We start from the raw sequence: 72,089 nt of genomic DNA on the forward strand, positions 1-72,089 counted from the left end.
TTGGTAATTTTATGTTTCGGGGGGTATTTCAGTCAAATTTTAGGTTTTGGGGGTATTTCGGTCATTTTCTAGGGTTAGGGGGTATTTTGATAATTTTTTGGTTTTAGGGGTATTTTGGACATTTTTTAGGTTTCATGGGTATTTGGTCATTTTTTAGGTTTTGAGGGTATTTTAGTCATTTTTTAGGTTTAGGAGGTATTTAGGTAATTTAAAGTGATTTTTGAGCATATTTTGTGATTTTGGGGGTATTTTGCTCATTTTAGAGATTTTGAGATATTTTTGTCATTTTAGTGGTTTTTGAGCATAATTGGTGATTTTAGAGATATTAGGGGTATTTTGGCCATTTTAGATGTTTCATGGGCATTTTGCTCATTTTAGAGATTTTGAGGATATTTTGGTCTTTTTAGTGGTTTTTGAGCATATTTGGTGATTTTATAAAAATTGGGTTTGGGTGGGGTATGAATATCCATGGGTAAATAAACTGGGTAACAATTAGGTATGGATACTAATAAGGTAAGGTAATTGGGTATCTATGGATAAATTAATTGGGTTGAGTATGAGTTTACCCTACCCATACCCTACTCATGGCCATCCTTATCAGGACCTCTAGTAAGATGCCTCCATTTTTTTTAAATGATTTCTCTCTTTCCTCCATTCTCAAACATGGAAGGCCACCTTAAACTCTTTCTTGTTAGAGCCGGAATACAACATTGATAAAACACAAAAGCAATTTCATTTAGAACTGAATAATGAGAAGAAAGTGATCAAATGGGACGCCCTGCCCGGATCTGTCAAGCAACAGTCTGATTCTCTTAAAAGCAAAATTATTCACTTCCACAACCATTCTATGTATATAGATGTTATTGAATCTGTCTAGCTGGGTTAGTTTTGGCATAGTAGAATTCCTAATTACTTAAATTTCTTCTTTCCACACTACATCAGCTGCATAAAACTCTAGGTTCTTTTTTCTTTTCTTTTTTCTTACTCTTGGGTGTTAATATGCATAGTGTATTCTTAATCTCATTTGTTAGCTATTTGTTGCACAAACAAAGGCCATAAAATTGGAAATATTATTTTTCTTCTACATTATAAACTAGCAGAAGACAGGACAGGATTTTGATCTCCAAATTTAGAAAACCATTCAAGCTCCACCTTATCTAGGGTACAAGGTTTAAATTTTGTTCCTGGGGACAAATCCTCCCTCTCATTTGAAAAAAGGGGGAGGCAACCACCAAAGCAATTGAATGATCATATGTTAGTGTGCTTGGTCAGACTTTGATGAACTATCTTCCTTACTCTTGGTATGAACTTTTTAAAGATATGAAGTACAAGAGATTTAAGAGAAATCCAAAACAACCAGGAAGAAGAAAAACCAAGAACTTCAGACAGCCAATATTCCTGGATGTGCAAAAAATCATATTTGTGTAGCAGTGCAGGAAATTAGTTAAAGATAGCAAACAGGATTTGAAATGCATTAATTGTGTGCTGAACCCATGTTCTGCAGAGGAGAATTTCGAAGGTAGGATTGCAGTGCTCATATTTAATTCCTCTAAATATCTAACCTTATTTCTGTATCAAGAACCTCAAAGCTCTCGAGTCCTAGGAGATTAGTGATGGCCACAGTATAGTTTGTATGGCAAATAAGGGAATACATTTTAGTTCGGTTTAGCAAAGATGGGAACTCCAAAGCTCCAATAGGTATTAGAGCAGAGGTTTTAATCCTCTCATAGGAATAGAATTAACAAGAAGCAAAAGAAAACAATTAAAAGATTTAAAAAAAATAAAAAAAATAAAAAAAAATAAAAAGAACTTCATCAATCAAGTGTACGCTGAATGAACAAACTCTAAACATATTATGATTTTAAGAGCGTATAAAATTTCATTGCCTCAAAAACCATCATATGGACCTCTTTTGAGGGCTCAAACTTCGACAACCTGTTGTTGATGAAGAAATTTTCTCTGCCTCTCTCAAGAAACCCTGATTGATTTGGCTTACAGGCAAGGAGAACCTACTGCTACCTGGGTTTCAATATTCATTTCTACATCTCGAAGACTGAATTGGACTCTTTGTATCTCTAAACGACCAAGGTTTATGTATTACTATTATGGGACTAGCAATGGGACAAGGAAGGGCCATTTGAGAGCTCATTTGCACATCTCATTAGCATTTAACTGTACGAAAATCAAGTTTACCTACATATCTATACTACAATAAATTTATTTATGCTATAATTTGGTATGATTTGAATTTTAGGCTGTGTTTGGTTCGATGTAAATCGAATTCCAAGTGTGAAATAAATGTAGGGGAAAATGAATTTCCATAAAGAAAATGAAATCTGGGTGTTTGGTTCTGCAGTAGAAAATAGTCCGAAAAACGATTTTCGGTATTTGGTAACATTCTGAAAATGCTATTTTCCTACAAATGCTTCACATTTTCTCCGCTTCCAAACAAATTTTATACCAAAAAATTTTAAAATATACCCTTAACACAACCAAACAAATTTTATTCACAATAAATACATAATATACTCGGTGAGATGAGGAAGAAAGAGTGAGAGATAGATCGGGAAAGAGAGAGATTGGTATCAACAGAGGACTGCGGCGGCTAGATCGGGAAAGAGAGAGATCGGTACCAACGGAGGATGGCGGCAGCTAGATCGGGTGGGTGTGGGTTCACTGAAATGGGAATTGGGTTATGTGGGTAGACAGGTAGCTTGGATGTGGATCGAAGCTCATGGAGGAGAGTAGCTTGGATGATGGCGAGGGTGGTGATGGCGGCGGTGGACCAGAGACATGCAACGGTGGAGCATGGCAATGAGGTTAAGTGGGTGCGATCTCGCCAGTGCTAGGGTGTGACTCACCAGTGCTGGGGTGCAATCTCGGTGGTGCGATCTCTGTGGCGCTGGGGTGCGACTCGCCAGTGTTGGGGTGCGAAGGGTAGCTTGCTGTTTCTCTCTCTTTTATTTTCCTGGGGTGGAAATCCTTTGAAGGTAAAATACAACCTGAATTGGTTTTACGGGCCAAGAGGGATATTTTACGGTCAACGCAGAAATTGATTTCCGTTTGACCCAATTTTCTGTGCTTACCAAACACATAGAGGGGTGTAAAGTGATTTCCTGAAACCCTTTTTAGTGAAAACAAACACACCCTTATTCTCTTTTGATGGACATAATAGCTACAGACGCCACACCAGAACTCCAAAATGTAATGAAATTATGAATAACATAAAATTTGAATATCATGGGACATCATAGCCCTTGTGTTAACTAAACAACAACAAATACCAAATATTATAATCCTAATAATTCAACAATTACTTTCTATTCATCCCAATTTTTTTAAACTACATAATCAGTACCTAGCATTCAATCACCATCACAAGCTTATAATAATCACAAACAAATTGTTGTATGATTGAAGACAAATTCCAGATAATTCTTGTTCTTCAAAAAATATTCTATTTTGCCTACAGTGCCCCAATTACTTCTCGTCTGTTGTTATAAGGTTTACCAATTCAAGTCCCTCGATCAAAGGCAGTAGGTGAATCAAAGAAGTCTCTCTTGTTCTTGTTCAAGATGCATCACAATGATATAAGCTGGTCAGGAGGAATGAGATGAAGAAAATGTACAGATCAATGCAAAATTAAACCCAAGCACTTTGAATTGCAACAGATGCCATAAGGAATGAACTCAAAGTTCCCACGCAGAAAAACAAATAAGTCTCCTTGTTCTTCTGAAAGATCGATGCATAATCTCAATCATATGGGTTGGTCTTGAGGAATGAAATAAAAGAAGAAAAAGTAACGCTTCAAGTAGAATAATCACATATAGCATCTCTTTTATTTTTAGTATCATTCTGTACTATTCACACAATAGAAGAATAAATGAAATGAAGAGGGAAAAAACAATAAATATTTTAACAACAACCAAAAGAAACAATAGTAAAGAAGAGATACAAATGAGATGATAAAAATTGTACCAGGAATGTCTTTCCCACATATATCTACCTATTCTATGAACTGACCTACTATTTAGTACAACTTATCACCTTCACCACAAATTAGATATCCATTGGCAGTGATGGTCAAACTGAAGCATTGCTTATATGCGACGTGGTATTTGGATAAGGGAAGTCTTATAATCTGAAAAGAAGGCATGGAGAACTTACTGTTAGTTGGTTAATATCAGAATATTGAAGGAATTTTTGAATGACTAAAACCTCATTGGTTCCACCATTTCGTTAATGCAAATCCTAAATTCCTCATTAGAAGATTGAAATAAAAATCAGAAGGATCTGAAATTAATAGTCAATTAGAGAACTACTAATCAGTACAGTATCAATAACAAGTGTTTTTGATAAATAGTATCAATAACAAGTGTTACAACCAATCAAACTAACAAAGCAACTAATTACTGGCTTACTCACAAAATGATTGCTTCGCTATGCAATGAAGAATCATAAACTAAAATAGAGCCTGTAGTTGGGTCATCATGGACAAGTGAATTGGTTTCTGATTCCACTTGAGCATCTTACTGGAGTAATGGTCTCTTTGTCTGCTCCACGTCCCAGCTAAATCAACAAAAGCACAATATATAGGTGAGAAGAATATTTCATCACTACATTAACCATTAATAGAACTTAAAACAACAAAATTGGAAATATATATCTCAAAACAAGACCATGGAGCCATCATATTAAAGGAGAAGATGATTAACAATAACTATATAATTCTATTTCATTCAATTTTTCAATGGTGGTTATAAATTTGCAATTACAATAATAATTTTGTGGAAAAATAGTTCATGCGCTAGGGTGCGGTTAGCCAACTCCGTTGATACTACTGCATGGTCAGTTTTAATATAACAATACATAAATATACTTTATTTACCACAATTTACAACAAAAACATTTTATTGAAATTAAAGTTTCGAATAAGAAAGTGACATCAATCAACTGCTCATATCAAGTAAATAACCATATTAAATAAAGAGCAAAAATGATGAAGGTGCATCTATGCCAAAGGGAGACAATGCCAATTAGACCATTGTCCATATTATTCGACTCATTAGCTATTATAAGGCTAGTCTTTTATCTGTCTATGTTATGTTTCAATTATTGTAATACTTAAGTCTTTTATTCGTCATTGTTATTTGTACCAAATAATAAAACCCAACAAAGAAAAAAAAAAAATTTTCCACTTTCCCTTGCATCTACAAATAGGACATAAATCCTGTCAAGGATTAACAATGATGCTAAAGCAACTAAACCACAGTAAAGAAGGTCAATTAGACCATTTTGCTCGATCACGTTAGCTATTACAAGATCAATCTTTTATCGGTCTATGTAATGTTACCAATCCACATAAAAACACAAAACAACAAGAAGAAGCCTTAATTCCAAACCACAATAAAAATATAACAAGAAAAAAAACCAACAGCCTTGAAGATGGAATGGAGAAATATAGGCTTGAAGGAAGTGACCCACACTAATCTGCACATAACTTTGGTTTCTTCTGCAACATGCGATTAAAGGCACCACCATCCCTGCAATAATGTTAATTTTTTATCAGAAGTGTTACATTTAGACATTTAGAAGGCTCATGAGGATGTTGTAAAGAGCTAAGAAAACTTACAGCAACACAGCACCACTGAAACATATGCTGTGATCCAGACAATATTTCTGGGTTGAAACCACTGAAATATGCAGCATCCCGAAATCCTCCTCCGGATCTGATTCTAGAGAAAAATCAAATACAACCGAATGGAGATACCAATCATGCTTCATTTCATATGTCTGTTTCCGCGGATAGGATTGAAATAGAATGCAGAATCTAGTACCGCCTAAGTGGACAGGAGTTGGATTATTCATATAACTTATATCTTCTTTCAACCCCAACCCAATGATTTCCCAAGGTTTGATAGAGCCCTCGAACCACTGATTTTTATATAGACAGTAAGCATGGACAAATAAAAGCCTATCATCCTCATTGAGCGAAGCCCAGTAGAGGGTATCATTCACACCTACTACAGCTCTATTACCAAGACCACGCGTAATTGGAGACCCACAACGTAGATTGATGGTCGGAGGCTCAAGTTCTGTCCAACAACAAGTACGGACATTATATATGTAAACCACACAACCACTATAATCATAACAACGGTGGACCTTGGAGTCGCCCCTAAGGAATGCACTCACAATAATTTGTTTAGTGCGGTCTAAAGCAGCAGAAACCATGCCAAAGGAACGAATCCGTAATGGAGGATTGGGCAATGGTCTCCAGGCTCTGCGTTTCGGGTTAAGAACCTCCATCCAAATGTATTCCTCTCTCGCATCCTCATATAAACCACCTAAAACATACAACTTACCGCTCAGGACAATGGTGTCAGGATCAGCTCTACGAACATTCATTTGAGGACCAAGCTTCCAACAACAACCATCAAAAATCCACGTCTTTGTAGGAGGGTCGCTAAGACAATATATAGATGATTTTAGAACTGCAATGGAAAACAGTTTGGGAAGCTCCACTACGGAAAACGGACTCAGCTTTTTTTCTGCCTCTGCCTCTGCCTCTGCCTCATCATCCGACGCTGCATAGTAAGGGACTGGAATAGAATACCATTTATACTTTGCTCCATCCTTCATCAAAGTCGGTTCTCGTTCTAATACATTATAACCACTAAAAACTATGACGGATTTGCCGATATCAGACCTTGATCTTCTTCCCAGTTGGGATTTGGGAATCGGAGGGAGAGAGAGATCTTGATTTCGGAAATTGGGGTTAGGGTTAGCCATTTGGGATTTGGGAATCGGAGGGAGTGAGAGATTTATGGTAGGCTTGTTGTGAATTCTGACATGGCTTTACTTTGGATATTTGGCAAAGTCGGTGGCCTCTTAGTTTAGAACTCTAGTGGTGGAACTTACATGACTAGTGAAATACAATAGTTGCTGTATTCTTTGTGTGAGAGAGTCAATGGTATATTTTGGATTTGACTTTAGCTTGAGTACTTTTCTTAAAAGTGGGTTTATTTTTACATAGAAGACTTTAAAAATTCTATATTAAATAAGGTGGGATGATCTTTGATTCTCTAATTATATTTCCCCCATGAATGAGTATATTAAATTCGTTTCAAAACAAACATATTGTCTCTTTAGTACACATTATAGATGCCTATTTTCCTCCTTCTCAAAAAAAAAAAAAAAAAGATGCCTATTTTCCTTTCTTTTTATGTTAACTAGTCACAGGCTCATGCAATACATGAAAATACATTATTATCTTGTAATTATCATATAATATATATTTTGTTTTCTAAAATTTGTTGAAAATAATATTCTTCTCCCTAAAAATTAAACTATTTCTAAATTATTTCATCTTTCTATCTTTTTTTTTACAAGATAGAATTTCTACTCTAACCTAATCTAAGTGTATATGTGTGTGAAACTCCCTCCTAGAAACTTGATCTCTGTTCCTTACCCCCCACACCCCACAAGCATTTATACTTGTGGAGTGACCATCGCACTAAAGGTTGTGTTTCATCTTTCTATCTTACCAATATATCATTCTATTATTTTGGGCTGTGTTTAATTGATGTTATTCCTTTATGAGGTGGTCCATATTCTTCGAAATTGTGTCATAATACATAATGTTTTTCATTTTTTCTTGTGCAAGTTAAACTTTTTAAGTTTTGAATAAATCATTCAAATTCCTCATTTTCTTAAAGGAGATTATTATGATAATAAAAAATATAATAAAAAAAATTGCACTTAATATTACTCAAATAATTGATAGACACATTCAAATGCATGGCCAAGACTTATATATATATATATATATATATATATATATATAATTCTCACTTCCAAAATAACTAAGTATTAACTCAAACAAAAATCAAATCAAAACTATAAGAGGGAGAGAGACTACTTGTGATGGAAAACTAAAAAACACAACACTAAAACGTATTAACCCAAAATAGAGTTTTAAAAAATACAATAATTCAACAACCTAAAGTAGAGTTGCAAGAAAGAATAAAAAATCAAGAGAGAGAGAGAGAGAGAGAACAAATTTATAAACAATAAAACGAGAACAAAAAGATATAGTAATAAACATCAAATTATCCAAGTCATGCTATATAATAGAATAACATTATATTCTTATGTACCATCTTTATATAATGCAATAGGATAACATCTATAAAATCAAAGAAAATGAAAAAAAGATAACAACTTAAAAATACAAAACTAAATGACATCAACTTAAAATAGAGTTATTAAAAAACACAAAACTTCATCAACGTAAAGTAAAGATGCATGAAAAATAAAAAAATCCACCAAAAAATGAAAAAAATTGAAAGAAAGAGAGAGAAATAATCTTTTGTGTATGTGAAAACTATGCATAGAATGTGAGAGAGAATTGGAAATTCATGGTAAGAGAATGAGAATAAGAAGAGCTAAAAATAAAGGAAGATAAAGAGATAGATGATGAGTGATATTAAGGTAGTTAGTTGTAGGAAGATGAAATGGTAAAAGAAAGGGGAAAGGTTTGAGAAAGTGTAACAATAAGTTAAGAGAAAGGGAAAGGTTTTGCTACATACAGGGGTATGTAGCCGCAAAAAGAAAGAGATGTGTATTCAAAGGCCATGTGCAATGTACATAATCAGGTGGACTTTAGACACTTGTTTCTTTCTTTTTGCTGCTACATACCCGTGTATGCAACAATTGTTACATACAAATATGCAACAAAACCTTTCCCTAAGAGAAATTAATAAGAAAAGAGAGAGAGATGGAAGTAAGTGGATAATGTGGTAGCTAGTGCGTTTCAGCAGAAGTGTAACAATAATAAATGTCCAACTTCAACTTTTATATATAGGGTCATGCTAACGAATACCCTTAAGTTATTGGTTAATAATCTATTTTATGAAAGTTATGACATCACTTTTATGGAAAATGAAAATAACTTCTAAAACATTAATTGTTTTTTTTCCCTATAAAAACTTTCTTTAAATAGATTATTAACTAATGCCCTAAGAGCATTTATTAGCACTTCAGATTTCTCCTTAGTTTTTTTTTTTTGAAAGCCTCCTTAGTCCTTCTTGAAATGTGGTTTATAGATCATCTCAAGAATGGGTAGTGAAATGATCTCACCAAAGAAATACTCCCTCTGTCATAATTTATTTGTTCTGTTTCAAAAATTCAAAGTTTTAAAAAAGCATCATTTATTGTCTTATCTGCTGTATAAAAATGTATAAGTTTCCAAAATTATCCTCATTAATTTAAACTATAAAAAAAAAAAAAAAGAATAGTATTGACTTTTTAAATAGGGTAAAATGTAAGATAAAAATTTTATTTATTAATATTAAAAAGAGTACTTCATTTTGGGATATCCCAAAATGGAATATATTACTAACAAATTAGGGGTATTATTTAACAAGAATATATGAAATTTATATAAATAAATATCCATGATCCATATTATTCTCGTTATTCCATAAGAATATATTAATGTTACTGAGATTGAAACCTACTCACTTAGGGGCATTTTAGAATGGGGAAAACTTTTTTACATAAAGAGTGTTTCGAACTTTGTGTGCGATGAACTCATTCTTTCAATTCATAAAAAATAAGAAACACCATCCTTTCAAAATATTACCCTAAAACTGCACTTTTCAGTCAGTAAGAGCGAACTTTGAGAGCGCAAATACGTAACTCAAGCATCCCTCTTGCGCCTCCACTAAAGTCTGCACTCCAACAATTTCTTTGATTTGGTTAAAAAGAGAGAGAGAGAGAGAGAGAGAGAGAGAGAGAGAGAGAGAGAGAGGAAGCATGGAATAAGATATTCTAAGTGAAAATAGAAGAGAATATACCAATCATATGTTGAATTTGAAAAGTTAAGCAGTGAACATAAACGAGAACCAGAGTTCAGTCATCCATATTCATACGGAAAGCACTAGTATAAGACTAGGTCTAGGTGAAAACACAAATGTCTTAGCAAGCACTAGTAGTCTAGTACCCTTCTAATGTAGATAGTATCCATTACTAGAAACAAAAGAATGCTTTTGTGCTTATCCCTGCACTCCACCTGAATATAACTAGGTTTGCCTGTCTAGACGTATGCCACCCAAGTATGTGCATTGTTAAAAACTTTATGATATTAGCAGTATCTACAAAGGGCTGTTGAATAGCCTCAACAGAAGAACATGGAACCCTCAATATTTTTATGCAACCTAGGGAGCAATTCAGCTGTAGGGTGCTCTGGAAAGTCTTCAAACTTCATAATCTGCCCCATCTGTTGTGCAGCAAGGTGGGTATATCTTATTGGTGCCACTAGAGAAAGAAATGACGGTGATATGGAGAAATAACAGCAAAGCAGCCACCTAAGCAAATCCTTCATAAAAAATAATAATTTAAAAAGCATTAATTAATGAAATTACCAATTGAAATTTCCTTTGGTACCTAATGAGTAAAGCGAGCACAACAACTATTATTGATAAATTATTGAAATTGACTCATATAATAGGCAGTTGGAGCAAGGAATTTGAAAGCTTACACATATGATAGTGAGAGGATCAGATCTTGCAATTGATCAGGTTTGAAACCAATCTCATCACACAAGACATGATAGTGTGCAGGCCTAGAAGTTCCCTGTTATCAACCAAAAAATTGAGAGAATGGATTGATGCTTGAATGAGAATATTAGACTCAAAATTATTTTCCACTATCATGCCTACATGTCTCATCAAATATCAATTTCTTTAAAAGATCTCAATATTGGGACACCAAACATCTACCAGAGACAACAAACTAACAATGAAAGGTAGAGGTAAGACAATAAATTGTTTTATGGTCTGCTGTATTCTACACTTAATGATTCCTTCAAACTAGAAGAAAGTTTCTGACACATACTAATTGCTCTTATCAAAGCAAAAAAAAAAGACTTACAACCATCCCTGCATGAGCACACATGTAGAAATTATAATTCCTAGGGTGCACAATTTTTGTGTCCACAACAGTCCCTGGAGAGAAAGAAGAGAGACTGTCAAGGCAGCTAGAGGTGAGAAGATCATAAGTACATAAACATCAGCAAGTAACAGACCAGGTGGAACATTATCAAGGGAATCAGCTTGAAATAGTTTTGTATGATGATTCTTCTCAGCCACGATCACTGTGAACGTGGGATTGATATCCTCCCATTGATTCTGGTATGCCTGCAATTAAAGAAGATAACTATGCTAATGTTGAAGATCAAGAACAAAACTAACATACCATTATCAGCAGCAAACTAAGACAACCTAACATCCATACTCCCTTCATGAGCACATGCAGGAATTGAGGCAAAAGTCGTTAAAGTTCTTCAGAACTTAAAATATTTATTTATGATAAGCTTTAAAGATTAACTTATTTTAAGCTTTTGGAGATTCAAAATCCAGACAATCACTTGGTCTTTCTAAGGTAATTGTTATCCATCATAAGCCCTAAAATATTTTATGTTATAACATGATAACAATCCACGTGACAATATGTTGTGGACCTACCAGGGCCATGGAACTAATCATCTTAATATTAGAATCCACAAGGAGCATATCTATTTGCAACAGGAAATATTAAATACGAAAATTCATGTAAAAGAAAAGAAAAGGTCAAAGTTGTAAAAGAACCCTTCTGATTTGATCCAGCTCGATGTCCAAAACCTGGTTAAACTGTTATTCACTCACTCCGTCCCTAAAAGGGGGAAAAAAAAGTCCTCAGCATCAAGAAATATAAAGGGAGACGTAAATCACCACACCAAAAGCAATTTCAAACTAGTCATGCATTGGGTGCAAAGACTACAAAGCCAAAAACAAACATAAATCACAGTTGCTCCTATATTTCCTTTTGTAACTAAAATGAATGAGGTTTAATCACAGCAGTGTTCCTACAGACTAACAAACCAAAATCATTAGTGATCTAATACCTGAACACAATAATCTGTGTTGGTTTACGATTGCTTATTTGATAGAAGTCCAGACTCCAAAAGCAGTTCCCTGTAAGGCAAAGAAAATTTCTGTTTTAAGTGGTACTGGAATTAACATATCCAAATATAAGAAGATAATTATGTTTATAGCATTACAATGGAATTAACATATCCAAATATATGAAGATCAGATGTCTTTTTTACCATCTTTTACTGAATACATATGAGATTTAGAGATAAGGACTTCAAGATTTTCAAAAGAGCGAAATAATAATGTAGAAGGGTCAAAGCAAATCAATTGCAATGTATTGAATCAGGCATCTAATATTTGGGGGACAGCAAGTAATCTAAAAGTAAAATAGAAATATGAGATCATTTGGCCATTCAAAAAGTAACCTATAATACAGTATTATAAACTCTAAAGTACGGTGGCAACACTAATTTACAAAATGTGCATCAAGGTTTATTTATCTACGAATTAAAAAGAATATAAAACAAAACTATTAGTATTGAAGGAAATTTTGATAGAGTAATAAGCATAAAAATACATATTTTTATCTTGATGTTATTGATAATTCTGGAAGATCAGTGGGTTGGAAATCTTCAGACTTCGTCAATTTTGAGAACTGGGTCCTGTAAAACCAAAACCAATCAGAGTGAAGACCGGTGGAGGCCGGCCTATAACCCTCCGATGATGAAGTTAGAAGGCTGGAATGGAGAGGAAAAATATCTAAGTAAAATCGGAGGTAACTTCCATAACTTCCTTAGACGTCGTTTCATCTGAACCGATGCCCCTTTACGAGCAATGGAGGTTTCGATCCTTTTTGGTTAAGGATGCTTGGCTCGTCTATCCCTAATTAAGGGTGGACGAGCCACGGCATGGCCATGCTTTCCTCGTTCGTCCTTTGTGGCGAACGAGACCATCCTCGTCCGGCCCAAAGGAACCACGGACGAGACATTGCTCGTCCGTTCCCAAAGAAGGGACGACACAACTTGGCTATGCTCATTTTTCTTATCTTTCTTCTCTTTCTGTAGACGAGCCATATGGACAATTTAAGGTGGTATAATTTTGTAGCATCATCAGTTATTTTTAATAAAACATTTTGGACATAAATCAAACCAATAATACCTGATGATACCATTATCATTGCCATCTTCCAAAGGCTTGTATAAAGCTTCAATCATCTCTAATCTACATGGCTGTGCTCTTACATATGCTCTATATCTTGAAATCGGTGGCCAATATCAAGAGCCCACAACCTTACAGTTTCACTCTTTAATTGATGCAGAATATTGATCAACCATATAAGCTAATTGAAGAAAATTCAGAATTTAGTAGCGGCAGACCTGTTAAGAGAGTTGAAGAAATGTTTAATCATATTCGAGAAGCTAGTCAAGTTCAAATCACCCTTTGTGTCTTGCCAAAGAGGAAAAATTCTGATATCGCCTTTATTTCCTGTTGAGGATTTTCGTTTCTTCAATCTTACAACCAGTCTATGTTGTTTTAGATTGTCAAGGGCTAAACAACATAAACCAATTGTAAGATTAAAGAAAGGCAGAGAACAAAGTCATACCATAAATATTATAGTTTTTCCTCTACACAAAGTATGATTTGAACTTGGCTAATATTAGCTTCTCGAATCTGTTTAAACATTTCTTCAAATCTCTTAACAGGTCTGGCGCTTCTAAATTTTGAATTTTCCACAATTAGCCTATTAGGTTAATCAATATTCTGCATTGATTAAAGAGATTGAGAAGCCACCTCGTGGGGGTGATGGCCGTTTGTCTCGGCAGAGCAAGGAAGTTCTGCCATCTTTAGATTCAGAGATAAGAGAGAGAGAGAGCTCGGGTTTAGAGTGAGAGATAGATGCCTCGGTGAGATTTATTGTGGAGACTTAGGGTTGGACCACCGTCTGTGGTGGCTTTGTTGTTCAGAGAGGGAGCTTGAGAGTTTGGCCATGGAGGTCCGTTTGAGAGAGCAGAGGGTAGAGGCCGAAAGAAGGTTCTAGAGGAGCTGATAGAAACGGCTAGAGTTTGGGAAGGAAATAAAAGGTTTGGGGTTGGGCTCGGCCTGACCCCTTCGATTGGACACTACCAGGTCCGAATCTTGGACTGTTTTGATATGGGCCTCAGGCCCAATCCATGAGTGGCCTTAGGACCATCTCACAAAGCAATCCGGCAACCCCTGGGCTCAATACGAGTTGGGTTTGGTTTGTTACACAACACTTAAGCTCAACTTTTGCACCTTGGATTCAAGCCCATATCATATTTTGAGACCCCTTCAGCCCATCTTTTCAATAAAAGAGCCCATGCATGTTTTCTTTTATTTAATGAAATGCCATCTTATTTTTCTGGGTACATGCACTCATATATTTTATTTTAATCCTTTTTCTCAGATTCATATCTTAATACCTATTTTCCCAGTTTTTCATTTAAATCCCAAAATTTCCCAAAATCATGTTTTATTCCAAAATTTTCAAAAATCATGTGTTTGACCCAATTTTCCTTAAAATTGCAAATCTCCAATCATCTGAATGCTTTCTTCCACAAAATCATCACCGACCTGAAGCATAGATTCACCAATTCACAAATAACTCAAAAATTCAAAAATGCCCCAAAGCCAAGAGTACAACATGATCACACAAGGGTTTCCAACAAAATATTGCAGCAAAATTTCCACACTCATTAAAACAAAACCCCAGATTCCAAGATAAAGAAGCCTCTTTGTTACCTTCCATTCAGATTGGGGGAGAAAAGCCCCTTGGTCGCCACAATTCAAGATTGAGATAGAAAAGCCTCTCAATCGCCCCAGGTTCCAAGATAGAGAAGCCTCTTGGTTACCTTCCATTCAGATCGAGGTAGAGAAGCCCCTTGGTCGCCACAATTCAAGATTGAGATAGAGGAGTCTCTCAATCGCCCCAAGTTCATAGATAGAGAAGCCTCTTTGTTACCTTCCATTTAGATCGAGGTAGAGAAGCGCCTAGGTCGCCCCCACATGCGGATTGAGATAGAGAAGCCTCTCAATCCACCCCAAATTCAGACTAAGACAAAGAAGCCTCTCAATCACCTCAAATCCCAAGATTTAATTCAAGTTTATTAGTTATCAAGTAGATTAGGTATTTGCAGGTTTCATTGTTCAAAATAACAAAACACTAGTTCTATGTTCCCAAGTTTTAGGTTCTAGAGCTAGGTAATCTTTGAAAAGTCAACCTCGATTAAATCATGGCCACTAAAATCAGTGTCTTTATTTTACATTGACTTTCGCTTTACAAGCTCTATCAATGAGGTGCATTTTGTAGACACTCGATTTTGCACCTATAATTTTGCACCCATAATTTAATCTTGGAAGATGGCTAGAATGACCATTCCAATGCCTGAAATTTAGAGTGGCATTACATGCATTGATTCATTCATTGCATATCATAAAAATGATCTTGGGATTCTAACAGTCACGACGATATGCCCGATTTCCAAATTGGACCGTCAAATTAAAAGATACACAAGATCAAGTTTTCACAATCTACTTTTATTTAGGTGCAACTGATCACACATGATTAATTTAAATTAATTCTAATTGGTTAAACAATTAAAATTAATTAAATAATTTTATGATTGTTTGTTTGTTAACGTCAAAAATAGGCCTGCTTGCATGGGAATAAAGTGGATAATCAAGTATTTTTGGAATATTTATCTACAAGATAATTATCACTTTAAAGACTTGAATATCAAGAAAAATGGATTAATTTTTAGAATACGGATTAAAAATGTGTCTGGGTGCAATTTTCAACTTAAAAATCCTCAAAAAATGAGTCCAAATTGGACCAAAACTCAAGTGCGAGTTCATCACCCAAGAGGGCCTGTCGGCACTCTTAGAGACCCCCTGATTGAGATAAAGCCTATCTTTTTCAACTTTTTAGAGATAACGATGCATTCCAATTCGTATTTGATCTCATTCAGCTTATTTTTTAAGCATCCCAACCTCTATAAATAAAGGAGGAAGATCACAAATAAGGGCTCTTCTTTTCTGACTTCTCTGCTCCCCTTACGTTAAAGACGTTCTGGAGGCTTTTGCTTTAGGAACTTCTTTTTTGTAAATAAAGTATTTTAGACCTCAAAGAAGTGAATAAACTTCTTTGATTTCTAAAATATTCTTTCATTTGAAGAGCACGCTCATGCAAGAGGTATTTAGTTATGTCTTCTTCTTTTTTTTCTCTTCTTTTCCAATAATTAGTATGTTGTTGTTCATTGCATGAATGTGGTTAATATGTTTTATTGTGCCTTGTTCTTAATACATAATTGCCACGCTTAGATACTTTGTTGGAATTTTCTTTGACATGTTCTTTAGTTGATTGTTTGTTTTAATTCTTTTTCTTTGATTTCAAAATCTGCTAATGATCATCAAAACCTTTTTCCTTTCAAAACAGATTTGTATTTTGATTAAATACAAATCTGAATTTTCTCTAGTCTCAAAATGGATTTGTATTTTCATTAAATACAGATCCGATTTTTCTAAAAAGTTTTCTTTTTTTATAAAAATTGCAAATTTTGAAATTTCAAATAAGGAATTAAGAGTTAGGTTAAAGTTTTTTTTTTTTTTTTAATATGTGATGCATGAATTTTTTTTTTTTTTTACAAATCAAATCTTTTTTTTTCTATTTAAAAAAAAATAAAAACAAATCTAGTTTTTCTTTAAAAAAAAAAAAGAAAAAAAGAAAAAAAAGGACATCATTCATAAGGCAAATTTGTTTAAATTAATTTTTGTCAAGTGTTGTCATATGTGTTACAACATATCATTCAATATCATACAAAAAGGGTATAGTGGTCATTAGATTCTAGAAGACCAGACTCTGTCTGGGTGGAATGAGTGCTTAACGCATTCCTATTCCGTTAATTGTGGTAGATTGTAACTAGGACATCATTCATAGTGATTTGTCTTTTAATTTTGGTAGATTGTAATTAGGACCAAAGCTTTATATTCTTTTGCATAGATTATAACTAGAACCAAAGCTTTGTAAGGTTAATTTACCAAAATTGTACTTTTTTATTCAATCAATGACATTTTAAGTATTTTGAACATGTAATTGTACCTTTTTTTTTTGTCTAAAAAATAAGTGGTGACTTTACACCACTACCCAAAAGAGAGGTGCCCTTAAAAGCACCCAATCTCTTTTTGAGAGCCCATCTTTCAAAAGAAGTTACGGTCTCTCACAACAAGTATAGGGGTGGTGGTTCGGGATCATAGAGGAGATGTAATAGCTGCATTGAGTTAGAAAATTTCTCTTCCTCAAACGGTAGCATTGGCAAAGGCACGGGCTACTTTTAGAGCAATCGCCTTTGCTCAAGAAATGAGTTTTTTTAGAGTGTAGATAGAGGGAGACTATCTTTTGGTTATTCAAGCTTTGTCTTCCAAGGATTGGTGTAATACGTTGTATGGGCACGTGGTTGAAAAGACTCGGAGAACATTGTTTGCCCTATAGTCTTGTCAGTTCCAACATGTTCAAAGGGATGGGAATAAGTTAGTTCACGCTTTAGTTAGGAGAGCAGTTTTATTTGCAAATACGGATGTATGGGTAGAAGATCTACCTAGTAATTTGGATGTTATATTCTAGTCTGATTTCAATTAATAAATTTTCTTACTATTTTCTCCAAAAAAAAAAAAAAAGAGTAAATAATTTATGTTTCAAAAATATTTTGGGTTCAATAGAAAAACTTAAAAACTTATATTTTTCTGCCCATTATGTATCCTTCACATTTTTCATTCAATCAAACACTCGCCAATACTAATCAGTCATATTCTTCCCAAATATGAGGTCAATTTTATCTAAATCTTGTTGCTTTGATGGAGTTAAAGAAATCCTAATATTTGGGTTAGGTTCATAGGTGATTTATGAATTTCTTATATTTTCTTTCAATTGAACAATAAATGATGACATTTAGGGGCCAAACCCAATTGATCAAATACGTACCTGGCTAACTACTTATCGGGAGATCTTTCATATTAGGGTTGGGGTTTTATGTCTAAATTGTGGGCTTTGTGTTCTAGCTATCAATCCATTAAATCTATTGCCCAATAATATATTGAAGGGTCTCAATTAAATTTTTAAACTTTCAATTTTATCATATTTAGACTAAAGTGAAGTGTTGTAACCTAAAAGGGGTTTTTAGGTATTATATTTATTATAAATATGAAGGGTATTCAATGTGATTAGATTTTAACCAAATTGAATGAAATAATATGTGGTTGGTACATCTAATTAGAGTTTGAAATTTGATTCTCAAAAAAAAAAAAAAAAAAAAAAAATTAGAATTTGGAAACACCAATTAGGCTAGAAAATTATTGAAATTTGGAGCCTTTTCTATTCTTAATGTTTTTGTCAAATCAAATTTGCAAGTATCATTTTAAGATGCCTAATTACATGTTTGAACATCTAATGGGATGAGATAATCAAGTTTATGATTAATCTAAAATTATTTTAGATTTAATATAAAAAGTTTATTAGTTAGTAATTGATAAAATGAATATTTGAAATTTCGAGATAAACCGATATAATTTTATTGATTGATGGTATAAGTCACGTATACAAAGGAAAACAAGGACCATACAAACTAATCCTTTTTCCCCAAAATAAGACAAAAGCAAAAAAAAACTCCCCAAACTCCCTTGTTTCCCTGTAATACAAACAGAGGGTGATACTGTCAGGCCTAAACTGTGTGTCAGCCCACAACTTGAGTAGCAAACATCCTTTGGTAATTCTCTAATGTCGCTAACGCTCTATCCATGATAACCTTGGGGTGTGTCTGAATTCTCTCAAAGTATAGCTTGTTTCTTGCATTCCAAATTGCCCACGACAGGGTCGCCCATTTCTCCATCTCTTCCTTTGACATTTTCCTCCCCAATGTCCTAAACAGACGGAAAAAATCATGAACCGAATTGCTACACTTTTGCACCCTTCCCCTCACCATTGCCCATACATTTCTAGCGAAAGGGCATTCCCCCAACAAGTGGGCGCAGGTTTCGTTTTGTTGACAGCACAGCTCACACCTCTAATCCACCTATACCTTCCTTCACCAAAGATTTTCTTGTGTAGGTAGTATATCTGAGCATGCCCTCCACATGAAAGATTTCACCTTTGGTGGTGCATTCATTTCCCAAATCATCTTCCACCATTTTCTATCTTCTTGTGCCCGTGAGTGCTCAATATCCATTTGTTGGCGAAGTCGCATGGCCACCTTGTACGCTGTTTTCACCGTGAATTCATGCTTGCTGTTTCATTCCAAACGAGGCTGTCCCTGGACCGGTTGCGACAAAGAGGGATTGCCAGGATATCCAGTCTAGTTCTTGGGGCAAACTTTTCCTCAATCTTCCTCCCATCCCACTGCCAAGTATCCCTGTTAATAAGGTCAGCCACCCTTAACGTGTGGTCCGCATCCCCATTGAAGACGAGTCTGCGTGGCAGCCAGTTCGAAGACGACACCAGAATCCGGCTTCCATCACCCACTCTTCACCTTGAGCCCCTTACAACAACTTCTCTAGCAACAATTAAGCTCCTATAATAGTTTTTTCTATTAAGTGATGACGTAGGTGTGGAATTATTTATGTCTTTAATTATAGCGAACTATTATGTTTATTTTACATATGTTTTGAGGATCTCTGCAACAAACCTAATGCAAAGTAAACTTCGATTATTTGGTTTGGGCATTGAAATAAGTGGGACTTTATACACTAGTCTATTTGCTTTCCCTACATTCATTGATGACCCATTTTAGATGTTCTTTTTGATAAATTTGCTTATAGCCTAAGTGTCATAAAATCACTGGCTTTCTCTTTACATGTTGTACTATTAATGCATGTGAGCATTTGATCTTGGACTCCATCCTTATATATTTTTGGTGTCTTGATCTGATGATAAAGAGTTATCATAAAAAACGAGTACTATAAGTTGAAACTCTCTAAAAAAAAAAAACCTTATATATTTTAAGCTATTGCATTTGTTAAAGTCATTTAAACATGTTTGTATGCAATTTTGATTAAACTCTTTGCCATTAAATAACCCATGGGCCTTTTCTCAAAAAATAAAATAAAATAAGCCATGGGCCATTAGGATAGTACATGGGTCATTTATTTAGATTTATGTATTTGGTGTTATAGTGGCAGACGTTATTTTGGTTGGTGATTAATTGTTTTTCTGTGACCCTACCCATGGAGTGTGATTGTGGCTGGGTACATAAGACATGGCCCATCATATTTGTGTTATTGTGCCTATTCTTTACTATTTATTTTTATCCATTACTAACTTGTAAAATTCTTATATTAAACTTTTAACCCTTGGTTACTTCAATCAATTAGAAGTTTTAGCATGTAATTAGGTATCTTAATTTGATAAGTACACCTTCCATTTGACATAACAGCAATAAAACATCCAAAGCCCTAAATTTTGCCCAAGCCTTTTAACTATTTTAATTCCTTGATTAATCTCAAATGAATGATGTTGTGGCCCTATTGGTGTTACCAAACCCTAATTATATGTACCAGTTTCATATTATTTCAATTTGGCTAAACCCTAATCATGAATTTTTTTAATTAAAAAAGACCCTGATTTTGATATAATAAACATAATACCTATATATACATATTTGGTTAAATCCATTCATTTTGATCAAAATCTAACAAAATTGGGAGTACAAACCTTTAATTATGACCCTTAATTTCACTCCTGCACGGTCAATTTAATGGATCGACAACCAAAAAGTAAATCCCCAATTTATGCAAACAGCCATAAACCTAATATGCAAGATCTCTAATAATTTGTTAATCAGCCACTGTTTGGATCAATTGGGAGTTTAAATCTTTAATTAGAGTCCTTGATTTATGATTTACTAATCAATTGAAAGATACTATAAATGTAATGTTGAATACATAATTATGCCTTAAACCTAACCCAAACCCTAACTTTAGAAATTGTTTTAACTCCAAACAAAGAAATTGGATTTAAGAAAAATTAATCTCAAATATGGAAAAGAATAGGTTTGATTGCATACTCGATTGTATTTGATTGAAAGAAATATGCGAATGATCATAAAGAGGTCAAAAATATGAATCTTTTTAGATTTTCCAGCAAGGTTCGCTGGAAACTAGAGAATTAACATTTTGGGGATTTTAAGTTTCTGATCATTGAAGTATTCCCTTTGGAGGTTTGATGGTCAATAACAAATAACAAACTGTTTGGTTAATAGGCACTGGTTTATATATAGGGTTGTTTTTCTTAGAATTGGTCCCCCCCTCTATGTTTTGGCCTACAAAGGGTATCTCATTCTTTTATGTGAAGTTTCTTGCTGTTTGTATCGTGTCCTCACCAGAATTTACAAATGGGGCTATCTATTTGTGCACAAATAGTTTTAGGAATCTTGAAACAAGACATTGTGTACATGGGCTGATGAGAATCAACAAGAATCAAAAGACCCATTGCATGTTCCAGTTGGGCCTATTACTAGAGTAAGATCTAAGAAAATCAAAGAAGTACTTAATAGGCTAATTCAAGAGATTTGTGTTGATTCTAACATAGGACATTCCAAACTTGGCTCAAAGGAAGATGAAGGCATAATAAATATTATCCAAGCTATTGAGGGCTAATCTAGCTTAATTGAGCATGATTTATGGTGTGGATTAATGGCTAATTGACTTTCTAGCTCCATATCGATTAATAGATATTTTTCCTATTCTAAAGCTGCTAATTTCAGACTAAATCTACCTCAATTTTAGACTTCTATTATTTAGAACGTTTTTTAGCTATTTTCCTATTTTGGAGCTACTAATTTAAAACCAAATCAACTTTTATTTAGGCTTTTATCATTTAGTACGTTTTTTATATTTTCTATTTTCAGTCATGTCATATAAATAGCATACACTCATTGTAGTAGAGGATTATTTAATAAAAATCAGAAAAAACGTGAGGTTTTGCTTCTTCTTTTAGTTCTTCAAGAACTGTTAACTTATCAGAGATGCTACAGTACCATGAGTTAGTTTGAGTGTACTATGAAGAAGAAAATAAAGTTGTCAACAAACATTAGATGTGAAATTTTTGGCCCACTTCTACTTATTGAGATACCAGTAAGTTTTTTTTTTTTTTTTTTTTTTTCAATCTTAGCTTGGGATAATGCTATATATAAAGAACATTGGAAGCTAGAATGAAGAGATAAAGAGAAAGAGGATCCCCCTTTTTTAAGCCTTTCTTATGGCCTGTTTGGATTGAGGTAGAAGGGAGGGAGAGTAAAGGGGAATAGAATAGGGTTAACTGAAAATATGCTAATTTTGGGTCAATTCTACTCTACTGATCACAACATCGATTAACTGAAAATATGCTAATTTTTTAAGCCTTTCTTATGGCCATCTCAACCCGTCTTTCCTCACCAACAGTCCAAAGAAGTTGATGATACCCCAAACCTGATCACAACATCGGCTAACCCCCCACTCACAAATTCCACCCATACTTCTAACCCAAAGTTTCCAACCAACCCAAACTCCCCTCCCCACCCAAGCCATATTTCATCTTGGAAAAGAATATTCAAAGCCACTATTGCACACACACCCAATTTGAGCCTAATCAGTGGCAATAAACGTGCTCTAATTGAGGATCAGCCTGAGTTACCAAGTAAACGTCATGCGGTTTCACAGGTTGTGGAAGACAATAATCAGATATTGGCAGAGGCTGGATACCAGCCCTGCCAGAAGCCATGAGTCTCTTAGTTTGAAACTGTCGCGGGCTTAGGAACCTGCATACAGAAGACCAGCTTGCAGATTTTGTGTGGGCTAAAGATCCCTCTATTGTGTTTTTAGCCGAAACATGGACAGATAAAGCAAGGCTAGAACAGGTTCAAAGACGTATTCAATTTAAAAACCTTTTTGTGGTTCCCCGTTGTAACAAGGCGGGAGGGTTGGCCATTCTGTGGAAAGAAGGATTTCCCTTGGAAGTAAGAAAATATTCAAAGAATTATATTGATACTGTCATCAATAAGGGCAAAGAGAATGCTTGGAGGTTCATTGGGTTTTATGGAGAACCGGACACCACTAAGAGACATGAAGCATGGTCTAAGTTACAGGCTCTAAAAAACCAGGGGTCTCTACCTTGGTTACTTGCGGGGGACTTTAATGAAATCATACAGCAATCTGAGAAGCAAGGCGGGCATTCTCGGCCCCACCATCAAATGCAGGCTTTTAGAGATATCCTTGACGAGTGTGGATTTATGGACCTTGATTTTGTTGGTTTCCCATTCACTTGGCACAAACACTATCCCAATTTTACTATATGGGAAAGATTAGACCGAGCAGTTGCTACTAATGAGTGGTTCTCAATGTTTACAGGTACAAAGGTGCACCATTTAGATGTCACATCATCAGACCATAAGGCATTATGGATCTCACCGTAGCATATGTATTGCAATTTTTAGAAACCTTTCCGTTTTGAACAAATGTGGTTGACTGACAAGGGTTGCAGTGACACCGTGGAGGCTGTATGGAGTATAAATTCCAATGCAACATGGGATACCCGTGTACTAAGGAAGCTAGAATCATGTGGGGCTGCTTTGACAAAATGGAGTAAAAAGTCCTTTGGTAGTGTCAAGAAACAATTAGAATCTGCTCGTAAACGGCTGAAAGCAGCTGAGAAACATGCTATCCAGTCTGGAGATGCAAGCCGTATGAGGTTGCTAGAGGATGAGGTTAATCAACTTCTTGATAAAGAAGCCAAAATGTGGAGGCAACAGTCCAAAATTGCATGGATCCGCGATGGTGATCGTAATACTCGGTTTTTCCATAGTAAGGCCTCTCAACGCCGTCGGCGGAACTATATTACCAAGCTGCATGATGCTAATGGAGGATGGTGCTCAGGCCAGGATCAAGTTAATGCCACCATTGTAGACTTCTACCAAAATCTCTTTACCTCGGGTAGCCCTAGCAATTTTGAGGAGGTTATTGAGACTATTCCACATGTGGTAACTGGTGAGATGAATGATTCGCTTATGGCTGATTTCAAAATTGAGGAAGTGGAGATTGCTCTGAAGCAGATGGCACCCCTAAAAGCCCCCGGTCCAGATGGTATGCCTCCTTTCTTTTATCAAAGTTATTGGTCCTTACTTGGGTCAGATGTGTCAACTACTATTTTGCACTATCTTAATTTGGGATCTCTCCCCCAAGCCCTTTGCCATTCTTTTATTACATTGATTCCGAAGGTAAAGGATCCCACATATGTCTCTGAGTTTAGACCTATTAGCTTGAGCAATGTTTTGTATCGTATCTTTGCTAAGGTTCTCACTAATCGTTTGCAAGCTATTATGCCTAATCTTATTTCAGAGCATCAAAGTGCATTCTTGTCTGATAGGTTGATTTCAGATAATATATTGGTGGCATTTGAGACTTTACATTATATGCGGAATCACAATAAGGGGAAATCTGGCTTTATGGCCTTGAAACTTGATATGAGCAAGGCATATGATAGGGTGGAGTGGGAGTACATGGAAAGAGTAATGATAAAATTCAAAACTTGTTGGGTGTTACTGTTGTTCAGCATTATGAGAAATATCTTGGACTTCCTTCATTAGTTGGCCGTAATAAAAAGGAAAGTTTCACCTACATCAGGCAGCAAGTTTGGAAGAGGATTCAAGGGTGGGAGGGTAAGTTACTCAGTCAGGCGGGTCGGGAGATACTAATTAAGGCGGTGGTGCAATCCCTCCCAACTTATACCATGGCATGCTTCAAACTTCCTACCTCACTTTGTCATGAACTTGAGAGCATGATTTGTAGATTTTTTTGGGGGCAAAGGGGTGATAATAGGAAGATTCACTGGTGAAGTGGTCGGAACTTTGTAAGCCTAAGACACAGGGAGGAATGGGGTTCAAAGATTTGTCTCTATTCAATTATGCGCTTTTGGCCAAACAAACTTGGCGCTTGCTCCATGACAAGTCATCTTTATTCTACCGTGTGTTCAAGGCAAAATTCTTCCCTAATACATCGGTTATGGAGGCCAAAATTCCAACCAACTCCTCATATGCTTGGAAGTGTATTATGAAGGGTAGGAATGTGATTAAATGAGGTGCAAAATGGAGGATTGGGTCCGGCAAGTCTGTTCCTATTTAGGGTGAGAACTGGCTACCCAGCTCATGTCACCCCAAGGTCTTATCACCACGAGCTGAAGGGAGGGGAGTGAGGTTGGTGGCTGATTTAGTCGACCCAGACATTAAGGAGTGGAAGGTGAATGTCATTGATAATTTGTTCTATGACTTTGAAGCAACCCTTATAAAAAATATGCCTTTCTGCCGATCCATACAGGATGACGTCCTAATTTGGCCTTTTAACCCCGATGGAGTCTATTCTGTCAAATCCGGATACAGGTATCTTCATGAGCAACAGCAACATGGCCTGCTTGGGCCTTCAGACATTTCGGTGCTCACGCCTCTTTGGAAGAAAATTTGGGGACTTCAGGTTCCAAATAAAGTCAAGCACCTAGCTTGGAAGGCTTGTAAGGATTCATTGCCAACCAAGACTAATCTGATCCGCAGAAAGGTCATTACTGAGGGTGCTGTGATGTTTGTAAATTGCATCAGGAGGATGTGGTTCATGCCTTGTTCCTCTGCCCAGCTTTGCAACCCGTTTGGAGGTCTCGAGCTCATTGGAATCATAGCACGCTTCAGGCGTGCTCCTCTTTCACTGATATTTTTGAGCTTATTTTTGCAGGTAATAGGGAGCCCGATCTTTTTGCTGCTGTGCTATGGACATTATGGAATAGGAGGAATAATTTGCGCCTGGGCAAGCCTGCACTCTCACTCGGTCAGGTGGTTGAATTTGCTCAAGATCGACTCCTAGAGAGAGCTTCTTGCAACGTTGGCTTTCACCAACCCCAACCCCATCAGGTAGCAGCTTGGCAGGCACCGGTTCAAGATACTTATAAAGTCAACTTCGATGGCGCGATTTTTGTTGAAGAAGGACTTGCTGGCTTGGGAGTTGTGATCCGCAACGACCATGGACTGATCATGGCTTCTCTTACTCAACAAATACCTCTACCCGGGTCAGTTATAGAGGTGGAAGTCTTGGCGGCACGGAAAGCATTGGAGCTTACACTTGAACTTGGCTTCAACAACATCACTTTTGAAGGAGACTCTGAAGTTTTGATAAAATCTTTAGCGAAGGGTGGCAATTCTTTGGCTCACTATGGTCATTTACTTGCAAACATTCGTATGCTCATGGCTCGGTTTTCATCGCTTAGTTTATCTCATGTTAGGAGACATTGTAATAGTTTGGCACATGCCTTAGCTCGAGAGCATCCTCTACCCCTGATTTGTCAATCTGGATGGAAGAAATACCACCAGACCTTAACTCTGTATACATGGCTAATAATATTTTACTGTCTTAATTCTCAAAAAAAAAAAAAAAAAAAAAAAAAAAAAAAAAAAAAAAAAAAAAAAAAAAAAAGAACAACAGCTCAAGCCCAACAAATAACAACAATAAATTTATTGATTATATTGACAACAAAACAATTTATATCTACTTGAACTACTTGATTCATGAAATAACACTTGTCACTCGGCCAACTTTCTCTTCTCTCTGAGTTTAAAGTTTTTGTTGAATACGAGAGTAGCAATGGCGGTGGGGCTGTTGCTTTGCCTTTTCTCTAATTTTAATTCTTATCTGTAAACCTTCAATTTGGGAGAAACAAGTCTCTGAAGTTTGGGTTCGAATCCGACCTCTCGTCCAAGATTAAGCCGTCTCAACTCACGGGCATTAATGGGTTGTTCTTTATGCAGTGAGCCACATCAAGTTCAGTTTCTATTCATGCCTTTTAGACTCCTATGTTATATTGCATTTTCACCTAGAGGCACAAGGAATTGTGTTGAATCTAACACTCCATGTGAACACCAATAATTAAATAAGTGTCTTGGATAGTGATAGAGAAAGTGTTTATAATCTAGAATTATTCAAAACCCATGCATTAGGAATACATTGTCATGATGTAAGCTGTATATTTTCATTTTCATTTTCATTTTTTTAATTAATTATTTTATATACACAAAAAAGTTTTAAATTTAATGCCATTGTAATGGGAGAAGGAAGTGTTGTTTGAGCTACAACTCATTGGCTTGAAAAGTATTTCATAGTGCCCCAGCTATTATTTTTAGGATCTTTAGTTATATGCTCTGAATCTGATTTGTTCTTCTAATGAACTAAGTTTTCCTTTAAAAGTTACCTACGACATTAAATTGGGTAGGCAAACAATATTCAACATGTTGGATTGATAAAGCTTTATAAATGTAATATTTACCTCTATGAACTCATACCACAATTAGAATTAAGGCTTAGTTGAGTAATAGTTGTTAAGTTATGTTAGGCGTTGTATCTCTGTTGTGCCTGTTGAGATGCCATAAATTTGGAAATTCACGGCCAAGAGGCTTCAGGCTTTGTTTGAGGACTTGGGTTGTGTTGCAAAGCTGTTTTACCATAAAATTGTTCTTTTCTTTTCCGTTGTATTGATTAATAACAGCAACTAAATAAATGTGTGGCCTTGCGAAATCAAATGCCGCATGTTGAAGTTACCCTTTCTTTAAACTATAAAGTTCACCTGTTAAGGCAATATGGAGCAGCTATAAGTTATTACTGAAAAGAGAATATGGACGCACTGATTTAGGTGAGTGAGTAATGGGGATACTGTGTCATGGACAATGGGAATTACATTGTAAGAACCACTGTGATTGGGGCTAGGGAGTTTGGTGTCATGGTGAAGAATGCTTTTTAGGTTACTTAATTTTTTGGTTTTCTTATATTCATTGATATTAGGGAAGAATTTGTGGGGAGAGTCTCCTCGAGTGTTGTGTTGTTATTATTCTTAGCTGAATAATTAGCAAGGAATCGGATATGTTTGTGACAGCTGAACGAGCTGCCTTTTGAATATTGTTTGTTTAGTAGCCTGTACCATTCAAGCTTTATACTTAATAGCAGAAGTTCTGTTCCTTAATTCAAAGATTGGTGTTATTCTATAGATAGCTCATGCTTGTGGTTAGTCAAAACCCTTTTCATTTCATTTAGCATCATGCCATGGGATTAGAGGTAAAAGAACCTGGATGACCTTTGGAGAGAAGTATTTTCAGTGCGCTTATGTTCATGGAGTTTTAGAAGTTTGTTTCTAAAGAATGCAATCGTTTTCCTAAACTTGCACTAAAAAAAAAAAAAAAAAAAAAAAAAAAAAAAAAAAAAAAAAAAAAAAAAAAAAAACAGAAAAGATTCAAATATTAAAATCACTTATATATGTTGGAGGACTTTGTGATATATAATTTTAAGTTAGCTTTGAATTTGAATTTCCTTATCATTGTGTTCCTATAATGTTTACTTTGCTCAAATGTTTTTTAGAATCTCATATTCAATAGCATGGATTAGCAACTAGTTGTTGTTGTTGTTGTTGTTGTTGTTGTTATTATTATTATTATTATTATTCATACTAACTCTCACCTAAACTGTGAATGCCAGTTAGCTCAACTAATAAAATCTCTTATCTTTGGGGTTCGATCTCCATAATCAATTGGTATCTTGGTTTGATGACAAAAAGAGCGGATGCCATAGGTTGGAACTATCTCAAAAAAAAAAAAAAAAAAAAAAAAAACCTCTCACTTCAACTTAATTATAGTATTCACAGAGAGCCGGAAGATATTTTGCTGAGTATATGTATTGTTTCTTTTCGACTTAGTCTCGAGCAATTTGGTATACAAGCTCATTATCTCATGTAATATATATATACTAACTCTTTATTCCTCTAATTTGCAGCTCTCTATTTCTAATTCTAAATCAAATGGACAACACATCCCACAAGGTAGAAAATAAAAATCATATCTTTCGGAAAAGTAGTAGTAATTTTTAATCTCAGTGAACCTTCTTTATATACAAACTAACTCTTGAATACTTTGGTAAAGCTTACTGACTTTTATTTATTTATTTGTTGTTTGAAATCTAATAATCTTTTTCTTGGTGTTTGAAATCTTAAGTGTATTAGGAAGTTCGGCGATTTGGATGATTGCATAAGTTGGTTGCCAGATGAAATTCTCATCTCTAAACTGTCTTTGTTAACAATGAAAGAAGCAATCAAAACTAGTGTTCTTTCACATAGATGGAAATATTTGTGGTCATTCACTGATACTTTGGACTTTGACGATCCAGATACAATGCAGGACATTGATGCTGAAAAGAAAAAATTGAAAATCGAAAGGAAAAAATTTGTGAAAAGTGTGAACCATATTCTAAAACTATATCAAGTCTCAACTATAGACAAGTTCAGAGTCTGTTTTTGAGTTAGGCAAACATTCTACACGTCACATTGATAGCTGGATTGACTTTATGCCAAGGGAAGTATAAGGCATTATTATGCATTACCATTTGAGTGGTTTACAAGGATTATAAGTTCTATTGGAGCACCTTGTATCAATTTCCTGAATTCCCTCCCTCTAATGTACGCTGATGTAACCAGCGGGCTTCTTGAGCACTGCCTTTCCAATTGTCCTGTGCTTGAAAGGTTACATGTTGCCCATTCTAAATGTCTAATGAGACTGAAGATTCATGGTCCATCACTGCAGTTGAAGTACTTACACCTAATAAATTGTATTCAAATTAGAAGTATTGAAATTTTTGCTCCAAATCTTGAGTCTTTTGGATTTGTTGGTTTATGAATAGAGTTGTCTGTTAATTATGCACCCCGTCTTGTAGATGTACATATTGGTGGAATACATCCCATACGTATGAGTTATTTATTTTTCCTTCTGTCAAGCTACTTGTCTCAGTTACAGTGTTTGATGCTCGACATCTGCAATTACAATAATGTAAGCACTTTATATGCTTTCACAATCTCTTGCATATATGTTTATTCTGTTTAACACACTGTTCTCTTATCTCTAGTTTGTTCTTTTTCAGGATAACTTGGAATTCCCTGAATTACAAGGGTTAATCTTAGACGCCTTGAAGTGAGAGTTGCTGCTTTTGATGATGGAAGCCTCCTTGGCTTAATATCTGTAATAGAAGCTACGCATATTTTACATAAATTTTCCTTGAAGGTGACTATTTATACTTTATAACTTGCCACTTAAGCATACTAATAGCTTTTATTCTTTAATTTAGGTGATGCAGTTTGCATATTAATTGTTGGCTCATGGTTTTCCATCTTTTTCTCTATTTAAAAGATATTCCTTAAACTTGATTTGTCATTTTCTATGAGCATTTGTATTATTTAATAAAGTTTCCCTTTGGAGGAATCTCCTCCAATTCATTATGTGGCATTTCATTAACCTATCTATGTGAATTATTTGAACAAGTCGCACCACTCATTTAATAAATCATGTGACTAAAATTACACATTGATAATTTTTTTGAGTCGCTGTGTAATAGGTTAGAGAAATTTTCTCTTAACCGGTTTGGAGGTAAACTTTTGTCCTATATTATTGTTTCTAAGGAATAAGTGTTGAAATGAATGTTGAGTTCTATTGAAGTCATCATCTTCACTTTCCGAAGTCTAGCAGTTTCTCACATGATTATTATACCTTTATTTTTTTTTTTTTTTGGATGAAGAAGTCTACAAATTTCCAAAATAGAGTGCAACCAAGCAACATCAATCTGCAAACAACAACTAATCATCAAAAACAGAAAACATTATTCTCCTCAACCACCTAATAGGAATTCCTTACTTTCTTACAGCCGCTAACCTTCTAACCTCCTCTCTAATGGCTCTAAATATGGTTTCATTAGATTTAATTTGACCTTCACGATTTGATCACCATTATTTGTTTGATTGTAATCCATATATTTTTATTTGCTTACACATAGCACTTGACAATCATTGCTATCTGTTTCGAAGTTCCTTACCTTCTTTTTCCCAATTGCATGCATGATACGATCCTTATTTTCTTTCTTCCAATTGCTGTTGTCATGTTTTGCAAGTTCTAAACCCCTAAAAGAAAGAAAATTAAAGAAGGTGATGAAACATCCCAATGAACACCTCAAGGAGGTGGAAAGAGTGGGATTTGTGGGGCGTACAATAGACATTGAACTTACGGTTTATTTACTCGAAAGTGCCATTAAGCTTGAGACGATTGTCATTAATCCTCATGCTCCACATTCAGTACAGATCACTATGATATTTAAACCAACAACATACACCATTTTGCGTGATTCATGTACCAAAAAATGACCAGGTTTCGAAGATTAATTCTACATTTTGCAGAAGTAAATGGATTTGCTTTCGTGTCACATATCCTCAATTCTTGAAGTAACAAAATGAACTTTATGGCAGATCTGAATTCCAATTGAAAATTGTACACATGCATAGTCAGCATAGAGAATCAGTTTCTTCTCACAACTGGTACACAACACAGCTTCATATAACATAATAAATCTGGAATTCCTAGTCTAAAATAAAATGGAAAAATCTGTTGAGGTGGAAAGCAGAAACAATAGAAAGAATAGTGGAAATACAAAGAGGATTGAATTAAAAATCAGAAGAATCTGAAATTAATAGTCAATTAGAGAACTACTAATCAGTACAGTACCAATAATGATTCCTTCAAACTAGAAGAAAGTTTCTGACACATACTAATTGCTCTTATCAAAGCAAAAAAAAAGACTTACAACCATCCCAGCATGAGCACACATGTAGAAATTATAATTCCTAGGGTGCACAGTTTTTGTGTCCACAACAGTCCCTGGAGAGAGAGAAGAGAGACTGTCAAGGCAGCTAGAGGTGAGAAGATCATAAGTACATAAACATCAGCAAGTAACAGACCAGGTGGAACTTTATCAAGGGAATCAGCTTGAAACAGTTTTGTATGATGATTCTTCTGAGCCACGATCACTGTGAACATGGGATTGATATCCTCCCATTGATTCTGGTATGCCTGCAATTAAAGAAGATAACTATGCTAATGTTGAAGATCAAGAACGAAACTAACATACCATTATCAGCAGCAAACTAAGACAACCTAACATCCATACTCCCTTCATGAGCACATGCAGGAATTGAGGCAAAAGCCGTTAAAGTTCTTCAGAACTTAAAAATATTTATTTATGATAAGCTTTAAAGATTAACTTATTTTAAGCTTTTGGAGATTCAAAATCCAGACAATCACTTGGTCTTTCTAAGGTAATTGTTATCCATCATAAGCCCTAAAATATTTTATGTTATAACATGATAACAATCCACGTGACAATATGTTGTGGACCTACCAGGGCCATGGAACTAATCATCTTAATATTAGAATCCACAAGGAGCATATCTATTTGCAACAGGAAATATTAAATACGAAAATTCATGTAAAAGAAAAGAAAAGGTCAAAGTTGTAAAAGAACCCTTCTGATTTGATCCAGCTCGATGTCCAAAACCTGGTTAAACTGTTATTCACTCACTCCGTCCCTAAAAGGGGGAAAAAAAAAGTCCTCAGCATCAAGAAATATAAAGGGAGACGTAAATCACCACACCAAAAGCAATTTCAAACTAGTCATGCATTGGGTGCAAAGACTACAAAGCTAAAAACAAACATAAATCACAGTTGCTCCTATATTTCCTTTTGTAACTAAAATGAATGAGGTTTAATCACAGCAGTGTTCCTACAGACTAACAAACCAAAATCATTAGTGATCTAATACCTGAACACAATAATCTGTGTTGGTTTACGATTGCTTATTTGATAGAAGTCCAAAAGCAGTTCCCTGTGATGCAAAGAAAATTTCTGTTTTAAGTGGTACTGGAATTAACATATCCAAATATAAGAAGATAATTATGTTTATAGCATTACAATGGAATTAACATATCCAAATATATGAAGATCAGATGTCTTTTTTACCATCTTTTACTGAATACACATGAGATTTAGAGATAAGGACTTCAAGATTTTCAAAAGAGCGAAATAATAATGTAGAAGGGTCAAAGCAAATCAATTGCAATGCATTGAATCAGGCATCTAATATTTGGGGGACAGCAAGTAATCTAAAAGTAAAATAGAAATATGAGATCATTTGGCCATTCAAAAAGTAACCTATAATACAGTATTATAAACTCTAAAGTACGGTGGCAACACTAATTTACAAAATGTGCATCAAGGTTTATTTATCTACGAATTAACAAGAATATAAAACAAAACTATTAGTATTATGAAGGAAATTTTGATAGAGTAATAAGCATAAAAATACATATTTTGATCTTGATGTTATTATTAACAAATTTTTAATAAAACATTTTGGACATAAATCAAACCAATAATACCTGATGATACCATTATCATTGCCATCTTCCAAAGGCTTGTATAAAGCTTCAATCATCTCTAATCTACATGGCTGTGCTCTTACATATGCTCTTACATACGCTCTATATCTCGATGTTGGCCACCGATTTCAAGATATAGAGCATATGTAAGAGCACAGCCCTGTAGATTGGAGATTGAGAAGCCACCCTCGTGGTGGTGATGGCCATTTGTCTCGGCAGAGCAAGGAAGTTATGCCATCTTTAGATTCAGAGATAAGAGAGAGAGCTCGGGTTTAGAGTGAGAGATAGAGGCCTCGGTGAGATTTATTTTGGAGACTTAGGATTGTTGTTCAGAGAGGGAGCTTGAGAGTTTGGCCATGGAGGTCCGTTTGAGAGAGCAGAGGGCAGAGGCCGAAAGAAGGTTCTAGAGGAGCTGATAGAAACGGCTAGGGTTTGGGAAGGAAATAAAAGGTTTGGGGTTGGGCTCGGCCTGACCCCTTCGATTGGACCCTACCAGGTCCGAATCTTGGACTGTTTTGATATGGGCCTCAGGCCCAATCCATGAGTGGCCTTAGGACCATCTCACAAACCAATCCGGCAGCCCCTGGGCTCATTAATTTTTCTAATAATGGTTGAATAGTTTTGCTTATTGTTTTTAGGTACACAAAACTATTCGTTTAGGCTATTATTGGATTATCCTTGAACTCAGATTCATGATTTGAACTTTTCACAAAGATAGTGCTTAGTGATGGCATTACACATTGAACCGAAACATAACAATTTGATTGTGTCTCTTGCTGCTACTATCGTTGCCCCTGGTGAGTAAGAATCTAAGTTAGGTTATTTTGGTATTTTAGAAGTTGTAGGAGTGGTGGAGAAAGTAGGGGTAGAGGTGGAAATGAAGGAGTATAAGTATGGGCAATTACCTAAAGCCCTTGAAAAGTTTGGAAATGAGTATTATATATTTCTTTTCTTTTTGTTTGTTTTGTTTGTTTTTTAAATATTTAATATAGATTTGTTGACATTGGGACTAAAGGAAAAAAAAAGGGTTTACATCTTAGGTCTCATGATATTTTCATTATTAAGGATTGTGCTTGAGTCAGAAGTGATGATTTCTCTCTCAACTGTCTATGCTTTTGAGGATGTGCCCAACCAGTGCAAATAATCTCTCCCTGATTTTTTACATCTTTGTTTAATTCTTTGACTAGATTGAAAAATTTTAGATAAGTTATAGACTTTATGAATTAGAATCATACTAATACGTAATTCAATTTGTGTTGTTCATTAACATTTCTTTGCCTAAACTGAATAGATTAATTTTATAAGTGTTTGATATGAAGAACCAAGTAAGGGGTTTCCATTAGGTATATAAAATTTGTTAACTCTGACAAACTTTAGCAATTTTGGAAATCCTATAACATTTTCGGCAGTTATAAATAAATTGTTAAGTTCTTTTGCCATCTTCCATTTTAATCTATTTAGATTTTTGTCATTTTGGGTGTGTTATTGATGTTTGATATACGGGCTGATTTGTTTGGTCTATTAGCTACTCATCCAGTAAAACCCTTGGTATCCCTACCTCAGGAGGTACAAAAACAATGCAAGAGAGCTTGGCGAGCTTCAACTTTTAAAGTTGCTTCCTTTCTAATCGAGTCTAAAATCTTAGCAATTGACTCTTCACAATTCATGCTAGGTTCGTTAATTCTACTTCAAACAATCTCCCTCTATGTTCTTGATTTTTGGTTCTTCATTTTATGATTTTTAATTATTATTTTTTATTTCATTCCTTTTTCAATAAATATCAAGTTCTGTTTTTCAAAACATGGAAATAATAGTCTAAACTATTGGATTGGACTTTTGTGAATTTTGTCACTAAAGGCACAAAATATATGAGAGCAAAATCTACATTAGGTTTGTAGCATATTAGTGTTGACACAAATCCTTATTATGTTATATATTAAAGCAAAACCATTTAGCACATAAATATGGGAGTAAAATATATTGTATATGTATTATAGGATATTTTATAAAATCTACATTTGTTCTATATTGCACTAGATTAATGAGAATTTTACTGTTAGTACTGAGCAATGATTTCATTTATTTGGTTGCTGGTGATATTTGAGCTTTATGGCCTTTTTAAAACAAGGCTACTTTTGAATTAATTTGTATCTATGCTAATGGTGTATATACTAAGAATTTTAATACTAATGGCAGAGAAGCGTTGATAAAATCAAGACAACTTTTTTTGGGGGCTACAGAAAATGAAAATTCTGGAAATGTGTAAGTTAGCTATCTATCTTAATTATTGAGAGATAAACAAATGTGGAATGATTCTGCTTTTGTCTGCAAAGTTTTGCAAGGTTGGAACATTATGATGGGGGAGCTTTAGCTGTAAAGCTAGAGAGAAGAATGAAGCAATCCAAGAGAAACTCTTTGGGATACAGTGTAGAGCCAACAACATTATGATGGGGGAGCTTTAGCTGTAAAGCCAGAGAGAAGAACGAAGCAATCCAAGAGAAACTCTTTGGGATACAGTGTAGAGTCAACAACATTATGCTTGCACCTATTTTCTCATATTTTGTATGATAATTTAAGCAAAAGTCTTATGAAGAAGGTTATTTATATTGATAAAATATAGTTAGTGAAGCTACCCCTGACCAATTTAATAAGATTTTGTTGAGTTGATTTGCAAAACTCTTCAAATGTTACGAATTTTTGTTATTAGTGCATGTCATATATTTTTACTTTTTGTTAGTGTTTCTTTTAGATGTGATATGTAATATTTTGATTTGAAATTTTACCCTTTTTGTTGTGTAGGCAATAACCAATGTTTAAACATCATATTATTTTTCAGAATTTTGTCGATTGACTAAGAAATATGAGACAAGATCACTACACACACACACCTTGGTTGACCAACTCAAATCCTTTACATTCTAAGGAATTATGTGTATTCCTTTGAATATTAGTATCGTAATTAACCATTTGTGTGACTTAGAGTCCATTTGGATACAACTTATTTTACTGAAAACTAAAAATACTGTAGCAAAATAATTTTTAAATAAGTGAATAGTGCTGTGGGACCAGGGGCGGAGGGAAGGGGGGGCGAGGGGGGGGGCAAATGCCCCCCCGACACCCCAAAAATTCTTAAGTACTAGTGTTGTATATAGTACAAGTAATAATTATTAGCATACACAAGGATAATAAGCTTTTTTACATACATATAAAAACCCCATTTCACATTCCCACAGGCCACTGCAATTATTTTAATAGAATAATGGGTCCCACCTTATTATAATGTTAAAATAAAATAAAACCACTTGTATAGCCTACTTCTCCACCACTATTTCCCCGAATAGAATTATGAGAAAAAAAAAAATTACCTTCACTCACTAAAGCATCTCGAAAAAGTCGAGGAACATAAATTTTTTTGCAACTTCTTGTCACATTTGTTACATGGCAAAGTGTGACTGTTGAAGAAAAAATGGTGGGTTTATGTGTTAGTATTGGTTAACCACTCACAGTCTCCCATATCAGAGTTTTGACAAAAATTTGTGAAAAAATTTGTGATTTAGAACTACTCATAACACCTCTATTTCATATAACAAATTTTTCTTTCTTTACCAACATTTTTTAGTCTCAAGCCCAAGTGTTTTTACAAACCCAAATTTTAATTGTGGATGACAATTACATTTGCATATAGTTGTTTATTTATTTTGTCATTAATATCAATTAATACATTTTCAATTTAATTTTACTCTCAATCTTGACTTTTGATCTCCCCCCCCCCCCCAAACCAAAAATCCTAGCTCCGCCACTGTGTGGGATCCATTTTTAATATTTTTTTTTCTGAATAAAGTGGTTGGGGGTCCTGTGAACAGTACATAAATAGTGTGCAAACAGTGATGAACAGTAACTTTGTCCCCCTAAAACGCGTGCAGTAGCAAGGGGAAAAAAAAAAAAAGGCAAACACGAAACGCAAAAAATGCCGGATCCAAACACTCACTTATTCCTTAAAATCCATAGGTAAAATGTCCATTTATCTTAACTAAATTTCTCTCAACCCTCCAAAAACATTAATAGTGACATTCATTTTCTCACTGAATTGACCACTCTATAATTGGAAAATTTTAGTATTTTTAAGAACTTTCCCGTGCATCGCACAGGTTAGCAACTAGTCTATATATATATATATATATATATAACCAAAACCTTTGAAACTCTCATAATTTTCCACGTCAATACAATATTTAAATAAAATTATTTTTTTAAGTTCAAACCTAACTAGGAGTGAAACTCTATCCTAACTAGGAGTGAAACTCTATCTCTTTGATAAGTCCAACTTAAACTCAAACTCAAACTCATCATTATTATTATTTTTTAAATAAAATTATTTTTGTTTAATCAAAACTTAACAAAGAGTAAAACTCTATCTCTCTAACAAGTCCAACTTAAGAAACTCTATCTCTCTAACAAGTCCAACTTAAACTCAAACTCCAACGTTGATAATCTATATAAAAATAAAAATTCTATCCTAACTAGGAGTGAAACTCCATCTCTTTGATAAGTCCAACTTAAACTCAAACTCATCATTATTATTTTTTTTAAAATAAAATTATTTTTGTTTAATCAAAACTTAACAAAGAGTAAAATTCTATCTCTCTAACAAGTCCAACTTAAGAAATTATATCTCTCTAACAAGTCCAACTTAAACTCAAACTCCAACGTTGATAATCTATATAAAAATAAAAATTATGATAGGACTCAAAAAAAAAAAAAAAAAAAACTAACGTTGAAAAAAAAAAGAGACTCACGTTATAGAAAATAAAAATCAGTAATTTCATTTAGATAAAGTAAGGTTTGATTATGTTGTTCATGAAAAGAAACAACTTCTAACATACCCTCCTTTTGAGTTGACAAGTCATTTGTGCTAAACAACCCACTTGTGAAACTGGGCGGCAAAAAGATACTTGTTCTTGGCGTTTGTCAACACTTAGCTCACCCTCTTTTGAGCAACAAAATGTTCTTCTTTTAAGTTGTCCCGTCTTTGCTCGCTTTACAAATTGTTTCCTTACACTAAAGCCAATCTGTTGAGGATATTCTTTGTAAAATTCATATGCGCTATCATCACAATCAAACTTCATGCCAACTTTTGGTGCTTCTATATTTTGCTTGTCATGTCTACTCGAAGTGTTTGATCTGCTTGGACTTCCATAAGTAGTTTCTACTTGATCCTCCTCTTATTGATCAACTATGACAACACTCAATTCATTATCCAATACAGAGCTTTGGCTAGAATCCATTATCTACAGTCAAGATAGCACGTTTGGGACGTGTGTTTAAACAACAGTTTTCAAGTTTAAAATGTTTTTTTCCAAAATACGTGTGAGTGAAAAAGTGTGTAGAAATACGTGTAATGTTTTTTAAAAACTAAAACAACATTACCTTTTTCGAAAAGGTAATTTTTACTTGAGTTTTAGAATGTCCAAATCCAGAAACCAAAAAAAAAGCACCTATTTAACTACCTTGATAGTTTATATTTTAAAAAATCAAGTAAAAATGAACAACAATATCAAAAACCAATATTAAAGAAAATATGAAAAACCGACATTCATAATCAAACACAACTCATACACAAATTTTATTTTATTTTATGGAACTATAAAATAATTGAAAGAATCATAGTCAAAACTCAAAAGAATAAGGCGAAAATGCACTTTTGGTCCCTACATTTTCGGTCAATTCTCATTTTGGTCCCTAAATTGATTTTGCTACTAATGTAGTCCCTAAAAAAGGAAAATTGATTCTATTTTAGTCTCTGTCGTCAACTCTCTAATGGAAACCTCCTACGTGGCAGACGAAGTGCTATGCTTGCTAACATGGCGCTGACGTGACTATTAAAATATTATTAAAAATAATTATTGGGCATTTTTAAATGCCACGTTAGCATTTTAATTTTTTTTTTTAAAAACCTTAAATCTAATTTAATTTTAAAAAATTGTTGCCTTTTCATTTTATTATTTTTCATAAGAACATTACAACTTATTCTTTATGTTCTTCCTAGATCAAACCCAGCAAGAACATTTCATTATTATTTTTCTTAAGAATATTACAAGAACTCAAACCCAGATTTCTCAAAGAACTGAAGAACTTTTCATTATTTTTCGAAAGAACTCAAGAACATTACAACTTGTTCTTCGTGTTCTTCCCAGATTTCTCAATTTTACTTTTAATTAAAAAAAATTAAAAAACAAAAAAAAAAACAAATTAGATTTAAAGAAAAGAAAAGAAAAAACAAATTATCATCTCTCACTCTTTCATTGTTGAACCCGAGCTCTCCCATTCATTCCCAACAAGAACAACTCTTTTGGTCTCAAGATCCAAACAACATGACCACTCAAAATCAAGATCAACTCTCTCGGTCTCAAGACCCAAACAGCATGACCCACCAGATAAACCCCAGTAAGACCTAAACAGCATGACCCACAAAACTCATCCCACGCACCGCCGATTTAACCCAAAGTCACCAACTCGACTCACCACCCTAACCGACCTCGCTGCCTCCACTAAGAGAGAGCTATTTTTGGATTCTCCAGGAAACCTAAAAGTTCAACGGCTCCAAACCCAAATGTTAACGTGTATAGTATTGTGAGCTTTAGGCCCAACTAGATTACTTGTATAGCACACATTCTTGTACTACACTCTTACTTATACTGCACTCATATGCCTCATATATAAAGGCACTTATGTATATTCTTTCATTGAGAAATACAATACACTTACTTAGTATTTCTAACATGGTATTAGACCCACTACTCTAATTTTCTTGTGTCTTGCAGTCATGTCTTTGTCGATATTTTCCGCTGCCTCAACTTCTGCGGTCAATAAGTCCTTTCAATGTCCTCTCTCTACTGCTTCACCGCTGTTAAAGGTCCTCAGGGTTGAATCTCCGCCACCAGAAGCTCTTTATTTGCTGCTAAGACCACTGCCATCGTCAGATCTGTCACCCCTAACCTCCGATTACGACACAAGATATAGCATCATGTAGTCCGTCAACCGACCTACTCAAATCCGCCAAAAACTTTCACGTCTGATCCTCCACGCGCTGCTCAAAGTTTTGATGAGACGAACCATGCGCCGTCACTCTTCTTCACAAGCCTCCACGCGCTGCCTCACGCCTGATTTGGACCTACTGATGACAGCGACTATGTCATCTATGCCACATTAGCCCTAGGTGACGTTATCACTGCCATGTCATCCACTAGTCAGCTGAAGTTAGCTGCTTATGTCATCCACAGGTCAGCTGCTTACATCATCTTTGACTACTACCGTTAACCTTGACCAACGTTGACTTTACTTATTGACTTTGACCTGCATTGACCGTTGACTTTTTGCTAGAGTTGACTTTTGCAGTCCAGATGCTCCATACCCATTTTTTGCGTAGATTTCATTTTTACAATCCATTTTTGCATATTTTGCTTCTAAATGAAGAATAGGACAGTTCTTCTTTTTGTTGCAATTATCGTCATCGACAATCCAACAAACGTTTTTGCAATTTTTGCAAACGTTTTGGCCACAATATTGAGACTTGCTATCATCGCAACAAATCAGTTGTTTCAATTTCTACTGTTACGGTTGCTAACAATGAGAGTGTCCAACCAACGGTTCCCGTCTCTACATAGTCTAAGTCTTCAGGACGCACTTTCACCATGACTACAGATGACCTCAAAAACATCATCGCTAATGTCATTCGTATGGTTGGTAATGCATCTTATTTCTCTTCTCTCTTAGCTTTATCTAGTATGTCTCCTTCCTCTTGGCTTATGGATTCTGCTTGTTGCAATTACATGACACCTCACTCATCCTTATTTTTTGACCTTAAACCTGCACCACACCCTCTTAATATTCGCACAGCAAATGGTTCCACAATGTCTGGTCATAATATAGGCTCCGTTTCGACCTCCAACCTCTTGGTTCTTAGGGTCTTTAATGTTCCTGACCTTTCTTACAATTTATTTTCTATGGGACAATTAGCTGAGTTAGGTTATTGCATTATATTTGATTATTTTAGGTAAATTGTGCAGGATCCAAGGTCGAGAGAGGAGTTTGGGACCAATCCCAGAGTTGGGCGTATGTTTCCCGTGGACAACCTTTGTCTTCCACTTGTTACTCTTGTTTCTGTTGTTGTAGCTTCTGTTGTATCTTCTATTCCTTCTCTTACACTTTGGCATGCCCGACTTGGTCACGCATCTTCCTCTCAAGTTCAAGAATTGGCTTCTAGATGTTTGTTAGGTTCAGTGTCTACGGAAAATTTTGATTGTATTTCATGTCAGTTAGGAAAACAACCAGCTTTGCCTTTCAACACTAGTGAATTAATATCCACTGATATCTTTGACCTTATTCATTCTGATGTTTGGGGGCCTTCCTCTGTCTCTAGTATTGGTGGATCTCGATATTTTGTTGTCTTTTTTGATGATTACTCTCGCTATAGTTGGATTTTTCATATAAAACATCGTTATGAATTATTGCAAGTATATTGTAATTTTGCAAAAATAGTTGAAACTCAGTTTTCCAAATGCATTAAAATTTTTCAATCGGATAATGCTCTTGAATACACTTAATATGCTTTCCAAGCTATTTTGCATTCCTATGGCACTGTTCGTCAACTAACTTGTCCAAGTACCTCTCAGCAAAATGATAGAGCCGAACGAAAACTTCATCATATTCTTGACACTGTTCGTACTCTCCTTTTCTCTGCCAAAGTTTCTGCTCCTTTTCAGGGTGAATCTGCACTTCATGTTGTTCATACTATTAATCACATTCCCAGTCCTGTCATCCAAAATCAAACTCCATATGAGCACCTTTTTGGGTCATCTCCAGATTATCATCCTATTTCGTTCTTCTTCATCCACATGAACATAACAAACTTGAGCCTCAGTCAAGACTTTATTGTTTTCTTGGCTTTGGCAAAACTCAAAAGGGGTATCGATGTTATGATCCTATTTCTCATAGTCTTCATATCTCCCACAATGTTGTCTTTTGGGAACATCGCCTCTTTGTCGAGCTCTCTCACTTTCGTGCCTCTCTATCTTCCTCCTCTGTCTTAAATCTTTTTCCAGATGAGGCACATATTCCTTCTATAGCTTCTCTTGATCCTCTTATAGTTACTCCTAATTCTCCTATAGACTTCTTTATCCAACCACCAAATATCATTGATCCCTTTCCTAGTTCACCTTTTAATGAACAGGTGGAAGACGAACAGGTTGAAGACGAGCTACCCAACCCCAACCTTGAGCTTAGGTCCCCTGCTCTTGCTCCACCTGAAGATCTTGCACAAGACATTCCACCTCGTCACTCAACTCGGGTTAGATCCATTCCTGCACATTTACTTGACTATCATTGTTACACTGCCCTTGCTATATTACACGAGCCTCACACTTATCGTGAGGCTTCCACTGACACTTTATCGCAAATTGCAATGAAAAAGGAGTTTGATGCATTATCTAAAAACCATACTTGGGATTTGGTGACACTTCCCCCTGGAAAATTTGTGGTTGATTGTAAGTGAATCTACAAGATTAAGACTCGCTCTAATGGGTCCATTGAGCACTGCAAAGCTCGTCTTGTTGCAAAAGGTTTTACACAGGAGTATGAGATTGATTATGAAGAGACCTTTACTTCGGTTGCTAGTATCTCATATGTTCGTGCCCTCTTAGCTATTGCTGCTGCCGGTAAATGAGACATTTTTCAAATAGATGTCAAAAATGCATTCCTTAATGGGGATTTAAGTGAAGAAGTTTATATGCAACCTCCTCCTAGTATCTCTGTTGAATCAAACAAGGTTTGTCACATTCAATGTGCACTTTATGGCCTTAAACGAGCTCCACGAGCTTGATTTGCCAAATTTAGCTCTGCCATCTCTCGCTTGTGTTACATGGCCAGTCATTATGATTTTGCCTTATTTCTTCGCCGTACTGACAAAGACACTATTTTACTTCTCCTGTATGTGGATGATATGATCATAACTGGTGATGACCTCAATGGCGTTCAAGTACTTAAGAATTTTCTCAGTCAGCAGTTTGAGATGAAAGATATTGGACATCTCAACTACTTCTTGGGTCTTGAAATCACTCATTCTATAAATGGAATTTATATTACTCAAGCCAAGTATGCTTCTAAACTCTTTTCTCGAGCTAGACTTACTAATAGCAAGACTGTTGACACTCTAGTTAAGCTTAATGCGCATCTGACTCCCTCAGGAGGGAAACTATTGTCTATTCCCTCTTTTTACGGACGCTTGGTTGGTAGCCTAGTTTATCTCACTATCACTCGTTCAGACATTTCTTATGTTGTTCACCAGGTGAGCTAGTATCTGTCTGCTGCATGATCGACTCATTATGCTATTGTTCTGTGCATTCTTCGATACCTAAAGGGCACTCTCTTCCATAGTCTTTTCTACTCTACTCAGTATCTTCTTATGCTAATTAGGTAGGAGATCCCATTGATCGTAGGTCCATCACTGGTTATTACTTTCTCCTTGGTTCTTCTCTAATTTCTTAGCGAAGCAAGAAACAAACTCATGTGGCCCGCTCCAATAATGAAGCAGAATATCGTGCCCTTGCTGATACCACATCTGAGCTCCTTTGGCTATGATGGCTTCTCAAAGACTTAGGTGTGTCTACATCCTTTGCTACTCCCCTTTATTGTGACAACTAGAGTGCCATTCATATTGCTCACGATGAAGTCTTCCATGAACGGACTAAACACATCGAGATCGATTGTCATTTTATCCTTTATCATCTTGTCCATGGTACTCTCAAGCTAATCTCAGTCTCTTCTAAAGATCAACTTACAGATATCTTTACCAAGTCACATCTTAAGGGACACCTTCGTACTTTGGTTGACAATCTCAAGTTGGTTTCACATCCACCTTGAGTTTGAGGGGGGCTGTTAACATGTATAGTGTTGTGGGCTTTAGGCCCAACTAGATTACTTGTATAGCACACATTCTTGTACTACACTCTTACTTGCACTCATATGCCTCATATATAAAGGCACTCATGTATATTCTTTTAATAAGAAATACAATACACTTACTCAGTATTTCTAACACCAAAAGCTCAGCTGCTCCAGCAAACCTAGAAACTCAAAAACTCCAAGAAATCCAAAAAGTCAGTTTCTCCAAGATTCAGATTCTCCAGGAAAGCCAAAAACTTGGCGGCTCCAAACCAACCCACCACCCAAACCCTGTCCCGCATCAACTCATTGGCTTTCTCTCTCTCTTGATCTGTCTTTCCCTCTCTCTCACGTTCTCAATCTCATCTGCCCTTTTTACCTCTCAGTCAAGTTAGGGTAGGGATTTTAGGATGGTTGTTTTGATTTTGGGATTTTGGGATGGTTCTCTGGCCATAGGTAGTCTGGGTTTGGAGCAGATGAAAGAGAAATTAGAGAGATATAATGGGTAGAAAGATTGAATTAATTTGGGTTGGGGTTCGTGGGGTAGGTTTTTTATTTTTATCATAACAAGTTTTTAATTTAGTAGAGTATTAGGTTGGTTGGTGTTTTTTTTCCCCTTTTCTTTTTGTCAAAATATTGGAAATTATAATCTTTGTCTAAATATTGGAAATTATAATCTTTGTGATGTTGTGCATGGTGACTAAGAAAATTTGAGAAAATTGTTATAATTTTTTTTCTCAATTATTTATTTATTTTTTGGATATGAACTCAATTTTTTAAATTGACAAAGCTTTTTTTCTTAATTTAATTAGATTAATGTTTATTTATTTATTTAATTTTATGATTTGGATTATTTGTTTTAATTTTTTATTAATTATATGACGTGGCATTTCAAAAATGCCAAATAAGTTTTTTTTTAATAATATTTTAATATCCACGTCAACACCATGTCAACAAGCAAGGCACCCTGTTTACCACGTAGGATTTTTCTGTTAGTGGGTTAACGGGAAGAACCAAAATAGAATTGATTTTCCTTTTTTAGGGACTACATTAGTAATAAAATCAATTTAGGAACCAAAATGAAAATCGGCCAAAATGTAGGGACCAAAAACTGTATTTTCGCCAAAGAATAAATCACAAGCCAATTCATAACATATGAAAAGTTTTAATGGAAAACCAACCTCAAGAAAAAGGTTGATCTCTCTGTCTTCGTCCGCAAAAGGCTAATCTCCACACTATGAATGAGCAAAAACTCGAAACCCACAAACAAGTCCGAAGCATAAACTCATGATAAATTCAAAAGCCCACGATTCTATGTTGAAATCGAGTCCAATAGGCTCGATTTCTAACTCGTGTTGGTTTCCTACATAGTTTTGAAAACATGCTAACTAACAAAATTGTTTGAAAATCAGTGTTATTTTGAAAAAAAAAAATAAAAAAATCCATCATTTAGATTTTAGTTGTTTTGACCATTGTCTTTTGAAAGACATGAAAACTGCTACTTAAAGAAATTTATGTATTGGACTTGGATCAGATGATTTTGGCCATGATGGACCTATCCCTAACCCAAAAAAAAAAAATTAAAAGATAAAATTTCTTGGTATGGTAATTTTTAGCTTATCCAAATTAAATTTAATCATTTTGTAGGATTGTTTTGACTAATAAATAATAAATTATACAGGTGAATTTAATTATCTTTTCAAAAAAGATGTGCTAAATTTATTAATAAGTCCACATGATTGAATTTAATTGAGAATCTTATGTGTAAAATACAATATTTAAGAAACTATAATGAACTTTACACAAAAATTAATTTAATATCTTATAGCATAGACCACTGCCTTGATGCTCTTGCTCATGTAGGCCATTCAACTGAACATTGGCGTTAGTATCTCTCACTAAAAAAGGCTAGTTCTCCATAAATAAAGCATGATGTTGAGCAATGTAATCTTCCCTAATCCTAAGAATTATTAGATGGAATTTTCCGTTTTTGTTATAGTTAACTCACTACTAGCTGGACTTGTTTTTGTACCTTCAAAATTTTTATTATTTATTATTATTATTATTTTTTTTTTTGCTTTAGAAAAATGGATTAAGGTGGGTGACCAGTGCCAGTATGGCTTTCCTACCAAAGTGTGACCAAAGTATACCCACTCCTAGGTGAGACCCCATACTCCCTCATTTTTATACTTGAACTCTAGGTTTCACTACTATTTATGCTTTCATAAAAAATGTAATTATCATTGTAATTGGCTCATAATTTTATCGTTTCGAATTTTCAAATTCAATATTATTTGGTCTATTCTGTTCACTTTGGTCCTATTCAATCCATTTCGGTCCACTTTAGTCCTATACGGCTCACTTCGGTCTATTTTGTTCACTTTGGTCTTATTCAGTCCTATCCAATCCAATGTTATGAATACCGTTTCAGTGCCCATTTCGGAATCACCACTTTATATATATATATATATATATATATATATATTCTTAAGCCAAACTTTATATATGTAATATCATTTAATGAATGTAATATAGTGTTTTAAAAAAAATGCTGCCATAATAATATTTTAATTAGATTGATTATTTTAAAATTCAAATTTGGGTATTTTTGTAAATAAACAAACATCGATGGATATTTATATACTAGGAAGCTTCTAGGAAACCCTCTTTTCTCCTAACCCCACCATCACCCACGTGCAATGAATTTCTCCTCCACTCTTATTATTCTTCTTCACTTCAAATTCCCATTAGTTACAAGTTCTTGGAAAGTTTTAGAGGCCCAGAGGCCAGAACAAAAGTTTAAGTGCAGCATTGAAGAAGAAAGTTTTCAACGCAGCTAAAACTTGAGCTTCCTCCACAATGGCTCTAAATTTCTATTCTCTTCTTCTTCCTTTTTTTTTTTTTTTTTTTTCAAATCATTTGGTAGCTCCGTTGTAGATCTGATTTGAACTTCTTCAGGTGATCAATGCTAGGCGGAAACATGCCGTGCTGATGGGTTTGTTAGTTTAAGTTTTTTTTTTGGCTAAAAACTGCTACCGGCCGAAATGTAAATTTTGGCCGAAATATACCGGAATTGATTGAAACGGCCGGAATGACCTGAAACTGTCCGGAATTGGACCCGAGGTGGAATGAGTGGCATTACCGTTCCGGATTGCATCCCGGTACGAAATTTTCCGGCCATTCCAGCCGGAACGGAACGGATTTAATAACAATGATCCAATCCACTTCGGTCCACTTTTGTTCTATTCAGTCAATTTTGTCCACTTTGGTCTTATTCGGTCCACTTTAGTCCTATTCTTTCCACTTTGGTCTTATTCGGTGCTATTCAATCCACTTTGGTTATATTCAGTCCATTCTATTCACTTTAATCCTATTCATTCATATTCAATCCACTTCTGTCCTATTCGGTCCACTTTAGTCTTATTATGTCTATTTGGTCCATGTCAATCTAATTTAGTCCTATTTAGTCAATTCAGTCCACTTCGCTCTTATTCAGTCCATTTTGTCCACTTTGGTCTTATCTTGTCCTATTCAATCCACTTCAGTTCTATTTGGTCCACTTTGTTCCTTTCCAATCAGCTTTGGTCATATTTGGTCCTATTCAGTCCTATTCGGTCAAATTTGGTCCAAATCGGTTGAATTTTGTCCTATTAAGTTCATTCGGTTCACATCAGTCCATTCTATCCATTTTGGTCTTATTTGGTCCATTTGGTCTTATTTAGTTCACTTTGGTCCTATTCAGTCAACTTAGGTCCTATTCAATTCACTTTGTTCCTATTCAGTCCACTTCAATCCATTTGGTACATTCAATCCATTTTTTTGCACTCACATAATGGGAGAAGATAGGTTTAGATTGAGAGCACATGTTCTCAATCCAAATTTATTAATATATATATATATAGATCTCAAATTATCTAAAATCTTAAACATAACACTTATTATTATTACACTCCTATTGAGCTAAATTAACGTAGCATTTCGGTTCACTAAAATTCGGCTAATTTAAGTAAAAGTATTTCTATAGATGAAAGGTATGAATATATAAATGAAATCTTTTGAATAGTTACTCATTTGTTTTAACGTCATTATTTTTAAATGGATTGCATAAAGTTAATGATACCTTCAAGCAATATGTGTGTGTGTGTGTGTGTGTGTGTGTGTGTGTGTGTGTGTTTTATGTAATGAAACATATGACGTATTTTGCATTCAATATTTTTTATTATATAAGTTTTATATAATCACTATTTAACCTATAATTTTTACATTATATTCTTTCAAAATAATTATATTACATTTTCCCACACGCATAGCATGAAATTTGCAAATTTGAGACTAGTATATATATATCTAAAAGCTAAAACGTAGCACTTATTATTGCTACGCTCTAGTTGAGCCACATCAATGTCTATGTCATTATCTTTTTTATTTTCAATTTTCCTGTAATTTTTATAACATTAATCATTCGCCTTTTTTTTTTTTAACATTTACACTTTCTCAAATAAAAATTAAAAGTCGTTGCAATAGTAACTTAAAAATAGTAAATTATTACATTAATAATAATTAGTTGTATTAATTTATAATTTTCTGTTGCAATAGAGATTTTAATACTAAATTGAATTTATAAATTTTTTTTTGCAATAACTTAAATTAAAGAAATCAAATTTTTTTAATAACTTAAATTGAAGAAACCATTGTAATAACTTGATACCAATTATATATTTTGCGATATATTATAATAGAAATTTCAAAGAGATGGCTTATTGCAACAAATTTAACATTGCAATAACTAAAATATCAATTATTTTACAATTTATTGCAATGACAAACATGAAGCTGCAATGAATATATTATTACAATGATCTAATTCTAATTATTTTACAATATATTGTAAGAAAAATATGAAAAAAAATAACTATTACAATAAATATACCGTTGTAATAATTTGAACCCAAATTATTTTTGTCAATTGTTTACAATCTATGGTAATAAAATTCATGAAATAATAGCCTATTGCTACAAGATATTTGAAGTAATAAACTGTTTATTGCAATAGCAAATATATTATTACATAAAAATTTTCATTAAAATATTTAAGATTTATTGCAACAAAAATTTTTTGTAGCACAAACTTATTACCTCAAATTTTATTGCAACACTTTACATAAACTATTGCAATGACTTCGGTGTTATTGCAACGATTTTTGTTGTTGTAATAAACATTTTTTGTTGTAGTGCTAGTACCCTTCTAATGTAGATCACATCTACAAGTATCCATAACTAGAAACAAAAGATTGCTTTTGTGCTCAATTACCTATCCCTGCACTCCACCTGAATATAACTAGGGCTTCCTATCTAGACATATGCCACCGAAGCATGTACATTGTCAAAATTTTATGATATTAGCAGTATTTACAAAGGGCTATTGAATAGCCTCAACAGAAGAACATGGAACACTTGATACTTTTATGAAACCCAGGGAGCAATTCAGCTTCAGGGTGCTCTAGAAAGTCTTCAAACTTTAGAATTTGCCCTATCTGTTGTGCAGCAAGGTGGGCATATCTTACCAATTGAAATTGCAGTTGTGCTCCTTTGGTACCTGTAATGAGTAAAGCGAGCACAACAACTATTATTGATAAATTATTGAAATTGACTTACATAATAGGCAGTTGGAGAAAGGAATTTGAAAGCTAACACATATGATAGTGAGTGGATCAGATCTTGCAATTGATCAGGTTTGAAACGAATCTCATCACACAAGACATGATAGTGTATAGGCCTAGAAGTTCCCTGTTATCAACCAAAAATTTGAGAGAATGGATTGATGCTTGAATGAGAATATTAGACTCAAAATTATATTTTCCACTATCATGCCTACATGTCTCACCAAATATCAATTTCTTTAAAAGATCTCAATATTGGGATACCAAACATCTACCAGAGACAACAAAATTACGATGAAAGGTAGAGGTAAGACAATAAATGTTTTATGGTCTACTGCATTCTACACTTAATGATTCCTTCAAACTAGAAGAAAGTTTCTGACACATACTAATTGCTCTTATTAAAGCAAAAAAAAGATTTACAACCATCTCTGCATGAGCACACACGTAGAAATTATAATTACTAGAGTACAAAATTTTTGTGTCCACAACAATCCCTGGAGAGAGAGAAGAGGGATTGTCAACAACAACAACAACAACAACAACAACAACAACAACAACAACAACAACAATAATAAGAACAACAATAACAACAATTAATAATAATAATAATAATAGATTCTCAAAAATAATAATAATAATAATAATAACAATAATAATAACAACAAAAATTAAGAATAATAATAATAATAATAACAACAACAACAACAACAACAACAATTTTTGTGTCCACAACAGTCTTTAGAGAGAGAGAGAAGAGAGATTGTCAAGAACAACAATAATAACAAGAACAACAACAACAACAACAATAATAAAATGACAACAACAATAACAATAACAACAACAAGAAAAATAACAAGAGAAATAACAACAACAATAACAACAAGACGTCTATAAATTGTTGTTAATTTTATTGCTCTTTAGTATACGACTGTGTATTGCCCTCAAGCTCCCAACGGTAGAAATTGAACTGGACTCCAAACTGGTAGTTGAGCTTATGAAGGAGCTGGATAATCCTAATGGTATAGACGTCTTGGTAACTGATTGTAGGGATAGTTTGAGAGCTATTCCTCTAGTAAGGATTTAGCATTGTTATAGAGAAGTTAACAAATGTGCAGATGTTCTCGCTAGACAGGGTGCACTATTAAGCCATGATTTTTCAATTTTTTTAAAACCTCCTCCGGATGTTGCCTTTCTTTAGTCTTGATTCGGCTAGAACCTTGTATGATCATTTTGTACCCTCTGTTTTAGAGGCAAGCTAGTTTTTAATTAAAGCATCCTTTTAACCCAAAAAAAAAAAAAAAAAATTCAATGGCTAATCGTGATCGTGAACCTATTCCTAGCCAAAGCATGTATACCAGACCCAAAACTAGGCCATTATGAAAGGAAAAAAAAAATGTACAGTTATTTTCATCTCCTCAGCTTTTTTTTTTGGTTGTCTGACATGTTGTCGGCTGTGTAATGGTTATGAGGTGATGACCGAACGAAATTGGTATTTAACCATAACTGTACAACTATACAGTTAGTTGGACCCGATCACGAAGTATATATATTAGTAACATCTCGAGTCTATCAGACTCAATTTTTACTTAAATAAATCGACTCTTTCAGGCTCGGTTTTCTTAAATTGACCTGGCCTACCGCCATGTGGAGTACACGTGGAATTCGAGTCTTATAAAGTCGATTTCTGACCGAGCATCCACGTGGACTACACCTGGCGTTGATAATGACGTGGACGACACTTAGATCTCGAGGGTTAAAGACTCGGTTATCGAGTCTCAGAAACTCGATTTTTAGTTATGGTCACCTGTCTTGTCTGTTTCAGTTGGCACGTGTGAAGAATCAGAGAAATCAGAGACATTTTTAAAAAATAACGCCTCTCTCACAGTCTCTCATCTCTCTAGTGTCACCTCTTCAGTCTCACTCACAGAGCTCTCTCACCTCTCCAGTCTCACGGTCTCTCACTCACCCTCTCCCTCTCCCTCTCACTCTCACACTTCAGGGCCTTTCTCAGTCACCCTCTCCACCCTCAGTCACCCTCTTCTCTCACTCAATCTGCACTCAGTCACCCTCAGTCACCCTCTTCGGCGAGCCACAGCGAGGTGTACCGTCTCAGGCCTCTCCTCCTAAAGTTTGATAAAGTCCACCGAAGTAGAAAACTCTCACTCACAGAGCTTTGATCAGTCTACGCGGTCTGTGAAAACCAAAAAAAAAAAGGTGAGAAACAATGTTTATATATAATGGGTTTCACCGTTTGGTTGCCGAGAAACAGTGGGTTTGTGGGTTCTGTTTTGAATTTCTAAAAAAGGACAAAACTTTATATTTGCTGAGGATTTAATTTTAGTGGGTTTGTGGGTTCTGTTTTGAGAAACTTTATATTTGTTGTTTGAGATTGAATTGGTTTGTGGAAATCAGATTATGTTGCTGGGTTTGTTTATATTTGCTGAGTATTTAATTTTAGTGCTTTGTTGGTTGTTCCTATGATGAGATGCAATTGTTCACAAATCTATAGAAATTTTAGAAATTTTGATTGAGTTTATGTTTAATGGTGTGATGGTACTCTGTTTTAATCAAGAGAGAAAGCTCTAGTTATTTTTTGGGATTTTTTCTTCACCCGGTTTGTTTTTTTACATGGATGCTTAAATTGTGAATTTAAAATTGTGTAGAGGTCATAAAAATACAATATGTTGCTCTGCTCTGAAGTTCTCAGTTATTGATACGTGTTAAAAATAAGGTTGATTTTTCATTGTACTTATATGTGAAGGTTGATACTTCAAATTATAGTAAATTTAGGTTTTGGAGATTAAATTTGAAGAAGTGTTTCTTTATGCGATTGGGAAAAAAAAACTGACTTTTGTTTTGCACGGTACTAGAAACAATCACAGACAGCATAACTGATTTTTGTCAATGATTTTGGGGGCAGAGACAAGTTTTAGGGGTTCCTTTTTGCCTTGAACAAATCCAACAGCTTTCTTCTAATGGGCTGCCCCAAACTTTTTAAATGCACAAAGTTATTACTAAAGTATAATTGGCTTGCTTAAAATTGGCCATTCTTATAGAAAAGTCCAATACAGTTAATTGATAATGCTGTTTGAATTTTACTGTTGAAAACTTATGATTTGTTCCAATCACATTCACTATTCTTTTGCAGGTTGGGCCAATCACATTTCAGACCAACTTTCAGCCACATCTTGTCTGGACCTTTCATCAGGTTGGGCTGCTCTCATCTTAATCCTTTATTTATTTATTTTTTATTTCATAAATATGCTTATCTTAATCCATGCTTATAGTAATAAAATTAATATGTATGCCTCATTTTTCAGTTATGAAAGTGGTAAACAGGCTATATGTAGGTCTGATGGTAAAATAGGTTGTGATATAAACTGTATCTTTTCATTTGTAAAATATAGGCTAAGTGCTATATTGGTCCCTAAAAGATGCATTCTGTCAGACACACCAACCAAAATCTTAATGAAAGTGGATGAAAGAACAAAATGGGGAACATTTTAAATTTTCAGAGACTGAAATAGAAAATTTTAAAATTTAGGGAAGAAAATAGAACATGGACTTTCACATGACTGAATTAGTTGCACCCTTTCACATAACTTTAGCCTAAATTAGTTGCACCCTTACACATGACTGAATGAAGTTCAATAACACAAAGCACAAAGTAGTTACATCCATGATGTAAACAATTATAACAGATGCATCCAAGTCTCCATCCCTCTTAACAATTGTCTGAATACAAGAAAGCACTTTATTTATTTTAAAACAACTCAGCATGATATATGTCACTTGCTCAAGAACACACGACACTGTTTTTGTATTTGCTAAATTATTTATCACAAATTCATATCTGAACAACTTGTAATACACCTTTCTGTTTTCACCTAAACAACTCATGTCACACATTGCATTAACAGCAGTAAGTCTTTACTCTAGCCAAAAAATTCTCCAGCTCCTAAACAACCCACCCCTCCCCCCTGTGCGCACGCGCACTTTCTCTGTTAGCTGCACTCAAACTTGGAACAAAGCAAGTTTAAGGATGAAAAAGGTAACTAACAAATAAAAAATGCAAGCAAATTAGGTCACTGTGTGATCATTATGCAGTTGCGGCACTATGCACTTCCCTCTTAACCAGCTCCCACCTTTGTAACATCCAAGCTTTATCTGTATATATTCTGCAGATGGGAGGACCTTCTATATTAGATTTCACGAACTTACTTATCACTTATCAAAAAACAGTTCACGAACTTGAACAAGAACGAGTACCAAAGCCCTTCTTGGATTCATTTCAATTTTTTTTTTTCTTTTCAGAATGTCTATTTACTCATTATTGGATTTTTTTTTTAGAGTCAATAGTTTTGACGTGCATTGCACGGGTTAGTGACTAATGTGTGTGTATATATATATATATATTTTTCTTTTTTCTTTTTTCTTTTTTCTTTCTTTCTTTCAATTTAAAATTATGGTATTAAGAATGTTCGAAAATAAACTCTATCCATGGGCTTGGATATTATCCTTGTGTTTTTTTTTTTTTTTTTTTTTTTTTTTTTTTTTTTTTTTTTTTTTTTGNTATATATATATATATATATATTTTTTTTTTTTTTTCCTTTCCTCCTATCAATTTTAAATTATGGTATTAAGAATGTTCGAAAATAAGCTCTATCCATTGGCTTGGATATTATCCTTGTTGAAAGAACTAAACACAGCTTACCTTGCTCATTTATCTTCCATAAAAGGGGTTAGGCTTCCAACTAATTGTTTATAATATAATGTAACTTGTTTGGCTTGCAAATACCATGGGCTTGATAGTATTCTTGTTAAAAGAACTAAAAAGTAAAAATAGCTTACCTTGTTCATTTGTCTTCCATAAAAAAGTCTAGGCTTACAAGTAATTGTTTATAATGTAACTTATCTGGTTTGCAAATACCATGGGCTTGATATTATCCTTGTTTTTGTTTTTTTAATATAAGATATAAATTTTACTATAAAATAATCTAAATATATGAAGCTCTCTTCTGAAAACTTATAATACCTAAATTTGTGTTATGTAATTAAAAAGAGTATTAATAAAATAAATGCATTTATTTTTATGCATTAATTATTTGTGTGGTGCACTAATTATTTTATGTCAACTAAATTTTTAAATTTAAGCTTCTTTCTCTAAGATTTATTGTAATTGAATTGAATTGAATTGTGGCCTTCTTGCTCAAATTTATTTGTTTTAGCAAGAATTGAAACAAGGTCCAACAAAACCCAGAATTAATTTAATAATACACAATCAAGATTATAAAATAATGTTAACAATAATAATGGAGCACTTAAGTTAGTGAAAATAATTCAATATTTGTTGATTCACTCATAGAGTAGATTCATATTCTTAATTATATTAGTTTTGACCGTTTGCATTTCCTCACTTTTGTGTCTTTCTCCATAGCTTCAAAGTATACATGAACATACACCAATGCACAAGGTTCAAATGACAATGGATGATGATGGAGCTCACCTAGTTTTAGGGATTTTGATCCCAATTTCCGATTTTCCCCCTTGCACGTGAGGTCTTAATTAAACTAGTTTTTATGTTAATTTATTCCATGTCAGCTGTACATATGCATTTGGGTTGGCATAAAAAATTATTTTTTATTTTAACTATTAGTCACATCAACATTTTCAATACATCATTTAATAGTAAGAACTATTTTGACACAATATCAAAAGTCAATGACTAAATTACCCTAATAATAACAAATATAACTGTTGGCTAGCAAGGGATGTAACAACCCAATGTCAATCAAAGTTCTAGCAAAGTAACAAATAGTAACAACAAAAAATATCGCTATGTACCACTCAATTAGTTAAATTATGTCTCCTTTATCTTTTCCTTTTTCAAATCAAACAATTGGATTTGATCTCATGGTATGAACTTCATGACCTCATGGTTAATACCATCAGATCGTTCAAGCATTGTTTGCGTAGCACACCGAGGCCATATAAGCAAGGAAATGCCGATTTCCGTGTCACAGATTCACACACAAGAACACAGACACCTCTAGATGATGTTCAGTGGCATGTCAAGTGAACGATATCTTCTTATTGTTGTATTTCCATGGCTATTATACAGAGTCTGCAAGCAAATCGAATGCTATAGCAAAAAGACAGTACGAAAGCAGAATAATAACCTTTGATGCTTGTTTTAACCCTGCCTAACCACAATATTGATATATTCTGTCCTTAAATATATGGTAACCGTTCCCTCACATACTAAACTGGGTGCCAAAAGAACTAGCAAAAGATCCCAGAGCAATACATATGAGGGAATATCAATGAGCAAATTCAAATAAATGATTAGTGTAGATGAACAATTGAACAAGAAGACACTACTGAGTTTGAAATGATAGATCTTTCAACTGCTGAGTATCGACCTCTGATGATGCACGAGTGAGGGCACACTGTGCAGTTGTTGTCTTTGGGAAAGCTATAACATCACTGATGGAATTAGCACCTGCCAACAACATAACCAATCTATCCAACCCATTAGCGATTCCTCCTGCAAGGGAAAATAAGAACTTCACGTGAATTAATATTTCAAGAGCAGATGATCATAATTTGCTATCTAGACAAAACTATTGATGCATATATATGTATGTATATAGGTATGCATACGCAAGCAGGCAATGAATTGTTACTTGAAGCTGGTGCAGAGTTTCATACCATGTGGTGGAGCACCCATGTCTAATGCCTCCAGAAGATAACCAAACTTTGCTTCAGCCTGTAGAGAAATTGACATATTTTCACATTATTGGAGGAAAGCAAAGGTGTTCAAATCTACCTCATAAATCAACTACACTAGCATTCTTCTAGATATCCACTCTTGGCTTCTCTGGCTCTTACCAATTTCATAAATTCCTTAGACTTTAAACTATCCACAATATTATAAATTCAGGATCAAACATCACTTTTCCTCATACAAAATTTAATATGCATTCCCTTTTCCTGTTCAAGAAAAAATTAGGCTAGAGTTTATTTATTAAATTTTATAAGTAGCTGTCATTTTCATGTCCATTATTGTCTCTCTTCTCTTCCTGCCTTATATCCAAATCAACAACCAAATGAGGTATTTTTTAATGTGTTAGACATAACCTATACAAAAACTAAAAGTTAATTAGAGCATTAACAAAATGCTCATATACAGGATGGTTCTTTTTTTTTGGATAAATATCAGCAGTAAGGCATTGCACCAATGGAATTCCCAGTTTCCACTTCTGCTTGTGCTTACTCAAATCTCTAATCAACAAGATTACTAAATCAAATAAATAGTTCAAACAAGATATGAACCAGTGCTACATACACAAAGACAAACAAACAAGGAGGTTTAGAAAGGGAAGGGATTTGAATCCTGATGTCTAAATTGGAAACACAAGGAGGTTTGGAAACACCAAGAGGCGCTAACCAATTGAGCTACAAGGCTCTTGGCCTACAATCTAGCCAAATACTACCAAACGGATAAAGAAAAAGAAACAAAGAAAATATTCATAGTGATGATATAAGAACATGAAACAATCAACGGCAATGATTTTTCACAACGGAAATTTATCACACTTCACTGGAATTGCAAGGATGTATTACAAACATGAAACAGACCTCAAACCTCTGTTCTGATTCGTTCCACTCAAACATTGGAAAATCAGTCACCCACAGAATTGAATGCTTGGACTACATATCAGACAAAAATAGAAGAAACATCTTAGAGAACAAGAGAAACTAAGGCTATTTATCTTTTCAAACTGAAGAGCAGATTAGAAACTTACATGGTCAACCAAGCCTAATTCATGGGCTACAAACACCCTCAGACATCAAGAGTTTTATTTACTGACGCATGTTGACCCACTGCAAACAACAAAAGATCACCCAGTCCAGCAGAGCCTCGTCTCAGCAGTTGATCTTTATTTGTAGGATCCAAACTTGATACTAGAGCAGGAATTCCCTCAAGACCCCCTAAATGGAAACATTGAAACTGTCAAGGATGGAACCAAAATAACTGTTCACCATGAAATATAAATACCTATCCATCTATCCCCCCCTGCCACAACCACCCCCCCCCCCCAGGAATTAGCACCTGCCAACAACATAACCAATCTATCCAACCCGTAAGCGATTCCTCCTGCAAGGGAAAATAAGAACTTCATGTGAATTAATATTTTAAGAGCGGAATGATCATAATTTGCTATCTAGACAAAACTATTGATGCATATATATGTATATAGGTATGCATACGCAAGCAGGCAATGAATTGTTACTTGTAGCTAGTGCAGAGTTTCATACCATGCGGTGGAGCACCCATGTCTAATGCCTCCAGAAGATAACCAAACTTCGCTTCAGCCTGTAGAGAAATTGACATATTATCACATTATTGAAGGAAAGCAAAGGTGTTCAAATCTACCTCATAAATCGACTACACTAGCATTCTTCTAGATATCCACTCTTGGCTTCTCTGGCTCTTACCAATTTCATAAATTCCTTAGACTTTAAACTATCCACAATATTATAAATTCAGGATCAAACATCACTTTTCCTTGTAACAAATTTAATATGCATTCCCTTTTACTATTCGAGAAAAAATTAGGCAAGAGTTTATTTATTAAATTTTATAAGTAGCTGTCATTTTCATGTCCATTATTGTCTCTCTTCTCTTCCTGCTTTATATCCAAATCAACAACCAAATGAGGTATTTTTTAATGTGTTAGACATAACCTATACAAAAACTAAAAGTTAATTAGAGCATTTAAAAAATGCTCATATACAGGATGGTTTTTTTTTTTTTTTGGATAAATATCAGCAGTAAGGCATTGCGCCAGTGGAATTCCCAGTTTCCACTTCTGCTTGTGCTTACTCAAATCTCTAATCAACAAGATTACTAAATCAAATAAATAGTTCAAACAAGATATGAACCAGTGCTACATACACAAAGACAAACAAACATACAAGCATATATGCATATGTAATATTTCTACACATATCCAATGAGGAATGGGAAGTAATCTACTGTAACTACACAAAAATTACAAAACCCTGAGACCCATAACCCCTACCTACAATAGTGTACTTCCAACAAAGCCACAGGTTTATGTTAAAGTCCAAAGTGGAGAGGGTATTAGATATAGAATTCTGTTTAATTGGATTAAAGTTCTTATATGTGCTTAATAAACGAATTAGAAACCCAAATGCAATGATAACCTGTTTTATTATTACAACCACAATATGAGGTTTAGATCAAACATAAATTAATCGTGTCACATAGTTTCACCTTATTAATCAAACATATGACTCTCTAATTGCAATATGACCAATTCAATTTTAGCTTATTCTAATATATTTTAATGGCTAGGCTATTTTAGAAACATTTAATTCAATCTTTCACCAGTACCAAGAAAAATAGTGGACCATACAAATAAAACTCTGTATGCAAAGACAACTATGTAAGCAACATCATTTGATCTTTTTCATACAGGAAGTGCACTTTTGTGATGAGCTTAGGGCTTAAACTTATGAGCTTTATCTACTAATCTCATTCTCATAATCACTATGCAGTATAATTACTCATGTAGAGACATACAGACTTTTTTTATTAAGTAATATAGAGATACAGAGTATTAAAACTACAGGAAACAAAAATCACCCCAAACAATAGCCATAATAAAATGTGTGCAGAGCCAATTACACTGCACAAAAGATTATGGGTCTACTCACCTGCTCCTGGGAGATGCCAACAATTTCCAAAACCTTTTGCTGTACGTCACGTTTAAATATTCTCAAACTTCCCCCACCAATCTGACAGGACCATAGGAAACAGGGTAACAACATATTGGTTAACATCAGGGAGAAAATAATCATAGGAGCTTCTGGCTTGCAGATGCCAGAAAATGAAAAAAAATTAAAAAGGATAATAAATCACCTCCACTCCATTGTAAACCATGTCATAAGCTAGTGCACGAGCAGAGGCAAGATCATTCATGTCTTCAGGATTTGGGGCAGTGAAGGGGTGATGTAAGGCCTGTAAAACAATAATTTCATCCACACATGTACAGATATAGGCTATGAAAGATGTCTTGCAACTTGTATCAACAACTAATAGCACAGAAATCCTATCTTGAAAAGCAACACAAAAATCAGAAGTCAATATAAAATGACTTAACCCAATATACATAATCTAGTATTAAAAGCAGCTTTTTCTTTTGGCTAAATTGAAAGAGAGGAGGGTTAAGGCCCATTAAGCATAATCCCAAGCCCACCTCAAAACTCCCAAGGTAGCTTAGGTACTTAATAAAACAGCAGACTGAAAAATCCTACCTCACTAGGGATAGATGCAATAAAATATAATAAGGAACAAACCTATATGCACCAAATCACAAGATGTATAGACAGAAATAAGATGCAACAATGCCTAACATCAAAGTAATGGTAAGAATCTACAATGTCAAGAATAATTGAGTACCAAAAAAAAAAGGAACAATCTAGCCAAATCCTTTCTTGATAATTCCATAGTAAGGGAGGGATTTGAACCCTGATGTCTAAATTGAAACACAAGGAGGTTTGGAAACACCAAGAGGTGCTAACCAATTGAGCTACAAGGCTCTTGGCCTACAATCTAGCCAAATCCTATCAAATGGAAAAAGAAAAAGAAACAAAGAAAATATTCATAGTGATGATATAAGAACATGAAACAATCAACAGCAATGATTTTCACAATGGAACACTTCACTGGAATTGCAAGGATGTATTAAAAACATGAAACAGACCTCAAGCCTCTGTTCTGTTCGTTCCACTCAAACATCGGAAAATCAGTCACCCACAGAATGAATGCCTGGACTACATATCAGACAAAAATAGAAGAAACATCTTAGAGAACAGAGAAACTAAGGCTATTTATCTTTTCAAACTGATGAGCAGATTAGAAACTTACATGGTCAACCAAGCCTAATTCATGGGCTACAAACCCTCAGACATCAAGAGTTTTATTTACTGCGCATGTTGACCTACTGCAAACAACAAAAGATCACCCGGTCCAGCAGAGCCTCGTCTCAGCAGTGATCTCTTATTGTGTAGGATCCAAACTTGATACTAGAGCAGGAATTCCTCAAGCCCCTAAATGGAAACATTGAAACTGTTCAAGGGTGGAACCAAAATAACTGTTCACCATGAAAATAAATACCGTATCCTCTATCCCCCCCCCCCCCCCAAACCAACACAAACAAATAATAATAAAAACAAAAAAGAAGAAACAAACTCATTACCATCATCCAAGACCTTCAAGAAGGCAAACCCTTTGCTCCAGATTTGTTTGCTTCATTGTAAATATCACCTTTCTTAAGAGCTGTATTTGAATAACTTTGGCACCTGAGGGCACACATAGCATCTTAATAATTCCCCCACTCTTCAAGGCATCTGCAAAAACCCTGAAGGGGGAATCTGAGAAAATATCAGATACCTGCAGCTCTAATCAACGAACATTTTCAATAAAACCCATACAGAATGGAACTAGGTCAAGCATACAAATCAATTCTCATATAACTAATATAATTAATCAGTCTCCACATGAAACTTCCTGAAGGAACATTCTACAGTCTTAAGTGTTCACTCAAGCTAACTACTAGAGAGTTAGAAGCAGCAACTATCAATTTCGCAATATCCAGCAATTTATGAACATATGCAAATTACTTTTATGTTTTGGATGTGAGGATTTAAAATCAAGGAATTTGAGTAGCAAATTATAGTAAAAATTGCCTGATATGAGTTTCTGCATGATGATCATGACTTGTGAGTTACAAGAGACAAAAGAGAGAGAATTAATCCACCAAATCACTTGTCTTAGGTATTTAAATTGAAAATTAATAATAACATTTTTTGAAATAAAATTTGAAATCCTAGTCTCCCTTATGATTCTCTCTGAATGACCCATTGAAGAAACGATAACCACATACATGACCAGAAAGATTCTTAACATTATCCACCAATGACAAGAAAGAGAAAAGGTTACCGGATACAGTTATACACTAACAAGTACAAAAGAAAATGAGAGAAGGGTGTATGATGACCAGAGAACTTATCAAAAAAACAAAGGATGACCAGAGAACTTCCATAACACTGTACAGTAATAAGTCAATGACTGCGAGATAATGTGTAGAGTAACCAACGCAAGTTTGGCCCTCAATAAGGGCCTGTTTGGTTGGAGGATAAAAGAGATTTTAGTTTTCTCTCGAGGTGTTTGGCTGGGTGGAAAAGTGGAGGGATAAAAAACTCTTTTGTAGATTCTTCAAAAAAAAAAAATCCTTTTGAGAAGAAAAAAAAATGTAAATTGTATAATTGTACTCCTATGCCCCTAGTACAAAGAAAAAAAAAATTAATAGAATATAAAAAATAAATAAATAAAAGAGGCTNAAAAAAAAAAAAAAAAAAAAAACTTTTGTTTAGTTGAGAAGAAAAAAAAAAAAGTAAATTGTATAATTGTACTCCTATGACCCTAGTACAAAGAAAAAAAAAATAGAATATAAAAAATAAATAAATAAGAGAGGCTGCAAGTTGAATATGGGGAGGGCAGATTTGGAATTTCCCATCAATTTTCTCCCTCCCCCACTTTTCTCCCCAAATATGGGAGAAAACCATTTCACCCCAAATGGTGGGCCCAGGAAGAAAACTCCTAGGCCTCACCATTTTCACTCCCCCCACCCCTCCCCAACCAAATACACTTTCCCCTCCTCCCCCTATTAAAATTCAGTATGATATTAGATTTTTTTACTAAGTTAAGTAATTATTAAATAGGGAAGTAAAATTTAAATATCCAAGGAGCGTATGAGAACCATTTTTAAAGAGTCACAATTTCAATTCAGGAAATAAATAAATAAATAAAAATTTAAAAAAAAAAAAGGAAAAAAAAAAGGCGCAGAATGTACTCTTTCTAAACAGCCATCCAATCATACAAGGATCTCAAAGAAGAAAACATAGTTGCATGCCAGTGATGCACAAGACCATCAAAAGTCCTACTATTCCTCTCTCTCCCCAAATTTTTACCATACTTATCTATGTAAAAATTTTGGCCCAAAGGGGAGGGGGAAGGGGAAGGTGAGATTAAAACTAAATTATCCATCTTACATACTTTCTACAGGCTTGAGTGTTTGCACAGGATAAGTATTTGACAGTACAAAATATTATATATTACCAGCAGACATATAATGTGCCTATCCATCTTACAAGTTGTAAATTGATTAAGAGTCACAAAAATTGTAATGTGAGATCAGAATTGCTGTTGTGCTATATGAACAAGTTAAGAAAGAGAACATTACATCTTTCAACTCAAGATCAAATCTAATATCTGGCCTGTCAGAACCATATCGACTCATTGCTTCAGCATATGTAAGCCTTGGGAAAGGATTTGGCAGCTGGACACCTTTAATATCTAGAAAAACCTGCAATATATATAATTTTCTAAGTAAACCTTATAATGGGAAGATGCTAAAGAGACAATAAATCAATACTGCAAATTTATAGTAAACATTCAATACACCATAAAATGAACAACTTGATGAATTAATTTCTGATAACCATATGATCAGCTGGCCAGATAGTTAAAACAAAAATGTTTTCCAAGGACTACTCTCAACAGTGTTCTTGAGGGTGTCAATGAGCCTGTATTGATTCATTCACAAGCTTAGCTCATTCAAGATGAACCTGAGCAAAGTTAGGAGCCTCAAAACCAGCCCAGTTGATATACCAGAATCTGCTTTCATTAATTAATCACAAATCAAACCTACAGCTTAACAGTAAATTATTTAATACTAGACTCACAGACAATTTATTGAAGTCTCTCTATCTGACAACACTATCATTAGTTAGCTTGAAAGTCTATCTGAACTCTCTCTTGTAAACCCTCTAAGAATTCGAGTTAAACCCGATTCTTTTTTCTATTCTTTTGATCTCCAAGTTAAACCTGATTCTACCAAGATTACTATCAACTAAAGCGATACTATATTTTACATTTTTTTTTCATTGGTGAGTTCCACATGCATCCAATGGGTTTTAAAGCCATGACCTTACTCTCTGTCCCATTCTTATGGGAGGAGGAAGTGCCATTTGAGCTCGAGCTCATCGGCGACTAAAGCAAATCAATAGTCAGAGCATTCTACCAACATTTCTCTTGAGATCATCTATCTACCACATCACTTAGTCAACCGTCCTTCCCAGTACTACATCAGGGTCATTATAAGGCTTTCTTCATGTTAGTCCAACTTATTTGTTTACTTCCCCCATCATCTTGTTCTAAAACTTTAACAGATCTCTTCTCATACAGGGCAAAGGGTGTTTTCATCATCTTCTAACTTATTTGTTAAACTTCTATTTTTGCACTTCTCATATACAATTAGGGAGATTTTCAGTGCTGCATCATATAAACTAACCTTCCTGATCAAATCTTCATTAAGCTTCAACATGTCCTCTAAGGGAGTGAAAGCCATTTCCATATCAAGCTGTGTGAACTCAGGTTGTCTATCTGCTCTTAGATCTTCGTCTCGAAAACACCTGCAGAGATTCATTTCAAATGTGAATCACAATTTTAATTGAATAATTTCTAACAAAGATATACATAAACCAAAGACCTTGCCAAAACAAAGTGAAAAACTGTAGTGCCTATTCCCGCATATATTAAAAGGCAGAATGGTGTTCACTTGTTTTCTTCATGCAAGTCTTGGATAAAGAAAGCACACCACAAAAATTAATGAGTTTGATAGAAGAAATCAGAAAGCTCCAATCACATTCAAAACAAAGTAATTTCTCCAAAGCTCAAAGCACTTTAAAATATTAAAAAATAAATAAATAAATCAACTCTCATGCCAGCTAGTCAGGAAAAATTTACCTTGCTATTTGATAATACCTATCGTAACCAGAGACCATTAACATCTGCTTAAACAGTTGTGGACTTTGAGGTAAAGCATAGAATGTTCCTGGCTTCAAAATAGACAATAGAGTGAATAGTCCTGCAGGCAAAGAAGGAAGCATCGCAGGAAATATATATAAACGATGAAAATTTAATCTCAACAAAACAAAATTTGCTCATTCAATTATCATTGAAAAGCACCCCCAATATATGAAAGATAGATATCACTAGTTAGATAAATGAACATTCATCTCTTTCACTGAATTGATAGCCAATATATCTACAATCATTCTATATGGTTCTACAACTCATTAATTGAGAGACTTAGATCATTGTCATCCTCGAGACTAAGACCACACAGATATCATGCGGTGCTTTCAACATGCAATACATTTGTGAGGCGCAACCATCTCAGAGGTGAGATTATTAATAGAAGTTATAGGCACTTAAAGTGGCATCTTATATAAGAAGCACAAACAAAGCCAAATCCCTAATCCGGGGATGCCTCAATACACATCCATAACATGTCAATAATGATTTTCTATTTTGGACATGCCAAAGACATGGTTGTGACATTGTCCAGACACAGTGACCACTAAAGTTGAAAGGGAAAAATATCAATTTTGGTTACCTTCATCAATTTTTAGGCCATATCGACAAATCAACACTCAAGTCTCAACGATCGACCAACAATTTGCTCTCTCTCTCTCTCTCTCTCTCTCTCTCTCTCTCTCTCTAGCCATCACATCATGTTCTCCTAAACCTAACTCCACCACCACAACCACCACCACCACCACCACCACCATTTCATCATTAGACTATGCTGCCGTGGAGGATGATAAAGAATGGAGGTTTCTAGGGTCTACTGGAGACAGCAATCTGGGTAAGGGGAATTTTCATGTTTGACTGGGTGAGTGATCGATTTAATACGCAAGGGAGAGAGAGAAATAAGGGTTATGGTGTTCATTAGGCCTTGGAATCTACTTGATCAATTTGGTTGACATGCTGGGCTAGAGCAATGATTGTGATCCAAAGAGTTATGACTCTTGCACAAGAATTCTAGTATGTCACTTGGACTTCATGGCTCTACGACTTTGGGCTTTGAATTGGTTCAACAAGTAAAGTGCGCTTAGAGTTCGACTCCAAAAGAGTAATAATTGATTTTAAATTAAATTTAGATATGTTTTCAATGCAAATGGGATGACCACACGACACTTTTATGCTTTATATAAGTACATCCCAAGTACAAGGTATGTGATGCTTTTTATATATAAATACAAACAATGTTATTCAATAAAGAAGGTAGAATAAATACATGAGATGTGTGTCTAACTAGTAACTACTATTAAAGGATTAAAATCTAAATTATAATATATAAAATAATTAAATTTAAAAATAATAATAAAAAAGAGGACAAAGAAGAGATGCTGCCCCAAGGACTCGTCCTATCATACAAAGATCTTAGCAAATACTATTTGGTATTTGATGCTTGAGTATATCTGGCAAGAAAGTATATCCAGAAAATAGTGGCAGCTAGAAAAAAATGTACATACCTGAACTCGTGAGGGAACCAAATAATCCCGTGCACCTTCTGGAGTAGATCTAGAGAGTATTGGAGTCTCAATCTACCTTATAACCATGAAAAAATGTCAGCGATCCAAACATTCGGTAACTGTCTATTAAATTTTGGGATAAGCATAGAATAAAAGCAGTAAAAATAGAGTGCTCTTCAAAGTCGACAATAGACAATTATTCACAGGATGGTACCTCCACAAATTGATGCACGTCCTCTAGATATCTTCGAATAAATTTAACCACCTTATGGCGCAGCATTATGTTGGAATTCATTTGCTGCCGCCGTAGATCAAGACATCGATATCTGTCAACATGAAAAGAAGTCCTTTACCAGAAATTTACATAAATTTCAACTAGCAACTCTACCTCAGTCCAAATAACAACATTAGCACATCTACTAGCTTCTTCTCAGCACGGAACTCTAACAATGATTTCCTCAATGAATAAAGGAGTTGACCAGGAACTTTATTAGAGTCATTTATTGGCAACTCCATGAATTTAGTAGATCACTAAGGAATAGGTAAATAACTTGAGAGGGCCCAATAAATGAGACAGCGTAAGAATTGATAATATAATTACTTATTACTTATCAAAAAAAGAGAGTAGATAATAGAATCATTAACAAAATGACAAATGCAAGTCAGAAAACATTGAAGGAATTACTAATTAAAAAAACAAAGATTTTATTGTACTTTGATTAAGGATTCTATGGGATTTATTTATGTCATAATTATGGCTTATTATTATTTTTCCTTATTGATGTAATCCTAAAACACCTAAACACTGAAAAAATGTTGAAATTGTGAATGAAATTTTGACTTAGAACTTTCAAAAGCTTAAAAGTGATGCCACACAAACTCTAGGTAGAGAAACCAAGGGTTCAGGCAGCTTGTGTTGGTTAAGCCTAAGGTTGTTCTGTTATTCATATGTTTTTTATTCTTGCAATCCCACCACATCAGTGCATATGAATTATAAACTGAAAGGTTGTGCTTAACTAACATACACGAGTCAAGAACTAAGATTAGATTATTTTCAAGCCAGCTACCTCAAACGGATTTCCTCCTTAACAGAATCTTTAGCATCATCAGCTGTGGTAACTAAGAATGGCAACTTTGATTTCACAGCATTCAATACTTGAACATGCTCTGCAGCAACCTGGGATGCACAGAAAATATTAAATCAAACCACCCGAAGAGACAGCACATAAGCCAAACTAGGAAGAAATGACAACCAGTTGATTTTGATGCATAATGATACACCATTAGATGTAACCAAATGCAAAACAGGCTAGAAGATTTTAAGAAACACCATTCAAACAATATAAGCATGAAATACAAATAGAACTAATTACAAGATACACTACTTCTAGAATGTCAATCAATTAGGCCATAATACACTATTAGTACCTCCCTAAAGTCTAAATTGATCACTTTTAGTCACTTGGAAATGATCTATTTTAGTCCCTAACAAACTTAAAGTGATCGTTTTAGTCTCCATTATAAACATGTGAAACAAGCAACATTTTTTTCTTCTACATGATAAAATGTTACCTCTATAAAGCCAGTTTTCATTTTCTTGTTGACAGAATCACTCGGCCGAGACCGAACAACGCCTTCTACTGCAATAACATACTCGAGCCTCAAGTCATTGATGGTTGAATGAGCCTCAGGAAACTCATCCGGCAACGTCGTGACCTGAAATTCAAAACCCAGTTATAAAATTCCAAAAAGAAAAGAAAAAACCCAATAATGATAGAAAATGAGTGGTACCTGAACGAGACCAGTATGGTCTCTGAGATTGAGAAAAGTGAGGGAACCGTGGAGGCGGTGGAGGGCGACCCAGCCGCAGAGGCGAACACGTTTACCGAGATCTTCTGTGGATAAATGGCCACAGAAGCTTGTACGGGTCACCCATTGGAGAGAGTTAGAGTTAGAGTTAGAGTTAGAGTTGCTGTTTTTGTTGAGAGGTTGTGGGGGTTTGGGGTTGGGAATATTGTGGGTTTCACTGCTTCCAGTGGTGGAAGCAGAGGAAACAGAGAAAAGGGTTCGTGTGGTTTTGGGGAAAGGTTTGAGAATGAAGGAGCGAAGGAGAGGGAGAGTTCTGAGAAGGAGGAGAGACATCGTGGGTAACTGAGACTCACAACGTCACTCACTGAATGAGGATAGGGCTTTGGAGTTCGGGAGGGTTTAAGGATTAGATTTCCATAGCATAATTACCGTTAGGCGTAAATGTAGTTTTATTCCTTACATTTTGGTCATTTTTATTTTGGTCTCTACATTTTTTTTTTACCATTTTTAATCTCTAAACTAATTAACACATGACATTTAAATTCTTATCGCCAGCCAACTAACATAAAAAAATAAAGTGGCAAACGAAACATCCTATTAGCTGACGTGGCGATTAAATTATTAAAAAAATATTATTTGGCATTTTTATATGCCACGTCAGCATTTTAATTTTTTTATAAAAAGCCATGTTAGACAATTTAAACTAAAACAAAAAATAAATTAAAAAAAAAAAAATTAAACTCAATCCCAAGACCCAAAAAAATTAAACTCAATCCCAAGACTTCTCAAACTCAAAAAAAATTAAACTTAAATCAACCACTCCACAGATCTCAATCCCAAGACCCACAACCCCACGAACCCAGGTCCACCCACAGCACCACGACCCCATGTTGATGTCCACCTAACAACCCAAAATCTCAAATCGGCCACCACCAAAACCCAAATCGCAACCTACACGTCACGCTCCTCAAAACCTAAACCCAAATCAGTCATGCTCCTCCACAAATCAAGACCTAAACCCATAGATTAGCTTCGCTAGCGACAGATCGAAGATGTTGGAAGGTGGGTATGGCTTCGCTGGCGTGAGGGATATTTTTGCCTTCGTGGACGCGTACATGCAAAGCTCGAAGTGGGCGAAGGTGAGAAAAGAGAAGAAAAGGGAGAAAACTCACCGGACTAGCGTCAGAGTGTGGGTTGGAGCTGCGTCGGAGTGTGGGTGGACGTCAGACCTTCGACGGAGTGTGGGGTGGAGCTACGTCTCTCTGTCATCGTTGCGTGGGGGTGGAGCTGAAGGGTTTCATAGCGGTTGCTTTCTCTTGGAATTGGAATTGGAGAGCTTGTGGGGCTAAGGGTTGTGAGTTTTGGGGCGAGCGAGAGCGTAGGGAGAGAATAAGCTCGTTGAAGAAATGGAAGCAGCAACAACAGCCATTTTTAGTTTTGGCTTAAATTAAATGAAAGAAGTGGCAAAGAAAAGTATTAGGAGTTTTTTAACCCAAACCCAGATCTGCTCCAAACCCAGAAACAATGCCATTGGATCTGTTCCAAATCTAGATCTGCTCCTGATAAGAACATAAAAAAGGAAAGGAAAAAAAAAAAAAACCATTCAGATCTGGGTTGGTGTTTGTGTACAATTGATTTTTGTGGAAGAATTTGTGCACAAATTTTGGAATATTTTGGGTTTCTATTCTTTTGTTCTTGGGATTGAATATTTTGGGTTTGTTGTTCTTGTGTGTTCATCATCAAGATGAATTTGGAATAGGAATTTGATCATTTGAATGTGAAATTTACGAGTTTATGGGGTTTATGAGTTTATGGGTTTCTAATCTTATTGTTCTTGTTCAAGGATCTGAGATCTCCATACGTATGATTTTTTGTTTTTAATTCTGTTTGTAATTTTTTTTATTTAGTTAAAATTATTATTTTTAATTTAGATGCTGATGTGGCCTTTCTTAATGCCAAAATAGATATTTTTAATTATTATTTTAGTGTGCCATCTGCCACTTCAGCTTTTTCCGTTAGTTGGCTGACGGTAAGGATTTAAATATCACGCATTAATTGGTTTAGGGACTAAAAGTGGTAAAATAGAAATGTAGGGACCAAAATAGAAATGACCCCAAAATGTAAGAGCCAAAAGTGTATTTACGCCTTACCATTTCCATTCACTTCAGCCCAAAATGGCCAGAATTTTTTATTCAAATTAATTAACCATACAATCACCTCTCTACTCCATCTCGTTCCAAACTCTAGAGTCTAGCCCATTCTGCTCCATTTAATTCATTGTTCATTCCACTCCATACTTCTAATTTTTTTTTTTAATAGATAGATATTTCAAACATATGGTATCCACTTCATAATAGTAATTTTTTATCATTAGATTAAGATACCATTTTTTATAATTCAACAACAAGATACTATATGAGTTGAACTAATTAGAACTTATAGGGTAGAATTCTTTAGAAATGCAGTAATATCATTTATCCACTAACGTAAGTTTTAAATAATTATTTTTTTTTAAAAAGACTCAAACTTTTTTTTTTTTTATGTGAGATAGAATTTTACTCAAACATAATCTAAGTGTATATGTGTGTAAAGATCCCTCCTAAAAATTTGAATCTCGCCCTTCCCTTCCACTCCCCACAAGTATTTATTCACGTTAATTATGTTCCAAGGTGAAAGGCATAAAAGAAAATGAATTAAAAGGAGTCAAAACAAATGGATTTGGACTTGTGTGGGATTCTAGGGTTTTATGATATCATTCTTATTCAAGTGTTCATTTTATTTTCTTTTTTTGCTTGGCTTTTATGGACTCCTTATTTCTAGGTCTGGTGAAATTCATAGACTCACAAATACAACCAATTGTTGTTTCTAGTTGATAAGGAATATTTCTTCAATGCTAAAAAGAGATCAACTCAAGTTAGTCATCCAACAAAGTCTAGTCGTTTGGCACCAAGAACTCAACTGACAGGGTCAATCAAATGACCAACTGATAGGTATTTTATAGTCATTTAACAGCCCAAGTAAACAAATGACCTAGACATAGTCCCAAAAATATACAACATGCCTTCCACTCTAAGCTTGTGTAAATGAAAAGTCTAACACATAAGAGTCGTCATGTCGCTAAGGAGTCGTCACATACCTATGGGTTGTCAGGTACACTCCCTGCCACCTAACATGTGAGAGTCACCATGTAACTAGGGAGTCAACACATGCCCCCTCAAGCGTCAAGTACCATTCTTGATGATTTGCAATGCAGCCTAACCTACATCTACACTTTCGACACGCTATGGTAACAAAAGGGTAAGACCTGACAAACAGTCTTTTACACTTGTCTCCCAGACTCGTTTGTGTTCTCCACTCCACTATTTATAAGGAAATAACTTGCACACTATGCCCAAAGATCATTCTACATATTCATATCCTCTAAGTATGGAAAGTTAGACTGAAAGATCTTGGGACATTAACTCCATACACTCCCTACAAGGGAAAAGCCTACATTCACGAGATCTTGGTTAGCTTTAAATCATTATATAAGTACAAAGCCTTCTCTTCTCCAAGGTATATAGAATTTCCTAACTCACATACTTTTTGAGTTATTAGAGATCATTCAGTCACTAAGTTAACCTTTAGAGGGTCTTTGGTAGTCAACCCACCAAATCCAATTAGATTCTAAATTGAATTTCAATTGGAGTCCAATCCACATGTCCCATCTAATTTTTTTAATTTTTGTTGCAAATGAATTTTTGGGTGCAAAAATCGAAAAGGTTAAATCTAATTAGATTCTAAATTTTTTATGCACACACTCACACATATATAATGAGAAACCATTAAATATTTTTAAAATTTATGGCTTAAAAAAGGTGTAAACTATGACTCTTACAATAGGTATAGTTTGAACTTCTTCTCAAAAAAATGTATAATTTGAACTGTGTAATTGTAATTGTTTTTAATTGTATCCTTGGATATTCACGAGGTCATACACTA

The 72,089-nt window shown here is 34.7% G+C and overlaps 3 protein-coding genes and 2 long non-coding RNA genes across 9 annotated transcripts; 1 reads left to right on the top strand and 4 right to left on the bottom strand.

The window, feature by feature from the left end:
- Nucleotides 1–3,889: 3,889 nt before the first annotated feature.
- On the bottom strand, nt 3,890–6,888 carry LOC111993750 (uncharacterized). Of its 3 annotated transcripts, XR_010626551.1 has the most exons (4): nt 5,633–6,888; nt 5,485–5,543; nt 4,426–4,569; nt 3,890–4,141 (listed from the first exon to the last, which is right to left on the bottom strand). XR_010626551.1 is itself a non-coding variant. In XM_065767347.1 (3 exons), exons 1-2 carry the CDS (start codon nt 6,790–6,792, stop codon nt 5,486–5,488), a joined length of 1,218 nt encoding a protein of 405 aa, XP_065623419.1. In that variant the 5' UTR covers nt 6,793–6,888; the 3' UTR covers nt 4,300–4,569; nt 5,485. The 3 variants fall into 3 exon arrangements, 2 of the variants coding, with proteins under 2 accessions (XP_065623419.1, XP_065623420.1); XM_065767347.1 differs by lacking the exon at nt 3,890–4,141 and having other exon boundaries at nt 4,300–4,569; XM_065767348.1 differs by lacking the exons at nt 3,890–4,141; nt 4,426–4,569 and having other exon boundaries at nt 5,179–5,543.
- A 4,330-nt stretch (nt 6,889–11,218) lies between these two features.
- LOC136064903 (uncharacterized) lies at nt 11,219–13,260 on the bottom strand. The gene is made up of 3 exons (XR_010626552.1): nt 13,077–13,260; nt 11,948–12,017; nt 11,219–11,715 (listed from the first exon to the last, which is right to left on the bottom strand). It is a non-coding gene; the product is annotated as an uncharacterized LOC136064903 (long non-coding RNA).
- Nucleotides 13,261–30,569: 17,309 nt separating this feature from the next.
- Nucleotides 30,570–33,633, bottom strand: LOC112030596 (uncharacterized). 3 transcript variants are annotated; one of them, XR_010626556.1, is made up of 4 exons: nt 33,223–33,633; nt 32,607–32,669; nt 31,020–32,373; nt 30,570–30,915 (listed from the first exon to the last, which is right to left on the bottom strand). It is a non-coding gene; the product is annotated as an uncharacterized LOC112030596 (long non-coding RNA). The 3 variants fall into 3 exon arrangements; XR_010626557.1 differs by lacking the exon at nt 30,570–30,915 and having other exon boundaries at nt 31,226–31,858; nt 32,310–32,373; XR_010626555.1 differs by lacking the exon at nt 30,570–30,915 and having other exon boundaries at nt 31,226–31,666; nt 31,747–32,373.
- Nucleotides 33,634–43,138: 9,505 nt separating this feature from the next.
- On the top strand, nt 43,139–43,764 carry LOC136064900 (uncharacterized mitochondrial protein AtMg00810-like). Its single transcript, XM_065767343.1, has 2 exons — nt 43,139–43,564; nt 43,693–43,764. The coding sequence occupies exons 1-2, from the start codon at nt 43,139–43,141 to the stop codon at nt 43,762–43,764; spliced, it is 498 nt and encodes a 165-aa protein (XP_065623415.1).
- Nucleotides 43,765–55,986: 12,222 nt separating this feature from the next.
- Nucleotides 55,987–68,528, bottom strand: LOC112040138 (aspartate--tRNA ligase, chloroplastic/mitochondrial). The gene is given in 20 exon segments (XM_065767346.1): nt 55,987–56,370; nt 58,146–58,203; nt 59,571–59,651; nt 59,776–59,874; nt 60,620–60,636; nt 60,639–60,684; nt 60,784–60,845; nt 60,848–60,920; nt 60,922–60,965; nt 61,115–61,135; nt 61,138–61,209; nt 61,212–61,308; nt 63,161–63,283; nt 64,271–64,391; nt 64,726–64,817; nt 66,300–66,371; nt 66,514–66,625; nt 67,367–67,476; nt 67,872–68,015; nt 68,091–68,528. Coding segments are annotated over 20 exon segments (1,965 nt in total). The 5' UTR covers nt 68,442–68,528; the 3' UTR covers nt 55,987–56,200.
- Nucleotides 68,529–72,089: the final 3,561 nt, after the last annotated feature.

Source organism: Quercus suber, unplaced genomic scaffold (genome assembly GCF_002906115.3).
Source record: "Quercus suber isolate HL8 unplaced genomic scaffold, Cork oak 2.0 scaffold_796, whole genome shotgun sequence".
In the NCBI taxonomy this organism is placed as follows: Eukaryota; Viridiplantae; Streptophyta; class Magnoliopsida; order Fagales; family Fagaceae; genus Quercus; species Quercus suber.

Coding starts and splice junctions, on each gene's coding strand:
- LOC111993750 (XM_065767347.1), bottom strand. CDS start 6,792: ATGGCTAACCCTAACCCCAATTTCCGAAATCAAGATCTCTCTCTCCCT. Junction 5,544..5,632: donor TTCAGTGGTGCTGTGTTGCT/GTAAGTTTTCTT, acceptor ACATTATTGCAG/GGATGGTGGTGCCTTTAATC.
- LOC136064900 (XM_065767343.1), top strand. CDS start 43,139: ATGGCCAGTCATTATGATTTTGCCTTATTTCTTCGCCGTACTGACAAA. Junction 43,565..43,692: donor TTTCTTATGTTGTTCACCAG/GTGAGCTAGTAT, acceptor TATGCTAATTAG/GTAGGAGATCCCATTGATCG.